General features: G+C 42.9%; 1 protein-coding gene across 1 annotated transcript; it reads right to left on the bottom strand.

Annotated features, from left to right (window-relative positions):
* Positions 1 to 36,390: 36,390 nt before the first annotated feature.
* Positions 36,391 to 60,349, bottom strand: PTPRJ (protein tyrosine phosphatase, receptor type J). The gene is made up of 24 exons (XM_026850174.1): positions 60,329 to 60,349; positions 59,209 to 59,227; positions 58,154 to 58,321; positions 57,134 to 57,400; positions 56,348 to 56,614; positions 54,442 to 54,708; positions 53,036 to 53,302; positions 51,572 to 51,838; positions 50,417 to 50,683; positions 48,434 to 48,721; positions 48,045 to 48,179; positions 45,221 to 45,431; positions 44,954 to 45,072; positions 44,291 to 44,378; positions 43,184 to 43,225; positions 42,333 to 42,341; positions 42,155 to 42,242; positions 40,959 to 41,049; positions 40,030 to 40,103; positions 39,744 to 39,878; positions 39,228 to 39,347; positions 38,307 to 38,467; positions 37,713 to 37,848; positions 36,391 to 36,978 (listed from the first exon to the last, which is right to left on the bottom strand). Exons 1-24 carry the CDS (start codon positions 60,347 to 60,349, stop codon positions 36,820 to 36,822), a joined length of 3,666 nt encoding a protein of 1,221 aa, XP_026705975.1. The 3' UTR covers positions 36,391 to 36,819.
* Positions 60,350 to 72,089: the final 11,740 nt, after the last annotated feature.

Genomic DNA, 72,089 nt, shown 5'->3' with positions numbered 1-72,089 from the left:
CAAACTAACCAACACACCAAAACCCTTCCCATATTCAGGATAGTGGGAATTTAACCCCCCCCAAAAAAGTCTAGTATAAGCACCTCAGGCCTAAATTATTTTAAAAGCGATGCCAGCTTCACACATCTGGCTGATGACACACTGGCTGAAGATCCATGTTGACCACAATCTCTTCAAATCCCCTTGCATGCACTTCCACATCTCCCTGTCTGTCAAAATGCTCTGGGAAGTACCGCCTGCTTTGCTCTCTGTTTGTACTAGACTAAACACCATGGAAGTGTTTGGTGCTAATGACCCCAACACACACTGGCAAGACCTCCCAGAGCAGCAGCTATTTCTCACGGGTGCGTGTCCCCACGGCAGGCGGCCACAGGAGGGCCTGGGACCAAAGTGCAGGAGCAGAAGTGGGGGAGGAAAACAGCCACATGAGATGAAGGGAGAGCGTAAAGTGGCTGAGGAGGATGCACACACACCTTAGTGAGCCTGGGTGGTGTGCGCAAGCAGGTAATAGTGCAAAACATTAATTGTTTACAATTAACAGAAACAAGATAGTGATTAGCCCATAGCATTTGTCATTAAGCCTTGATGAAACTCAGCATGTGCAGCTATCTTGGTTAATGGGAGCCACCACTTACGTATTTATGCACTAAACGACTCCAAAACACCACTGACACAGGAAAATATCCCTTAGTTTTATCACACTCTTCACTCTAGGGAAGAAAATCTTGATCGGTATGACTAAGAGTGTAGATGGAAAGCCTGCCCCTTCCCAGGAGCTATAACCTTTCACACAGTAAAATCTTTGAAATAATAGCTCAGTACTTACATACTCTTGGTTTTGGACAGGCTCTTACTGCCCTGCAGCATAAAGTCTGCTTCAGCACTACTTGATCTCCAGCTGGCTAGAATAAATCTCTCTCAGGAGCGCTTTACACTCATTTATTCTACCTCACTTTCTTGCACGGGACAAGGGCCTATGGCTCAAGTTAATATGTTACAGTGCAAGTTGCAATAAATTGGGCACATGTGCAAACACTCAGGCACCTCATTTATCCACCTGTAAAAAATTAGTTTGGCACTTCTGGTTCAGCACAGGCACATGTGGAGCTGTTGAAGCTGAAAAGTTTCAATAAATGTTAAAGAAAACTGCCTGCAGGCTGCTGGCCTGTCTCCTCATCCCAAGAGGTGAAAAGAATGCTGGGCTTAACCTTTTCTGTATAGTCTAGTATGAAACTCTGCAGGGAAATAGAATAAAAAAGACCCAGGAGACAAGCCATCAGAAACGCTGCAGAAATGCCTAGCACCAAGTCTGGAGAAAGCTTTGCTCTCTGAAGCCTGCAGTGCACTGGAGGACATCCTTACTAGGAAGGGACCTTGGGGGCTAACGCCCCCCCTGAGCTCAGTGCTCACTTCACAGAGTGGAAAAAGCCCATCCCTTGTTACCAGCTGAGGGCTGGGCCCAATATAGGGTCAGCATGGGGGCTGCTCAGTTGCTGGAAATAAGAGAACAATCCTTTCTGTTTAAGATTATGCCCTCTACCTGTAAATTGTGCTCTTTTCTTACCTTTAGCAGACATTCCTCTTGGGCCCCAGGCTTGCCATGGTCACTGTCACAGCTCACTTTAAGCCAGCTTCTTCACAGTGATTTTGGCTGTCTCATGTTTAGAGATATACGTGACTTCCTGGAAAACTTGGGGATGAGATTAAAAAGAACAAACAAATAAGTGGGGAAGGTGCTACTTTTTCACATTAATGCTTCTGACTCTTCTGGGCATGCCCTATGCTGTGAAACACAGCCCTGCACAAGGCACCGCCACCTGGAAGCGTTCAGAGTCAGAGCCCTGTTGGGAAGCCTTAAAGGGAAGGTTTAGGAGACTTGTAAACTTTGTGCCAGCCTTAGGACTGAGATAAATATCTCTCCAGAATACAGAGCTCTCTCGCTTTCCCTAGGCCCTTTTCTCCCTGAAAGAGCTTTTTAGAGAGGGACTATCATTCCAGCCCCGAAGAGATTGACTAGTACAAATAGAAGCTAATGTAACTAAACTTCAGAATTATTTAAAAAAAAAAAAGACACCCCAGTGTTACCAATGATACAATTAGATGGTTGTCACATGGGACTGTTAATAACAGACACTTTTCAAGAATAAATCCTTCCGCTTTCAAGAGATATGTATTTTCAATCACCAGTTCTTTTATAAGGCTTGAAGATAGATGAGTGCAAAGCAAATTAATGGAGAACATAATGTAGTCACTTAACATTCCTGATACTGATTCCATTTCATTAGCTGGTAAGTACTTTATACTCCCGCAGAGAGATTTTCCTCCTTCCTCAGGTATCTGATTATAAGAATAAAAATAACTGTAAAGAATTTTCCCCTTGGAGCCTACCTCTAGATATATTTCCAGACCTATACCTTCATGTAATTTTTTTTTTTTTCTTTCAGGATTATGTAGAAATTTTAGTACTGAGAAGGGGATGTGACTGTTTTTTCTGCAGGCTTGAAGCATTTGATTTGCCTGTTAGAAACACCGTCTGTTGAACCTGAGCTGGAGTCCTCTGTCCTTCAGAAAGAGTGGCAGAGAAAGCCAATAGATGTGTCAGGACAATATTTACTGTGCTCAAATTAGCAATGGGTGTGTGCACATCAGTGTGTGTTTTTGAGGGTTGGCTTCCTGTTTGTAGAAGTCACTCCGGGACAAAACTTGAGCCTTTCTGAGTCATGTTGGTTATTTTACAAGGGCTACAGGAGTACTGAGGCAGGGAGCTGTGTTTTTGCCAGAAGACAGTCAATTTGTCTTGTAGTGCAACATATACCAGCAACACAGTTTTTCTGCCAACCCAGCTGAAAAACAGGATACACTTGACCTCATTCACCATGCCTCTATGACTTCTCTGGCACTCGGGGTACCCCGTGCAGAATAAGCTTGCTATCTTTACACAGCCCAACACTGTATCATGCAGATATAGCCTTAGCTTTCAACAAAGCCATAACGGGCCTCCCATGCAGAGCAGATGAATAAAAAAGAAGACTGAAAAACAACATGTCCCTGAGCAGAGAAAATTACTCAGGTTTAGAGGTAACTTAATAAGGCCTGATAAGAAAGGATATACTGTTCAAGAACATTTGGGGTATACTGAAATAAAACTTTTTTTTTCCCCTCTTTCCTGAATTATTTGCAAAATCAACACAAATTTGCAAAGTGTTTTGCTGATTTTCAATTTGCATTTTTTGCTGAACAAGATTCACCCACTTCTAGCCCTGACTAGAATGGAAATGAGAGAATAACTACAGGAAATTGCTTCTTTCTGCTGCTCTCCGCAGCAAGTGGTTTAAACGCACAGAAATTATCACATTGTTCAGAAATGGAAATCATCCAAGAAATGAAGGAAGTACAATATGCCTTAAAAGACTAAATCTGCTTCCATATTTTCAAAACTGCATGCAAGACCTGAGGTGCATGACTCCCACTAGCACCAGGGAGAGTCACAACACTGCAGTACAGGTCTTTGAAACAAACATGTCTGAGATGTGATTTCACTAAGCTGTAAACCTGCACTGCCTTGCAAGAGCCTTACAGCTTTCTGGGAGTGTAGATGAGAAAGCAAACAAAAAGAATGAGAAGAAAAACATCTGAGTAGAGAAGGCAAGGTGTAAGGGAAAGGTAAACAGAAATTGGTATTTCTGTTCAGTATTATTTGCATTCATTGCCTAGAAAATTTGTCTCCATCAGGGTGATCAAGATGAAGGCTTTTAAAGAAAGGGTAATCTGACTCCTTTTAAATTCACCACTAGTATGAACTGCAATTATATATACACACATTTTGACAGAGACAGACTGGTTAAATTGAAACATTTTTATAAGTACCTAAGCATATATGGTAAAGAATAAACATTTGGAGTGAACTACCGGCAACTATAGCCATCTAGTTAATGGTGTAATTACCCCAGCCAGCGCACAGTGACTCAAATCTTCACAGTGTAATCCTATTTTTAAAAGGGCAAAATTGGTGGGTGCAATCATTTGCTTTCTGGAAATGCTCACTCTCCACTGACTATTGGGAGAGTCCTACTAACCAGGAGTCTAACTAAAGTCAGAAAAGAGAAGTCTCTCAGCTAGTCTGACAAGGTGAAATAACTTCTGTAGAGTTGAAATTTGCCTGGAAGCCTTTTCAGATATTAGATTCATTTTCATTGATATTAGGATCGTTTTATGATTGACTTCAGTGGGAGAACATTCACGTTAATGCCAAAAATATCGAGAATGTTATGTTCATTATATTCAAGTGTAAAATCAATGATCTTTAAGGGAGTGCTCTCAGAAAGAGAGCTGGGCTTCCTCCAGTGATTTAATTTTGTCTGCAATAAACCACACTAAAAGACACCATTATACGCTGGTTCTTAAGGCTTTTATGCAGGGGTTCATCAGATTTCACACCTCGACAAGAAAACCTTGGTTAACTGAGGGGGTTTAAAGCAACTCCTCAAAAGGGGAGCAGTAAGTATCTAGCTTGATTGCCTTATTTTACTAGCAAGACACTAGACAGCACTGCCTGGCACCTTGCTGCACAGACCAACAGCCAGCTGTGTAGAAGCCAGGTCTATGGCCTGACTTCATATTTCACTGGAAAATTGTCCTTCTTATGCCGAAATCTTCTTTGCCATCCTAAAAAAACCAATCACAGAATGCAGATAAAGCTGGCTTTTCCAGTAACACACTGAAAAAAACCACAAGGAAATTCTTATGCCAGTGTTAACCCACAGATACAGCAAAAATCAGTCTTTAGAACAGTAATCTGAGAAGAGATGAGGACTGCCCAGATGTTCCTGAAGAGGGTCACGGTAGAGTGTTTCCCTCTTCCCCATTCTACGTGCTCTAGGACCACAGCCAGCTTTCAATCCTGACCAAGGGAAGGCAGTGAGAACAATCAGAACTAAAACCTCCTGGTCAGGGTCCTCTTTTGTGAGTAGCTGGTATTTCATCTGCAGTCTCAGGATTGCTATGAAGTGGGACCAGCTACCCTTGCATTCCCTCCACAGACTCTTCACAGGGCCATGGAGCACACACTGTTATGCTAGGATTGAGATTGTAGGCTACCAAAATGAAGTTTGTAAACTATGACACTGCCAGATACTATCTCATAAAAATATTTCTAGTGTGAGGCCAGAGAAGAGGGTTGCATGTTTAAAATTCAAAGCTAAGGGTACATAGTTCTTCAAAGTAAAGGGAATATGAGGTGAAAAGAAGCTCAAAATCGAGCTGCAAAAATATTAGTGCCTCTGGGCATGTCCCGAAACTGCTAAAGAGTGAATTGTCTTTTGTATGATAGAAGAGAAGGGCTCTGTTCTCAAATTAAAAACAACTAAACTCCATTTCTCTGAATTTACTTCACTACGTTGCTGGCTTTATCTGTCTGGCATAAATCTTGAAGTCATTGGAAATCATTTCAGTAGAATAATTCAAGTTTATAGCACTTGACAGTTCAGTTCAGTGAATTTGTAAGAGTTTTTGCAAAAAGCTTACAGTAGGCCTGGATTTGCATATTTGGACCTTTACTGTGACCAGTATCAGAGCACAAGAGTGGTGTGTTCCCTCTGTGGATGCACCAGGGAACCACAAGGCAAAAATTAGTGTGTGAGAGCTGGTGTTTAACATTCTCAGGCCAAGAGCCAACCTGGCAAGCATAGCACCTGCAATGCCCAGGCAGAAAAGGTTTAAACTATACCTGAGAGGATGCAAAGGCTTGTGTAATCCTACCCTCTGGAAATCAGTAACCTATTTCTTCTCAGCTGCTGGCAGAACACACACTCCTCTTGTTAATAAAGCAAAGCATCTCCAAGGAATTCACAACCACTGGAAAAAAGTCTAACACAAAGTAGTAAGTTAATTTGCTGAGCACCTGATAAAGGTATTTTACTTTGGGATACAACTGGCCCCTCTTCTATGAGTCAGTCACTAACAAGACAACACATTTAACCATGAAAAAGGTGCTTATAAACTTCCTTGACTACAAATCCAGCAGAGCCAAGGCCATGCACAAGTACGCTCCCGACGTGTGGTTCCATGCCCGCTCCCACAGTTTGATGCCTTTGGCCTTGCTGCTCCTTTTGCAGTGTGCTGGTGCCGCGGGCAGCCCTGCTTCCAGTGTCAGTCCCCCCCGAAGTGGAGCCCTGTCCTGAGCTCCCATCTGCTGAGGCGTTTGGGAAAGCAGCAGCTGGGCACACCAGGGGCCAGAAACCCCAGGCCCAACTCTGAGCAGCCCTGGCTGCTATGTGTAGTAGCCTACACATAGATACATCCTAATAAAATACAGCCTATCATCTTTAAAAATAACTGTTCCTGCTGATTGCCACAGCTGGAAGCAATGAGAACGTGTATGGAAAAGAAGAGACCTAATGGGCCTGAAACATGATGAAACTTCTTTCAGTGAAGCTCCTCCAGTCTGTTCAGTGGATTTTGGCTCTATATTCCAAGTCCCCTAATTTCATAAATTCTGATCTTAATGAAATTCATGCTTGGTCATGCTCAGCTCTGCTAATATTAAGGAAACCATTTTTTTTCACATTGGGTCCTCAGTTCTTCAGCAGTTCTGGACTCTGAGACTTCCCTTCAGCTTTCCATACTCAATTTTACAAGGAGATTATGAAATACTTAGAAAAATGTTAGCTGTTTTATGCCAGAATAAATGGGGGTCACATTAACTAGCTATGAAGAACTAACTTGTTATTAAATGTGCTTCTATGTCAGAAGGAGGATCCAGACATAAGAGAAAATTAATAATGTATTTTTAATATTCATTATAACTCTATAAATTATGTATAGAGTCCTTTTTATAAGGCCAGAAAAGATCACTGTGATCATAGTCTGGCTTCCTGTTTGGAAGAAGGCAGAAGATGTCACTGAACTCACTCATACATATGTATTTTGTATTTTAAAAAACATGTATCATCTTGATTTAGCAATTGTAAGTGGTGAAGAGTCCACAACAAGCACTGGTACATTGTTCCAGTAACTGATTATCCTCTTTCATGTAAAGATTATGTTTATCTGCTTCTCCTCCACTGCCAGTGGTGCCTGCCAGGCAGCAGAGCCTCTGACGTGCTGTCATCACTGATAAGAGGTCCCTGCAGCAGGATGCAGCGCTGGGCAGAGGCAAGTCAAGTGCAAGCAGCAGCACAACCTCTGGACACCGCTCCCCACGTAACTGAATTAGTGTCGCTGCGAGGCAGGCTAACAGCCCAGACTTTGGGCTGAGCTAAAGCAGTTATGCTGCCTCTGGTACCCAGAAAAAGCCCCAGGGAAGCAGTTTGGGTGTCCCTACGTGGCATCCTCTCATGCTGCTGATATCCCCAGGCGGCAGTCAGGTGGTGGGAAAAGAGCTCCCCCGGGCACATGGGCAGGAGGAAAGATGGGCAGGTTGTGAGCCACCCACCGCTGCCCTTCCCAAACGGCAGTCTTTGGTGAGGAGACTCCAAAACCAGCTGCACCTGACTTCCCTCCCTGTGCTTCAGCTTGTCTGGTTCGACTGCTGGAGCAGACTCCCTTCTCCCCCTCCTCTTACACTCACAGCACAGAGACGTGGCCACTGAAACGCAGAGTTTGCTTCCAGCACCCACCTCCGGCCCAGCAACCATCTTCCGTTCGTGCCACCTCTGACCCACATGTCATCTGCGGCCGGTGTTGGCAGCGCTTTTGCTGCTTCCTTCCAGGTCACTGCCCTGGCTCTAAAAGCACATTCCCCCCACCTCCAAACCTTGACACAGTCTGATTTAAAACAGCCACTGTTAGCATTTGCTGCTGGCAGCCTGACCCTCAGCTGACAGCAAAGCAGGCAAATCCTTCCCCCTCCCAAATCCTGCCACATGCACGTTTGCAGTAACAATAAAAGCTCAGGTACCTTCCCATCACCATTCAAGAATGTTATAGCAGCTACTGGAAGGAGCCTTTTCCTTCCCATTTCTGCTGCTCACTGAACTTCTTGCTCCCTGCCCATCCTCACTGCTGCCCAGATAGACTCATAACAAAAGCAAATCAACTGCAGGTAGTTAGTTACTGGAGGAGTAAAGGAGACAGATTTCGTTAGGTCACAGTCCGATTGCTGCCCTGTATCTGCTCAGATCCCCAAAAACTCCTAATGAAGTCTGGTTCACATCTCTTTAGTAATTTATAATTAGCAGTTGTGTTTCCAGCCAAGCATTTTTAGAGCCACATTTCTCCGCAGAGCCTTTCAAGGCAAGAACCCCCTGACATCTCGTTGCTCAGGAGGGTCTGAACAGCCACCGCACAACTCTTTTGTGTTGCATCTGGCTGATCCTTGCGCAAAACCAGTCAGCCTCTCTCCAGAGGGTTGCCATTTCCCTCTTCACTCCAGAGATTTTGGGGATGTGGCCCAGCTGATGTAGGCTGGGCCACAGTCAGGATATGGAACTCTCCCTGAAGATGCAAAAACCTGTTTCCAGTCATTCCAGCTCTGGCAAAGCTGAGATGAATCTTATTCTGCATCCAGCCATGGCCAGGCCAGACACGTCTTTTCCAGAGGAAGCTGATGAACTTGGCAAGCTGCATCCTGGGAAGGGCAGAGGAAGAGCAAATCCCTGGCTGGCAGAGCAAAAAGCATCAAAGCAGAAAACTGCAACATACCCTGCCAGTGATTTTTTGATGGGAAACCAGGGCCAAGTTGGACAGGCTTGCCTCTGCCTTCTGCTGCAGGCTGGACAGCCTGTCATACCTCCAAACTGGTCATATATTCTCAGCAATTGGCCCTTGATCAGGCTTTCCCCCTCATTTTCTTGGTCCAGTGCTCTAACATCTGACCAGCAATGCTTCATTTCCCAGATGGAAATGGCTGCTAAGATACATAGATTTACTCTGGAAGATTTGCTGTTTATGGTTAGGGAAATGAGGAAAAAATACAGGGCTTTAAAATATGTTGTCAGATAAAAAATGTCTTTTGTTTCTTATGGGGAGGCAAGGGACAATCCATGTCTAATGCCAAATCATTTCCATTACGAAGCCCGATTTTATTCTCTTGTAATTTTGTACAAGAAAATTGGTTAAAGTTCCAAATTGCCTGATTCTCTTCTACAGGAAAATGGTAACTAACTTCTCTGCAAGCATCATGTATTTACTTACCGTTGAATGAAGCTTGAATGGCACTTGTCTTTGTAAGTGATCAACAAATGTCACCAATATCTGCCCATGGGTACCCACCGGGTGGTGACTCAGCTGCCTTTGGCATCACCCCACCAAATGGTGCCAGGCAAGATCCTGCCTCAAAGTCTGAGGTTGCTTTTTTCAAAGGTTTAGCTAGTGGTCTGCTTTTGAGGGTGTCCTCCAGGAAGGAAAGCTTGTCTCAGAGGTAACAGGTCAGACTGATCTTAAGAATGCCCTTAAGAGTTTCTTTTCTTTTAAGTGAAGTGGCCCTGCAAATGATGTATTATATTGGCATCACTTTAGCAGACTATTTGCAGTAGAATTTTGGGACTTCAGTTTCCAACATGGGGTTTTACATTTCTGTTTTGTGCTCAAAGAGGAGGAGAAAGAGGTTAAAAAAAAAGGCAGTGAATTGAAGATTCATGAGCAGGATAAAGTAGCATCCTGCTACTGAAGCAATGGACCCAAGCAATTTTTAATGGGGTTTGACTTAATCTCATGCAATCTCAATAATTTACTATACAGTGATATTTTCTCAAAAAAATGCAAGACGATTCATCTAAAAAAACCTTTTTCTTAGTTTTTTCTGCATTTGTTTTACTCTTTCGGGTATCCAAATAAATTCATTTCAATAAAACAGTAATATTACAGGTCTCAGTTATTAAGAAATTCCAGTTTTGGGGAAAAATAATTTCTTTTTTTTTTTTGAGAAGTTTCCATTTGTTAAAAAGACAATTCTGCCATAAGAAAGTTTCAAACCTTATATTTGAATAGAGGGATATTTCAAACAGACTATGTTTGTTTTGCTGGCCATACTGATGATGTCTCTGCAAATTTGCTTTGTTGAAGACAAATGTAAGATACAAAAAAGGGACCATGCTCCTTTCCTGGCTAGCCATCTGCACCCTGTAGCCACATCTGCATCTCCTCTCTAAATACTGCAGACAAGTTGTCCTCCCCGCAGAACTAATCAAGTTTAGAAACATCCTCTGCGTTGAGGCACCACCTCCTTATCTCCCCACAGGCCCCTAACAGGTTTTGTGTGTCCATCTGTCTCTCCTTCAGTATATTCCCTTTCTCCTTGCTATATCCACCAACCAACCAGGGGCTCTGGGTGACCATGAACACTTGGTGAGACCAAGCATACTTGTGCCAATCACAACACCCATCTGCCCCATCCATGCTACAGCCTTCCCCTCAGTGCAGACATTTGTCATAACTTGTTTGCCTTTGAGAGCTGCACCCCTCTGCTGAATTGTGCCGAAAAGATATTACAACACAGACAACAGAATCACAGAATGGTTGAGGTTGGAAGGGACCTCTGGAAGTCATCCAGAGCCCCAGTCTGTACCCTGCCATGATGCTACAAGCAGCTGGAGGGTCCTTGCAGCCATGGACAAAGGGAGCTCCACACCACCCACCTTCTTTTGTCTGAAACTTAACTCAAAATACATTTTTCAATTCATTAACCCATTGGCTGGTTTGTGCTGTCTTTTTTGGGAAATCTTTTGGGGCTTCTCCTTTTGCATAAGGATTGCATAAGCCTCAACTTCTTAGGAAACTGGGCTAAAAAAAATTCAAAGCATATTAAGTGTCATATCTAAGATTAGAGTTTGCAGGCAGGGATATGTAAACCAACTGTGTGCTACGAAGGAAACAGCAGGCCCTTCAGCAGCGTAACTGAACCCAACTGGTTCCTTGTGTGCTTGTGAGAATCTCTAGACTTCAAACCTCTGATGGGCTCTCTAGGATGCAGGAATTAACAAATCTTAGGTTTAGCATCAGAAAAGGCAGTCCACGAGCATAGCTGAAAAGCCGAAGGACTCAATTTACAGGCACCAACTGTCACACCCTATAATAATTAGGTTCATTAACAGGGCTGAGATCAGCGTCTCCTTTCCAAAAAAGTGGCAGGAAAACCCTCAAGTAAAACATCAGAAAAGGCCCTCGTTACACTTAGACTGAAAAATATTTTGCTACCATACTAGCAGAACTGCTGATGTCACAAGAGCAGGTGAACCACTCGCTGCACTAGCAAAAAGAGCTTTCTTACAAGGCAATCAAATGCAATGTACTGTGAAGTTGCATGTGAGGACCTGTGCTTTTAAGGATAGGAACATACCACACGGCAGCCAGCTGACCTACATTTACAGCTGAAGATGTAAAGCTGACCCACAGGGACTTCTGTCTAACCTACAAACACAGAAGGAGTGCTAGTGAGATGGACTGTGTCTTTTAAAACAATGAACTGAGCAGGAGCAGCAGCATGGGGACGGGCTTCTCCTGCTGCCATATGTAAGAAGCAAACCAGTTCAATACAGCACAGGGAGCCACTGCTGGCAGGGAAGCACATCTCAGTAACTCCCACCTCCTCAATACGCCGTGCTGCAGGGAGGAAAGCACACTCTTGGTTCGAGGAGGCAAACCAAGGGAGCAGTGAGATGGCAGCATGGGCTAAGCTGGACAAACCAGGTCCTGGGGCCCCATCGCAGGCTGTAAGGCTGCAGCAAAGCCAGGGTGGCTGTGCTTCCACTGCCCCCAAGCCCATGGCATTAAAGCTCTCACAAGTAGCAACCCCCAGCCGCAAACACAGTTTTCCACGTGAGCATGGATAACCTTCAACAAGGGGATAAACAGTGCATTGTAGGGTTGCTAGTCCATAAAGAGAAGGGAGGAGAAGGCAGAGGCAAAACCTTCCCCAGGCACAGTGGTGATAATTGCATCAGCATAAGGAGAGAATTACACACGCTTGGGACCACATTTTTAACCCCCACCAAAGTAGCTCTGTTGAGATCAGCGCAGTGCTGCTTCACATGGTATGAGGATCTCCCTGTTGGCATAAATCAGCCTTTAAAAAACAGGCTCCTAGTTAATGTGCTGAGTCCTGCCCCAAATACACTGACTTTTCTTGAACAGAGCCTTCCCTGTCCCTCTGTGGAGCTGCACGGTCATATGACAGCTAAAGAGCACAAGCTCTTTTTCCACTGCTACAGTGGAAAAGGAAAGCTATAAAAGAAAAATTCAAAGTTACAACAAAACAAAACTGCATAATCTAAACCTGCCTATTAAAGACAAACTGGAAGTGTTAATTAAGCCACCTTGCCTATAGTTAAATTATGCCACACCAACATTTCCTCCCTGGCAAGAATGAGTGACAGCTCTATGCTTCGGAATTTTATGAGACAAAACCAGGGCAAGGAAAATACCTTGGCTGGGCTCAGTAAATGTACGTAAATAACCACAGTAGGAAATGATCATTAATAAAGCCTGGATAGAAAGACATCTCCCAGATTACTGACTGCTACTTCCCATTTAATTTCATTTTTCAGAAATCCAATCATCAAAACTTCATACAGACAAGACTTTTCCTGGGACCAGCTGGTGCATTTCTGCAGCTTTCGGGGAAAGCCTGAAACGCAGCCATTGCACCAACGCAAATGCCTAATGCAGATGCAATAACTTCCTAGAAGCCAGGGCAGCTTAACTGCAGTAGGAAGTAGGGACTAACTGCTGCAACATAGCAACATGGCTTACCCACGACTCTGAGCTTGTGTTGGTGCAGGTTGCTGCAGTGGGTGTCTATATATAGACTGGGTCAAGTTTGTTACCTTCACTCTCATGCAGAAACCACCATCCATATAGGCTCTTCATGGCATTTCTGTGATACTCTGATGAAAAGTGTGATGCCCGTATTTGGAGTTCACCTATGCCATAAACTTGAAAACAAATCAAGTTTGCACCTGGGAAAACATAATCCAGAAGTGCAGCAGATACTGGGATCCACCTGGCTGGAGAACAGCTCTGTGAAAAGGGACCTGGGGGTCCTGCACAAACGGCTCAACTTGAGTGACCACTGTGCTGCAGCAGCAAAGGAAGCCAACAGGATGCTGGGCTGCATCACCAGCAGAGACAGGCATCATTATCCCACTCTACTCAGCACTTGTCAGGCCACACCTGGAATACTGTGTTGAGTTTTGGTCCCCACCACACAAAAAAGATGTGGCCAGGCTGGAGAGGGTCCAGAGGAGGGCCACAAACGTGATCGAGGGACTGGACAGCCTGCTCTGTGAGGAAAGGCTGAGAGAACTGGGTTTGTTCAGCCTTGAGAAGAGCAGCCTTAGGGGAGACCTATCACCATGTTCTAGTTTTTAAAGTGTGACTACAAAGAAGGTGGAGACTCCCTTTTCACAAGGGGTCACATGGAAAAGACAAGGTACAAGTTAATCCTGGGGAAATTCCAGTTGGCCACTGGAATAATCTCCCCAGAAAAGTGGTGGATTGCTCAGCATTGGACAGTTTTAAGATTCAGCTGGACAGGGGCTGGGCCACCTTGTCTAGACTGTGCTTTTGCCAGAAATGTTGGACCAGGTGATCCCCGAGGCCCCTTCCAACCTGGTATTCTATGATTCTGTGAAATCAGTCATGTTTTCAAGTATCGTACCTTTGTCCTTCCACCCAGATGGAGCCTTGTACCACAAAAGAGCAGTAAAAAGTTGCCTAAATGTTTCCTTTTTTGTATCAAACTTTGATGTCCACCATATTAAATAAGGCCAAGAGGAATCAGGTTTGGTTTGCAGTCCAGGCAGGAACATTTAATATAAAAACCCAATCTGCTGTGATAGAACTACTTGAGGAAATTCCTGTTTCTTTCATGGATTCTGGAAGAAGGAAGAATAATTCAAGTGCTCACTGCGCCTTTTCCTCCCATGTTTAGTTTCAAATGTAATAATTTAATTTACAAAGGTTGAGGCATTTACCCATTACTGTCCATGACAATCTTATCAGTTCAGCAAGTCACCTCCAAATTTTACTCTTCACAGATAACATTTCAGCAAGTTCATGATCAGCAATGCTTTGTGACCAGTTAGGCACTTTTTACTTCTGGTTAATAAAAACCCTTCTATTCACTCAAGGAAGATGGACTAGAAAAACATTTCAAAGGTGATTATAGGATTCAACAGCATAAGCCCCTATCTAAACCACCTTTAAAAGTTAGAAGCCAGTGGATTTAAAATCACTTTTGACAACTTTAAATATTCTACCCTGATCTTGAGCTACAGCAATTTACAGGAACCTGAGGAGATGATGGATCATTCCACACATTCTGAAACAGTGTGTCAGACGTCACTTCTGTTACCTGCCATCTCCTCCAAGAACAGAGGTAGTGACCAGCATATATTCCACGTGGCAAATTACATATTCCCTAAATCCTGTACCAGCCATCTGGATTTATGAAACATTGCAGAACTCTCTAAAGGGAAACCAAAATAACAAGTATATAATCCCTCTGTAGTCCAACCTGAAAATTATAGGCATGTAACATCAGATAGAACATTTTCCTTAAAAATCGTTCCTAGAAAGTCAGTTGAAAGGAGGAATGAGTTATGTTGGAGAAGCATTTTATATATTGGGTGAAAGTTCACAACACTCCTTGTTTTCCCAGTGTTTTAAGTGCCTTGCATTTGAGTTCAATGAAGTGGTGATTACACAGTCTTTTAAAAGTTTTTCCCCCCACTTTAGTTACGTATGCGGAGGACGATTTTTTCAGTTTTGTGCCTTGTACTAATGCTCCATGTGAGACATTTAGCCTAGATTGCCACAAATTGCCACATTTTAATGATTTCTTCATCAAAGGAGCAATGCTCATCTGGACACACTTAGCCAGCCACATTTCATCACACATATGAAATAATATCTAGTACGGAAACGCACCATCTGCCTTGGGTTTTAAGCTATCGTGTTGTACCCATCATTTGGAAAAGGTTAGGAGGACACAAATCTTTGCTTACATGGAGCAATGGGTGAGCCTGTGCAGTTTGGTCATTTGCTACTGTCAGACCAGAAGCTCAAACTACTCTGGGAGGCCGACAGTGTTGCAGCAGGTGATCGTAGGTTGCTATCTTACCAAAGCAGCTTTCCTCAAGCGACACCAATAGGCTTTCCCCCCCTCTCCTTCTCCCTGCTTCCTTCCGGCATCTCCTTGCCCCTGGAAGGATCTATGAGGGAGGAAACCTCTTGTGTTTGGGGAAGCAGAAGCGTACATACACGCATGCTTTGTAAACACACAAGATTACATTAAAGATATGAGTCATGTACAATCAGTATCATTTTCTGGGAGAAACACCCCAGGAAGGTCCCAAACACTGGCTGCCACTCAGATCAAAGTGGCTACCAGAGCTACACTGTAAGGGATGACACGAGCTGCTCTAGAGAGATCCTGTCGCCCATCCATCTGTTGCGACAGCGGGTGTAGAAAGCAGGGAGACTAGTTGTCGCCTTGCTCCTGTTTTCTCCCCGACAGCAATGCTCTGAAGATAATAATGAGCAAACTTCAGCAAGCTTTGCTTTCCAAGATGGGATTTCCATGGAGATAGTCCTGAATGTCTCCAGCTGGTGTCCTGGCTATGGATTTCAGTTTTGTTTCTAAAAGGTATGATAAATACTGTGATTAAAAGTATAAGTTGTCTTTATTCCGAGGTATGCAGGGTGGTGGGGGGAGGGGTAGGGGGAAAAGGCTGGGTTGGGGTTGTTTTTTGTGATGTATATTTCTCACACCCAAAGAAATTCTAATTTTGCTTTGCTTTGATTTCTAAATAAAGCCCTCTTCTCTGGTTAGTTTTTATCTGTCCTTGCATGCCAGGCATCCTGGAATCTGGACTGTGCACCATGGAAAAACCATCCTCACATATCCTATGAAAGAATTGAATTTGCTGATGGGGAAAAACCCTTCCTGGTTTTACCCAGCTTGATTTGGAATGCGAGGAAGTTGCTGACCCTGCTGCTGAGGTGCACACAACATGCACCAAGCCTTCAGAGTGGAAGAAGCTGAAGCTGAGCTACCTAAAGGTACCCTGGCTTTCTAAGCTACCTAAGGTACCTTCTCCTGCTAGTGTCTATTTTCTTACCCAGGACAATCTTCTGCTCAGAAAGCCCAGATTAAATGTTATGTTCTGTATTCCATGAAAACAAGTGCCTTACTGTTGCACAAGCTGCAGAGCATGTGATCAAAGGATGCCATATGGGCCATTTATTAACAATGAAAAATGAATGCACCATTTGCTGGCCTGTAATTAAAACTGAAGAACAGTATTCCAGTTTTCACTCCCATTGTTGATCTATCTATTTGAATCACAGATCATAAATGGTTTCTTGTCCTATTACTCCTAGCATGAATTCACAGCACCATCAGGTTTACAAATGGGTATCAGGAGTAACTATCCCATATTATGGCTCAATAATATGTTGATATATCATGTAGGCACATTGCCTACCAGCTTCCTGCTTACATACATGTTAACAGGATTATGTTTATATACATATACAGAAATACAAATTCACATCCAAACTAACACAAAACCAACCAAGATAAAAATAAAATCACTGCAGTCAGTTTACATGTCATTCTGAATTTCAAGTACTTTAAAACACTATTGTAATTTGCAAGTCCACATTCTAAACTAATGTATTGTAAAAGCTATTTTAAACTGACAAAATACAAATCAATGTATTTCCACTTTCTTCACTCACATCTTAATTTAAAAACAAAACATTTCCAAATAAATGCTTTTTTAAAAGTCTGAGAATCAGAGTTTTCTCTCACATCCATTGCTACAGAATTGCCAAATATAACCATTAAAAAAGATCACAAGCCTTATGATATTTTTAGTTGCCTCCTCTTCTGAGATTTTTCCACTTTTCTCCATTTTCGCCCCTCAAGGCAAAAGAGCTAGAAATGCCCTTATCTTTTATCTACTCCAAGAAAAATGAGAGATCAGGATCCTGGCACATCTACAAGGCTGAGGAAGGCAACGGGAGTGCAGAGCTCTGCACCAGATGACTGACAGCAGAACAGCAAAAATCTGCCATGCTGTTTTGAGGCTGGCTGCAGTCATGGCCTTCGCACTCCTACGAGCTGTGGGGCAGGCCAGGAAAGGGCAATGCACCTGATGTGACCTGTCCTCTTCTCCTGCCCTGCCACCAGGCCCTGAGCCACCCTTGCTCCTTGGGGACTGCTCACAGGGGCCACCAGCACAGCGCAGGGCAAGGGGCACTCCTTGGGTATTCATTCCACAGGTGTCCGTGGTGAAGCCACCTCTACCTTTGGCTTGATAGTGACAAAAGTCAGCAGCATTTTAAATGCTGTGGCACCTAGAATGATTGCAAATGCTCAAAAAATGAATGATCAGCCTGTATTTAGGTTTTGCACGATTACAGAAACACACCAGCAGCGTACCAGAAACAGGGCATCAAAGAGCCCTTTGGAAAATTGAGAGGACCATGCATTCCTCGCCAAGTAAATCGCATCCTGCTTAGTTGTAAAGCTCCATTTCTACCATGGATTGCTTTCAAACGCTTCTCATTTAAATCTAAAACTACAGAATTCAGATCTTCACACACAGTTTGCTCCCTTTTTCCTTCCTTTTCAGTGTTAGAACTACAACAGTCACAGATTGCAACTTCACAGATAACATGTCTGACATTAATAGAAAAAACCCAGGAGGGTGAACAGGTACCAAGCTGGTATGTCAATACTACATTTTCCACACGTATTAAATTTAAATCTTAACCTGAAAGAAGCCCTAATTGAAATTCCACAACAAAATCTCAGGAAATAACAAACACATCTATAAAACTAGATAATTCTGTTCTGCAGATGCTGCCTTCTAATATATAATGGCAGCGCCTGCAATTTCTAGAAGGGATGTTTGAAATCCAGTGAGTATGAGTGTCAGCTTCCCGTGGCTCCCTTAGAAGCCTCAGCCAGCAAGAACAGGAGCAGGAGTAGTGCAGAAACACAGGAGAAAGCAAAAAGGTAGTTTAGACTATTCACAAGGCCAACAAAACGGAATGTTTAGAAGACACAGCATCAAAGTTTGTCAACGCTACTTGGCACAGTTGCACCAAACTCATACTGAAACACATTTGCCGCATCGTTTCTTATTGAGGTGAGGCTCTATTTCACTCTACATGACTTTGTACACTGCCATTCCACCTGGCATGGCAGCCAGGTCAGCAAGGTTATTCCCTCTTGCAGCTGAAATACGGCCAGGAATTGCACCAAGTGAGGCCTCCCCTCCTCCCCACTTGGAGATAAGGGGACACCCTGACAACTACAGCTGCAAATCAATGTTCATGGCTCTCCTCCACCTGCAAAACCTGGCCCTCCTACTCTGACCTCTTCCCATAGACCTCTAAACATACCACTACCACAGCTTGGAGAGGCAGCTGCAGTGCAGGTGATTTTAAGGAGCTATAGCCAGCACCATGACATCTATTTCTGGCTCCTTAAGGAACCCATTGCATCCCAGGCCAGTATAGTACTGCAAAGCTATCCCAGCCAAGGCAAATCATGAAGGTCCTCAGGTTCCCCCTTGGCCCTCAAGAAGAAGAATGAAGAAAATCACTGTTGCTATCAATACAGTTGTGCTAAGCACAGCCCAAGAGAACATTAAGTTCTAGCTCAGGAAGTGTTTGGGGACTGTATACTACTTATCTTTAAATTAATACTGTGTCTTAGCCCTGAGGATGCTCCCTGAGGATGCTATATTGTCCCTGCACTAAGCTCAGTGGGAGGCTGTTCCACAGAAAACACTGCCATCCCACTTCCTCCCCCACCTCTCCTAACAAATACTGATGAAACATTAGGAGAGAGGTATTTTGAACAAGTACAGTGATAAAAGGTTGTTTCCCAAAGCTGTCAAAAATCGCCCTTTCCAACTCCACTCTGGCTATTAGAGGCACTGCAGGTTGTTGGAGTGAAACTTGAAATATTTGGTATCGCTTCTGAAGCAGCAGGTATGCTGTGCTCTCAAGATTAGCTGCATCTTTAAATATTATAGAGCTGCTGCAGTCTGAAAAGATGCATTCCTTCAATCTCTTCTAATGCTCTGGGTCAACCATCAATTCCTTAGATAGCAATAGCTTTGGATGCTCTTCCAGAAATGTTCATCTGGAGAGCTGCCTGCAACTGATGTAGGTGCAATGCAGTATCCTGCCACTTCGAGCACCACACACTTTGGGGGCTACATTAAACATTCCCTTCCTTAGCTCTGCCCTATTTTTGCTCTGTTGCAAAGCACAACTTGCAAAACAATCCATAGCATCAAACTTCATAGAAGATGCCCTTAAAAAAAGAAAGGGCAAGATTAATCAGCAATTTTTAGAAGACTTGAGCAAATACTAGCAAGCAGCTCTAGCATTTTGAGTTTCCACTAGCAGAAGAATAAAGGCGAAGAAAACATTTTAATATCAACATCTTGCAGCTGTATTTTGTTCTCTCATGGCAGAAGGCTTAAATCAATGTCTTGCAGCACAGGAAATAATCAGAGGAGGAGACAAATGCAGTGTTTCAACTTAGATCATTGCAACAGTTAATTGAGCATTTTGTGACAGCAAGCAATTTACCAAGTACATTTTCACATAATTAAGCAGCAAACGAGGCACAGTCCACAGGAGCTGCACATTTAATTGTCAGCAATTATATTATAAAGCACTTTACGCCGCATATATATGTGTGTATACGGACCTATCTTTATATACTTACGGTGCAGCAAGGCATGGGTGTTACGTTGGTCTCAAAACACTTGCTTTACAGCCCCAGGCAGAGCAACCTTCCTCTCACTCTCATCTCGGGCAAGTCAGTGTTTCTGGAAGGTGGCCAGGCAAGATCAGATTCATCAGCCAATAAAATTGTCTAAAGCTGCCGTTCCACAGGAGACCGTTCCTCCGGCTGCAGACTCAGGAGCAGCCAATAAAGAAGAAAATCAGCATCAGATTGCGGGCGAGCATTTTGTCCCATACTAAGGGTCTGCTCTCCAAAAATCCAGCTTCCCCCTGCTTGTGCTGCTGTACACAGTCATCCTGCATGAAAAACAACTTGCACTTGACTTGCCTGGCTAAAATAGATGAACAGCTATTCTGAACACTGACAAGGGTACAGAAATCAGTTAAGCAGGTGCCTCGTGTGCTGGGAAGCAATACAGCGACATCCGGAGCCATGAATTCCCGCTGCTAGCAGGGGTACCACACCAGACCTAGAGCTGGAGGGTGGTGGCAAATACTGCTCAAACACCATAGCGACAGGGATGTTGCTCGTGGCGGGCAGCGTGGAGACCAGTGAAATCTTACCTCTATTTTCTCTTCCAGAGCTGGACCTGCTGCAGTGGCAGTGTGAAGCCGTCCTGCCCCCAGACCCACGCGTTCATCCTGGGCTTCACCGTTGTTCGGAAGAGCCCTTGATTTCACCCTGACAGTCCTACGGCAGCAGCAACATATCCCAGCGCGCAACAAGACTTCGCAGAGGTGCAGTCGGAGCTGGCTGACATCCGGGGACATCTGGGAAACCTTAGGCCTTGCCTTTACTAGGAAGACCAAAAAAAGTCAGTCTTAGTATGTGTTAGCTGACCTGCAGTAAATCCTAAAGATGACAAGGCATTTGTTGCAGTTACGCATGTTAGCAGGTCAGGAAAGGCCTTGGGTGGGCTTTGCTTCTAAATTACCACTACGAGGAAGACCAGGCCTATATATCACCAGTCTGAAAACGTGCACTTTGACAGCAGATAACCCATTTTGCTATGAAATCCTAATAGAGAAAAAGCACAGGCGCCGTCTGCACGTGGTGTTGCTCCCTTGTTGGCATTTACCTCTCCTAACTTCTAGGAGGTAAATTATTTGGAAATATTTCCACAGAAGTTTTGCACCAAGGTGCTTCATCTGCAAAGCTGACTTGCCACCAGGCCTGAGGGCAGTCCAGGCCAAGGCCCATGTTTTCAGCAACATTTATTTCAGTCTCCTGACACAAGTAAAAAGCAAATACCATCCCATCTTCACCAGTAGCATTACTTACCCTCATATACATGTAGTAGAGGACAAAGTTGTCTGTAGTGCAGACAACCCCTTGGAAAGTTAAGACTTTGCAAAAAGCTACACCACACCTTGAAAAGGGAGCAAATGGAAAAAGATGGAATGGAATAATGAAAAAGCAAATGGTAAATAAGAGTTGTATTAGAATAGGGTCAGCAAGACTGTCATTAATGACAACTTTCCTCTTTCATTTGTGACATTCCCTTTCATTTCATGTGCCATTGCCTTTAATCTCCTAGTTTGATATGGATGCATTTTCACTTATTTATGCAAGACAGTGCTACCTCTGCTCTCTTTACATGCTGATACTACAGCCCTCTGGAGCACCACAAGCCAAAGATGTTACCCCAGAGCTCTGAAGGCTGTGTTACACTGGAGGAGCTGGAAAAGATGCTAAAAAGCCACAGAATGCTAAAATCTTACAGCACAGGGGCTCAGCCTTACTGAATTCAACAGCCTGGACTTTGTACTCTGATCTTAGAAAGCTACATGTGCAAGCATTTATGATCTGGATTTTCCTTTGATGTAAATTGGCATAGACCCATGCCAATTCACAGAGGCTTTTCTTCCAGCTGGGGATCTTCTGCTATCTTTGGAAAACGTGGGGTTTCATCTGAAGCCACTGTACACTGTCACATTGCCTGTTCAATGGCAGTGCCGGGCAGGGAGCACACACCACCCTGAAGGCAATTACATGTTGGGTGCCCCTCAAAGCCGGTCTTGGTGCTGTGGAAGGAGCCTTGTCAAGTACTAGCTTAGCAAAACAGTGTTGTGGCTGCAAAGAGGAGCAGGACATAGACATCCTGGAAGCAGCCATCTTAATAAAACTAAGGGAAACATGACAAGGAGGTCCCCCCCTACCTTAGTGAGTAGGAGAGCACAAAGCCAGCAGCAGCCCAGGGCCCACACCAGTGGCATATGAAAGAGGGGGACACCAAGCAGGCTACCACAGCAGCCTGCCTCCAGGAATGTCTTAATTTTCATACAGCTGATAAAAAGAAAAGTCGGTCAGCCAGGCAGCTATGCTGGTATCCCATCCCACTGGCAAGCATTGGGTTGATTCATTCTGCAAGTTGTACACAGAAACCAGTAAATACTTACATTTTCTCCTCCTGTGTATTTGGAGCGTGGTCAGACTGCACAGAGCTGCTAATGCAGGATTTGGTTTATCATTCACCATAAACTTTAGTTTCAGTATTTAAATGCAGTAATGGAGAGCATTTTCTAAGCTGCTTTCTACACATATTTGAGGTGGCTTTGGCTCTAATTAATTTGGAACAGGGCAGGGAGTTCAGAAATTTTCCTTTTCTTTCTCACATCCCTGTGTCCCACTTTACTTTTAAAGTGGTAAGGCCCATCTAGAATAAGGCACTAGAAGGAAGAAGGGAGAAAAAAAAAAACAAACCTAGTTGAATTAGAGACAGCTGACAGGGCATTTCATCATCACAATCCTGTGCTCAAAGCTTTTCTGAAACCATGACATGAGTGGCCATGCAAATCAGTGAGTCATTACAACAGCTGAAGGGGAAAAAAATCATTAAAAAAAAAAAGAAGAAAAAAACCAGATTGCTGCTCACCTGCTGAACCTGCTCACTGAGGGGTTTCCATAGCATGCTTGTGCTTTGCCTAGCATATTTTAATTCTCTTTAGTGCATTTGTCCTTAGGATGGCTCTGTGAAGTGGGGCGTTACTTCTGGGAAAGTACCATTACTTTCTGGGTGCTGGGAGAGCCCAGCAGTGTGCAGGAAGCCTATGACACTTCAAGGAGCTGAAGCATATCTTCGTGGCTACAGCTAAGGCTGTTAAAACTGCACTGGGCTTCTCAGTAACACTAGATCAAAAGCTGCTTCCCTCTTGCCCATCCCTTCCAGCACCTGAATATGCAGCTGCAACTGTGTGTCCTCAGTGAGGGGACTGTGCAGTCTTAGCCTTTTAACAGCAGTCTTCTGGGTTTGCATATTTTATAGGCTCAGTATTTGCATTTATTTTTAATATTTACATTTTCATATATACAGATGACTTCAATGTTTAAAGAGAACATACCGGTTTTGGGGGGACAGCTGTTTTATATTCAAGTCTTCACACCTACTTTGGGCACAGGTGACAGAGTGACAGTGACACTTTCCATAGTTCTACCCTTTCTAGCAAGGAATGATGGAAGACCATCTATAAGAAAAATCAGACTATTCCCCCCCTCCCCCCCAAGTCTAAGCAGTCCCTGCTTGAGGGTACTGTGATGTGAACTCCAGAAACATGAAGAAATCCAAGTGCAATCCCAGGCAAAGAACTGCAGTATGTACCAGAAAGCATGCATCAGTCCTAGAGTAGAAAAATGCAGCCTGCAGATAGTAACAGAAAATCATTTCTGTGTGTATTGTTTACACCTGTGAAGAGACCTCTCTTGCAGCATGTGGGTTAGCAGGCATGTCATCCTGCAGCCCTTGCTTCAAGGGGAAGGCTGCTTTGGAGCGGGCAGAGCCTGGAAGGAGACAAGATCAAGGGGCTGGTGTTTCGGTAAGCCCTCGCGTGAGAAGGGTGCAGGGGTGGTAGGGAAGGCTCAGTGCCCAGCTCCTGGTGGCTTCACACAATCCTACTCCACCTGCAGCACATGATGAGCGAAAGGGATGAAGCCAGCTCTGTCAAAGGTGGCTGTCAAAGTAGCTGTACCAGCTATCGGGAATAATCACCTTCTGGTGTGCTATGATCTAGCATGACAAATACCAAGCTTATTCATTAACACAGGAAAGGAGACCTTGAGTGATTTACAGTGTGGAAAAAAAATGTCATGTTGCTCAGAACTCACTTTGATTCAGATGAAGCAACTTTGCAAGTCTAATAATGCAGGTTTTGGCCTTTAGTGTTATTTACAGGAATACTGAATTCAAACAGACCTGCCAGGTTTGTTTAAGAAAAGGAGGGTACTGGGTTTCTATTTACATCACCCCCTCGTTAAATCAGTTTGACACTGCAGTTGTAGTTGATGCCCTCTGGTTGGCAGCCTCATTACCATCTGTAATCACTGTAACCTCTTAAAATATAAATAATTTATGTTGTAACAGCAAATACAGGTTGGAAGGAAGATACATTTGGGGAAAGTGGGATCAGAAAAGGCTAGAGTGAGTCAACATGGGCCTCTCTATTTCCATGATTACCCCACCCACCTTAACTGCAATCAAACTACAACCCAGTGACCCGGCCCACTCCCAGCACAGGAAATATTGCATCAGCTTATCAAATAGGAAAGTCTAGTACAAGGAGGGAGATCTCCCAGGTGGAGAGCGTGCTGGACTGGGACCCAGCAGGGACCAGATTTATTTTCCAGCTCAGTTGCCAATTTTTGTCCCACTCTAGGCAGAACCTCTAACTGCGAGGAGGAGGAAATCTGTATAAATAAATGAAAAATTTTAGCAAACAGCTGTTCTGGCATAAATACCTTGTCACATCCCATTTTATGCTTGTTGAAACAAACTTTACCCATGCTTCCTCTGCTGTGCTTGGACTAATTTATCATGCATTATGTATGTTGCTCTGTCTCACTGTTTAATTATTCATGAATCCCTCCACCCTCACCCCCTTTCCCCTTCCACTTACACAAGCATCAATCAGCATGATTCATCAACTCAAGCCCTTCATCACCACCAGCTCTCAGGTGTGAGCCTGCAGCCTGGCCCAGCTCTGGGCATTGCTAACTTCTGTCCGAGAAACCAAAATCCTGCCTGGTTACCGACTGGGTTGGTTCAGACCTCGGGAAGGCGTAGGAGCACTGTGTTAGACCGGGATGCTGATGCACGGAGATGTCGGTCTCCCTGTGGGCTCCCTAACAACCCTCCAGCCCCTCGAGCAGGTGCTGTGGGCTGGGGAAAGCCCGGTGCACCCCCAAAAAAGTGTGGTGCAGCCACCAACATGTGCTCCAGAAAACCCAATGCGAGGTGTGAAACAACCTGCCCTCGGCCCCCAAAGTGGCAGGAGGGCCTGAGGAGCCGCCTCCACACCCCTCCTGCCTGACACCAGCCCCGGAGGGCCCTGGGGGCACTCTTGCCTGGGATGGATGGACTCCCTGTATCTCTCGGCAACATTTTCACTTCATTTCTCTTTGGAGGGACATATCTGAAGAAGGGAGACCTACCTGCGGGGTGACACAAGGGCCGGGCATGGCCTCAGAGCTGGGTGACAGCTGCAGGGCCATGCCTGCCCTCTCCACTCCTGAGCAGTGGAGGCACGGGGGTAGATTGGGTGTGGTGGTCAGGTCGGATGAGGAGCCTGGACCTAATGGTGGCTTGGTGGCAAGGAGAAAGTCCACGCCAGGTGTTGTTGTGCAGGTGCTGGCACAGCAGGGCTGTGGGCAGCCGCTTCCAGGCGGTTCCCCCCCTCAGGGCACGTTTTTTCCGTGAACCTCTGGGCAGACCTTCTCCAGAAGGGGCCCAGGGGCAGGCAGGAGGGAGGAACAGCCCTGCCGAGCAGGGATCGCCGCTCCCGCCGCCCGGGACGGTGTGAGGAGGAGGGAGGGCGCAGAGGGACCTTGCAGCTGGCAACAGCCCCCCGCACCTCCCCGGGCAGAGGAGCCGGGAAGGAAGGAGAGAAGTTGAGCCTGGGGTAAAGGGGGTGGAGGCGTGTGTGCTTTGGTTTTGTTTCTCACTATCCAAACCTATTTTTATTGGCACAAGCCGAGTCCATTTTCCCATGATGGTAATGGTAGGCAGTCTGCCTGTCTTTATTTTGGTCCACGAGCAATTTTATCTTACTTTTTCCCCCATCCCGTTGGGGAGGCGGGGTGAGACAGCAGACAGGTGAGGATCTCCAGCCAGCTGATGTGCCTTGCACCTGTTCTTTTCTCTCCTGTTAGCTTTACGATTGTCTCTCCACTATTTATTCGTTAGATTTACTGTATGTGTTTTCATGGGCAACACAAAATGGACAGTTTCCCTGTGAGCTTCTCTCTTCAGCACACTTGAGCTTCTCCTTCTCTCTGCATCTCAAGGTACATACCCTCAGGTTGGCAGGTGCATCTTTGCTTTCACAGTAGTACCACCTCTGTGTTTAGTCCACTGTTTTCAGGGCACTCATGTTTAAACCCATGGAATAAGGTACGACACAGAGCACAGTAGCTTTCTCTGTGAGGTGGTATCTTAAAAGCCGTTCTCAACTGTCAGTGCCACAGAAATCTTGCTTTAATTCAAGTATGGTCCCAACAAGATCATGCATGGGAGCCATGAAGAAAGGCTCCTTAGAAGACCTTTGATGCCAGTCTTGTCCTGAATCAGGTTCCCAGCATGCAAGTCTGTAGGCACAGCCAAACAGAGGAAAAGTAAGAAACTATTACTGGTTTCTATAATTTAAGTACTAAATACCATTGCTTGCATTTTATTCCAGCCCCCATTTCCAAACAGCCACAGATAGCATTGTGTTAAAAAAAAAATCCCTTTATCCTCCTTTTAGTGACAGTGATGTGCTGCAGTGTAGAAGAGGTATAAATCTGTTGTCACCACCATTCTGCTGGCCCAGCGCCCTCACCTCCACTCTACTGCATCTTTAGTTAGCACTGAATGCCTCAGTCAGCATCACCAGCGAATGCATCAAGTGTAATTTGCTTTTTTTAACTTTTAAGGCTTTCCTTCCACCTTGCATAACATTACTCAGCCGATCTCTTAATTTCCTACGTGCAAAAATCAGCTCTTTGTTCTGAAACCACACAGCCTTCATCTGCTGCCAAAGGGGAACCCATCTGGGTTCCGCGACTTCCACCCTTTGGCAAGAGTCCTCCCCACACCCGTTAGCAGGCATCAGGCTGGTTCAGGCTCCGGCCTGGGTTTGGTTTAGAGCAGGGAGGACCGGAGACAGCAGGCACCCCCAGACCCCTCCTTGCAACTAAACCAGTCAGCTTCCAGGGCAGAGGGATGTGCCCAGGTGCAGCAAGACCTACTCACCACCGCGTTTTCTATTCCCCTTCTGCCTTTGCTGTGAAGTTACTTGGGAGTAGCTGGCATTTCATTTAACTGTAGGAGTTATTTTGGGGTTTCCCATCTGTTGCAGCGTTATTGTATCTCCTGGTTTCCTGGGCTGGGCGCGGCGGGCCCTGGGCTGCTCCTGGGGACCGGCCCATGAAGGGAGACAGAGCCCTGGCAGCTCCTCTGCAGGGCAGCCAAGGCACCCCAGGGAAACGCTGCTCTGTCCACCGCGACTTCCCGGGCTGGCCCCTCAGCTGCTTTCGCATAGCAAAAACCAGAACAAAAAGCCAGCCACGTCCTCAGACGACCGGTTTTCCCCAAGTGTCGCTTCCCCCACCCACAGCCTTTAGCACCGGGAAGCCCCCCTAGCCGGGCACCCTCACCCCTGCAGCCTGTGGCTATGCTCAGCTCCGACCCTCCCACCTTATGTTTCGGTTTCACCGCTGAGGTTATTTATTGCTGTAATTAGTCAATCGATTCTCCCATATGCGAATACTGAGCCATCCCGAGACTGTCACTTCAAAGGGCTTTTGTCAGATTTGTCACCAATAATTAAACCGTCTCCACCCAAGCAGACTGCGCTTTTGATCAAGAATATGCAGTTTGCTCCTGACTGTGGGCCAAGGAAAGCCATGATGTGATCACAGCACTGGCAGATGTCCTAGTGAGCAGGGGAAACTCACTTCGTTATGCTTAGCAGCTCCTGCCTTTCAATCATGGGAAATCATAATTTGACTGTTAGCATGTAAGAATTTTCCTTACGTGCCAGCAAAGTTAAAAGGCCACCGTCAGCTTGGAGCATGATGCCTTCCCTATGGAAGCTGATGAGAGACTCCACACTAATCTCACCCTGCTGTTTGCCTGCTGGTTTCTGGTACAGTCCCAGGTTATTAAGACATAATATTAGTTGCAATGGAATTATTTAACTATGTGGAAATGCTTTATTTTTCCCCTTGTCTGTGGTGTGAAGCAAGAAGAGAGGCACCACAGCCTCACTTCTGCAAACATTTGCAGTTGACACCTGCAGTGAAACATGCAGATTTTCCCCACCACAGCCCCTTGGCTCTGGCACAGCAAGAACACGTTCTGCTGCCCCCAGCCCACGGGAAAGCAATTCAGCCCCACAAGGCAGGTGCTGAAGAAGATGTCAATTCATTCTGCTGGGCACTTGTGTGGTATTTTGTAGGTGACTTTGTGTCTCTGTTAATGATGCCAACATTCACTGTCCAGACAAAGAATCACCCACAAATCTTCTGCTTTTATTCCCACTGCACCTGTTTTGTGCCCCCCCCCCCCCTCCCCCCCCCCCCTTTTTTTTTTTTTATTCCTTTCAGGAACTACTTCTGAACTTTTCTCAAAACTGCCTTCAGATGCCTCCTAAAAATTTTCTATCTTTAAAGTCCATAAAACCCTAGACGACTGCAAACGCTGCTTGTTAAGGGGGACCATGCTCATCACAGTGCTGTCTTGTGCCTCACTCAGCTGATGGTTATATTTATCTCCTGCCTCTGGTCATATCATTGATTGCAAACTGTCATTAGGAGACGGCCCTTCCCTCCTCAGCAGCTCTGTCCCCAGCCCAGGAAGCTGCCAGCTTGACTCCTCCAGGGCCACTATGCTTTTTCAAAAGCAACTAAATAGCAAAGTCCTTGAAAGTTGAAATCTTCACTGAGTGAAAATCCAATCCCAGGAAAAGTCGCAGTGTTGCATTTTCTCTGAGTGCAGAGAGAGCAGCCTCAGCAGACCATGGTGCTGGTCATTGTGTTTTCACAGAGATTCTGGCTCTACTTAGTAAAAGCACTTACAACATATTGATTACTTTCTGTAATAAACTGCAACTATGACAATGTTTCATCTGGAACCAATTGACCATATTCTATAGAATAATACTTCCACGTACTTCTAATATCATTAAAAGCCAGTGACTTTGCGAGTGCCTTAAGGCTCGGGTTCAGTAATAACATCAGTAATAACATCAGACTGTCTTGTAAAATTTCAGCCTACCCAGCCATGCACACTTACATCACACTGGAATAACTTGGCTAGAGGAAAACAAATTTTTTTTTAAGAAAATCTAACTTCTGTCTGTGAAATGGAAAGTTGAGCACCTAAATATACACGATGGATGGCTCAGTGCAACGCTCTTCAGGAAAAAGCATATCCTGTACACAGCTGCTTAGAATTAGGCCCTAATTCAAATCTATAAATCAGATAAAAAAATACTGTAGCAAAAATACATGTCTTCTGTATGTTGACCTATTTCAATACCCAAATCGATCTATAGGAGAACTATCAGTGTTAGGGTAATTTGTCTTCAATTCCAGACTGCTCAGGTTACCATCTGCAGAAAGTTTAAAGGGATATTACTGATCAGCATCCATATATATTCACATTCTCTGTTATCTGTCCCACCATTTCTATCTGGGTGCTTAATTTTGCTCAAAAAAAAAAAAAAAAAAAAAAAAAAAGTGAGCATGGTTTGCCAAGGCCCCTGTGCAAGCTCCATTCCCTTTCTCATCTGACTTGCAGGGGTAGGGGAAAAGAGATAAGGTCATGCTCTACCTGTGACTGAAACTGGTGTTTTCTCTGGATTTCTCAGTATTTCAGTCCCCTTGACTACAAAATACATTTTAGAGAAACAAAAATGGAATATACTCTCAAATCCTGATTGAAACAGTCAACATTCATCTTCACTTTAAATTGCTTTTAAAATAAATGGCCAAATGGTGAAAAAATAAAATGGAAAGAAATTCCCCCCAAATACTATTTTCAGGTACTGTGGGACTGTTCAAATCTTTACTTGGTGGCATTTTTTAAAGGCAATGCTTTCTAAAACCCTAAAAAGATCATTTTCAAAATACCAAGTGGCAACATCAAGTGTCTTAACAGAAATAACATGACTGGTATTAACGTGCTGGTAGTGAGCTTGACAATGAAAATACTGATGGTCTCGCTGCAGCTACCACTATGAAATCTGTTTTTCTGGCATCTCAGTCATATTTTAAAATATCATCATGCAGAGGAAAAACAGTACCTTTAGACATGGCTTATTATTGAGTTACAAAGGTTGTAAAGGTTTGCTTGATCCTTATTATGCAGATTTTTTTCTCAGTATTTTGGCAACTGCTCTCCAGAGCTCGGCTTTCCTCCAGCGTGTGCCAAGGCTGCCTGTCCCCCTCAGCGCTGGGCTGGGAGCGTGGCTCAGGCCAGGGCAGCAGCCGAGAGCCGCTCAGCCCGGCCCAACCCTGGTATACGAGCACGGGAAGTTTGGATGTGAAGTGTTATTTCTAATTTTGATTTATTCCTCGCTCAAAGGCAGTGGGGGTCTGTAAGCAGCTGGGTAGTTGTAGATACATCTTCCAGGAGATGCATTTGCAGCTTAGAGCATTTGCTAAAGCTCCCTCACACGCCCATCCCCATTATAGCTGTGCTTGTAAAAAATGTATAGATCTATCACTGGAGCTTTACATGCTGTACTTCAGGCTGGAGACGGAAGAAGCCAAAATAACGCAGCAGATGTTGCCGGATGCTTTAAAAGGTGCATTTAAAACTTCCCTAAGGACCTATGTAAAAAACAGCATGGAAGAATCAAGGTTTAGTGTTACACACACACACATAAACAAATCCATTAACTGAGCGAGCCTTTTAACTGTTATTCATGTTGAGCAGTATGAGCAAGCACGCCATTATTTACTGTCTTTATTGATGTATCTGCACTGTGTTCAGCAATCCTATAAATCCGTTGCTGCTGGAAACAGCTGTGGAGCAGAGTGATAAGCTGGGAAATGAGCACACAGCTGACAGCACCGAACAACCAGCTCCAGAGCCCTGACACCGTGGACTACATGCACCATCAGAAAACGTCTGAGGTATCAGCAAGACTCGAGTTTAAGAGCACTTCCCAAGGAAACAAAGGACTATTTGGCATTGTCAGGCTATTGCTGAACTTAGGAGTTTCTGAAAAAAAGTCATCTGATCTGGTGTACAAGACTACGGAGCAGGAGGTACCCAGGCCCTGCAGAGCCGGCAGCCAGCCTTATGCAGGCACGGGGGCCTAGGCTTAACCACGGACGTGGGCCAGGGCCGGAGGGGACGTTAGGCTGGGCTGGAGGGGACAGGCTTTGCGCCTGCAGCGTGGGGAGAAGGAAGGGGAAACAGCACATGAAGTGGCGGGCAGTTATCAGGGCCTGTGAAGGAAATGAAAAAGGCAGCAGCCTGGCAGGAAAAGCTTTCCCTGGGAAGAACAGCGGTATCATGTGCCATCTGGAGGCTTACAGCAGAAATGAACAGGCTCTATTTCCTTTCTGGAGAGACATGTAGATAGATACACACCTACCTTAGTCAATGCTGACATCAGCCTTTACTACAGAGCCTGTTTTCCTTCTGATAGTACATTCCCAACACTGGAAGCACCACAATACAAAATTGCTAGGCGAAGCCAAACCCAACCCAAACGAGTCCAGCAATCGAGGACACGTGTCTTCTTGCCCATCCTGCCCTGCACTGAAACAAGGGCAGAGCCATGGCATGGTGTGTGGAGAGTGCACTCTGTCCCTAGCACACAGAGCACACAGCCCTTGTGTCCCTTAGCAATCCTTGTGTAAGCTGTCCACAAACCCCCAGCATCACATCCAGAACATCGTTCCAAGGAATCTGGCTTTTCCCTGGTCACTCACTTGGAAAGTCAGAGGTAAAATATGAGTTAAAGTAACTCGCTTTGGATCAGACTAGTCGCCTTTTCTCAGTGAGAGGTTAGCCTGCTAGCTTTGTTCTGGTTGTCAGGGGATGCCTATTAATTTTAAATTAAACAAACTTGGGAAAAGCAACTTGAATGAGTAAATGGAGTTCTGCTAAGTAATAGGGACAAAACCCCACCATCCTGGATCCTGAATCCTCAGATTGAAGAAATATTCTGAGGGGGGCTCCCAGCTTTTCCCTCTTGTGAGATGTACAACCAGCTCCTTCCCTTCTGCCAGCAGAGCAGGGGAAGCAGCTGCTCCTGGTACTTCCAAGTCAGGATTTCTGCTTTCCCTCCTCCTCCCTTGCAGGCAGGAGGCTGGCATGGGCAAAGAGTTTGCCCAAACCAAGAGGAAGAATATAACAAAGCACAGCACTGGAGAGACTCACTGTTTGGTACCAACTCCATGAACATTTCTGCAAAGTGCTGAAAATGGAATCATTTGAAAGCCAGAGGTTTCAACCACACGAGGTCTTATGTTAAGAGCTGAAAGGGACTCTCTGAAGCAGCACCACACTAACTGGAAAAAGGAAGCACAGTGACTTCTCTGGTAGGCACGAGAAGTGGGATAACACTGTACCTACCTACCTCAGAAGCAAGTAAACTGTTGATCTTTGCTTGCCTCTCATTCTCCCCCTGTACAAAAGTGATTGCATCTGCATTTTGTAATTAAATTTTACTGAGATCACCAAGGAACTGTTAAGACCTAGCATCTTTCCCACTGCGAAGAGGCTTTTTCTTTTTGCTTGAGAAAAGCAGAGTGTGCAAAGTTTTCAGGTGTTTTTCCCTTCCAAGCTCCCATTTCTGACCTTCTTCCACGAGAACATCCACATCTGTTCATCTTCAAACTCTATTTGCTGCCTGATAACACCCAGCCAGGAAGGGCATGCAAGGGCAGCAGTACTTATGACAACATCCCATTTAATGAGCAAAGAACAGGACAGAAATGTTGTGTCCTCTCCTCTCTGACCTCCATCTCTTTAATCTCAAAACTAATACGTGACAGGACCAGGGACAGAACATGATTTCCAGATATAGGGGTTCAGCTCTAACCACCTGAACACACCAGCACTACAAATGACAGCCAGAACAGTTGGCTTTACTGAAGCTCTAATATTTCAAACCTATGTGATTTAAGGAAAAAAACAAGCACAGAAATTTTCTCCCTAAAGGTCTCTCTTCCAGAGGCTGATTCCCCCTGGCAGTGGTGGTCACCTGCTGCAGGTCCTACACTGGGAGGTTCATTGTCACAGCTTCTCTTGTGCAGCACAAGTCTCACCAAGAGCCCTCAAACAACCACCGTGTGGCTGGCACATGCTCCCACTGGAAGATGACAAGACAATGACGCTTTGCTCTTCCCATCTCACCATGCAGTTGTTCTAGAAAACACAGCAGAGTTATCACAGAGGATCACAAGTTTTTACAGTACATGTCAGTGCCCTCTGATGAACTGGAGAGTTGCTGAGAGCCAGTACCACCCTCTAGGCATGTGATCCTCCTTGGGAATGATTCAGATGACAGCCAGGAATGGAAACTAAGAATTATAGAAGGGGACTTAACTAACATAATTTCATATGCATCTACAGTCAGGCAATCTGTAATCAAGAAGCCAGCTACAACATTACAAAGATATTTCTGCACAACCTTCTATCATTGCCCTTGACAACAGAACATCTCCTTCAAGGGATGAGAAAGTCCTCACTTTTGTTTTTCCGAAAGTAAATGAGTCCTAGAAATGCTGGTCCTCCCCCAAGGCAATTTTAGTGAGTGAAAATATTTTGATTGACCTTGGATGAAGCTGTTGTTCCTTGATCTGGTACCAAGCTCTTCATTTGAAGAAGCCACCAGCTGCCAGGACACATTAGCATCGGGCCCTGGTCCTACCAGGCAAGCCTCAATGACAGATTAACACCCTCACAGGGAGCCCCAGTGACCATAACACACATCCAACTTCAGTGTCACCCTGGAGGATGGAAGTCCATTTTCCTCATCCATTATAAAGCCCCTTTAAATGAAATGGCTATTTTAGCAAATTAATTTTATTCAAAAGGAACGGAAAAGAGAACCTCAAGAAAAAAAATACAAGACAGAAAATGCTCTAGGATGATGCTTTTTAATTGTTATTTTTATATCTTTAAAAACAAATCAAACCATTAAAAACAGACATGTGCTGAAATTTTCTGTACAACAAATATGAAAACAATAAAATTTGTACATCATTTCAAGATATTCAACAGTCACTTACTTGAAACACATCAACTTTTCCCTTCTTAAGCAGGCCCCAAATGGGAAGAAAAAAAAAAAAAAAAAAACACACTGTGGAGCTTTCAGCCTGAAAAGTGGATAGCTTTAGATAAGCTACAGTGAGAGAAAACACTGACCAGAGACAGATCTCGGCAATTATAACACAGAGAACATCAGAAGGCAGGGGAAAAAAAATCTTTGCAGGAATTCAAGTCATCTTGACCAAAAGAGATCCACAAGGTAGTAAAGCATTCATTACCTGTAATCCTCCTCTTCCTGCATAGACCCTAGGAGGCATGTCCTACCTACTCACAGCAGCACTACGGCTAACTGTATGTTTACAGCGTTTTAAGCCTCACCAACTTTTTCCACCTATACCTGGGTTTAACCAGTCATTTACTTCAAATTTCGGTCTTTTCTCAGAATGAGTCAGTTTGGGGAAAACGTTTATACAGTTGTATTAAAAATGAATACTCATTAGATGATGACAAGTGAAAATTTGGCACCTGCTTCCAACATCAAAACAATGGGACAGATACGGTTATTTTCTGTTAAGAGTATCTGGGCAGTGGTTAGTAGAAACACATGCCATTCTAGCTAGTTTTCTGATGTTCTGCTGCAATACAATGCAAATGCATGATCTAGAGTAGAAGATTCATCTCCCTCCCTTCTGTGCTATACAGAATAAGGGCCTTCTGAAGTAAGACGGCATTCTCCACCTTAAGGCAGCAACTTCTTGGAGACCTGGAATAACAAATACTGGCTCTGTGCTCTGCACAGATGTGCAGTAATTAATAGATTAACAGAGGAAAAAAAAAAATAGCATGCCTGTGAGGGGCAGACTTTCCTCCCTCCCAGTTCCTTTGGAATGCTTCTGTTTGGTCCAAGTGGTTTATCTTTGTTTGTCATCTGACAGCAGCTTAGGAAGAATGCCAGGTGAGAGATCCACTATGTGGACTGCCAGTTTGGATGGAGCTGGGCAGGATCATTAACCTTGTGGGTTTTTAAAATTTGTTTTTTAAAGTATTTCAGAGAAAGAGAGAAAAAAAATATTGAAGAACCCACAAGTGGCTGCTACAAAAAAATCCCCCACAAAACCAAAAGCTGAAGTGCACTGTGGTTTGTCCTCCTGTTTTGCTCACACACAGCACACCAGTTTCACACCAGGTTGTAAAAAATTCCTCTGGATATCTGTAAAGTTACAGTTGTGCACCAGGAATTCCTACATTTTCCTTCAGCTGACAGTGGATTCTGTGAGTTTGCCAGGTTCCATTGTCATGCCACACATACTCCTAATATCTGTAGCTTTTTTCTGACAACTCTGCTAAAACAAACAAAAAAACCTAAAAAAAACCCCAAACAAAAAAAAGCAGCAGAATTCCAGAGACTCTGGTTATTAAACCTTCATAAGATTTTCACCACTTTATAGCTATTCTATAGCATTATTCATAAACTTCATACTCCTCTGCAATGCAACCAGTGCAATGTTCGAAAGATCAAAAAAAAACATACACCCCCCCCAGCTACTTAAGAAGTCCTTCACTGGTAATGCCTTCATAAGTCTAACAGTTATGTACCAGAAAAATAAATCCAATCTAATCCTTGACTTGTAAAATCAGCAACTAGGGGTTTTCTGCTTGTTCTGTTTTTAAAAGGACCAGTTAAAACACAGCAGCAGTCTATTGCAAATAATTATATAACAATTACATTAGATCAATGAGATGCAGGCAGGTAAGACGTGTCTCAGTTTTGAACAGCTGAAACAACTGAGAAATTGGTCTTTACAGCAGAATTTTGTGCAATTTGTTTTGGTAGAAACAGTAAAGCCAGTTAATCTGTTTGGGAGTGCTTGGACACTTGGAACCTTAGTTTCAACATTTTCACAGATTTATATATTTGAGGAAGAACAACAACAATGATAAAAAGACACCAACCTGAGTAAAACTCTATTAGAATAGAGTGATCATTATTCAGTAAATTATATATTGCACCTTTAAATAAATCACTATAAATTGTATAAAAACAGGAATATCAGCCAGGAACAGGGAGGAGCTATTCTGTCCTTCATACACACCCACACCCACCCCTGCACACACATTCACATATTCACTTGCTCGGGTTTTTTTTACTATAGTTAAAGCTCGGAGTGACAGATCACACTCCTTTTTCCTCTAGCAGAGGCACCGAAACATTAAGGCAGGGGATATTTGTGGTGAAATGCAAAAACAAAGCTCACCTCCAAACTTCTGGAGAGTCCTGCCAACAGTGCAACTACAGTTAAGTTTGACATAAGCCTTATTTAAAAATCTGTGTTCTCATTAAGAGTTTCAGTACAAAAATAGAATCTCTGCTGTTTTTTTTTTTTTTTCTAGAGTAGCAACTAGAAAAGGCACAATTTCCAAGTATAAATGTCCACATGAAGGAGCTGTTTGTACTCCTTTTAGTAACCAGATACAGTAGATAAAATATGTTCCTGAAACTTATAATTAAATATATTAAAACAGCCCACAAGCCTGGTGTCTGTAAATGAAATCATATAAAATTGTAATAAAAAGCTTGTGTTATTATTTTAATATTTAAATTCTAGCCCACCGTTCATACTGCAAATGCTATTTCACCTATCAGTACTGTTAAATTCCCAAGAAAAGCAAGATTCCTCTGTTAACTTTAAATAGTTTTGCTTGTTGTTTTGTTTTTTTAATATCAGTCTGCAGCTCCTGCCAGCACTGCCTTTTTCCTCCTGCAGATCACATCTTCGAATGCGGATAGACCTGGAGAAGCCAGACATGAGACACTGCACGCAACCCCGGATGAGTAGAACATCTCCCTTTCCTCTGCGCAGGTGACACCTCCTGGAAACACCATGTTCCATCCAGGCTATGCGTGGTAGCCATTGGCCTTCCCAAAGCTTGGCCCAGGTGTGAAATTTTCATAGATTGCCATTGCTGTCATGTTTTGGTAAATAAGATCAGTTTTCTTGTCTTTCTGGGATCTAATAATATCCATAACACACTGGTTTAGGAAGACGTACTGGTCCTGATAGGAGAAAAACAGAGGGTGATACATTTCTAGAAAATATCTGATGTTGGAAGTAATTCTGCTCCTGAATATAAGTTTGGGGGCTTGAATGCACTGCAATGATTTTTATCACAGAGTATTTTCTATAAGTTGTATATAGATCATAGAAAATAGGGCTGGAAAGGACCTCATGATGTGATCTGATCAACCCCCCATAAAAAACTAGGATCAAATTTAGTGTCAGGCCTAACACCCTCTTAAAAGACTTTCATGATGGAAATTTTACAGCCTTTTTCAAACCAGCTTGAGTTAATCCAACACATCTCTTTGGATCAAAGTGAGAATTTCAGCAGGGACTCATGTGCTCCTGCAGAACACAAAAGAAAAGCTGCACACCAAGACCATTTGACTCAAGATAATTCTGGCTCACAGCTATAAGGGCAAAACTCACAGGGGTAAAACAAGCTGCAAAAAAGCCCTTTTTCAGAGTTTGATTCTTTCCAGCTGCAAATGCCAGTCCTACCTTCGAAGCACTCTGTAAAGAGACTGCTTGGATGTACTACAGCCCCTGGCTGCAACTGCTGTTGTGGGAGGAGATGAGGCAGGAAGGGGGGAAGTTAAATAAAGAGCAATTTCAGATTTCTCCTTGGTATCTTATACTTTCTGTAATTCTAAGCTACCTCTTGAGTCCACCCTTCCTGGATTATAGCACACAGTTGAAAAACACGCAGCTGGATGAAAGACAGCCTTACCTCAGTCTGCACCATCAAGGGTCGGTGCATGCGAAGATCGTACACCACTCCGTACACATCCACCGTATTCTCCATCTCCACCTGCTGGATCAGGCGGTCAATGGCGATGAACGTCCCCGTCCTGCCGACACCGGCACTGCAAGGGCAGGGGGAAGAGAGTTACTGCCTTCTCTCAACCACTGCCTCACTGGGGACTGATGAAAAGCCAGTGAGATGCCTTCTGTTATTTCAGTGGCACCTGCGTTCACCATCTCCAAGCAGGAGGGAGGACAGGCTTCTGGGCTTCCCAGCCTGGCACTTGCACAAGATTACAGATAAAAGCACTTGAAGACACAACTTTTTCAGCTAAGTTTTCTAGGCTAGGAGAGAAAGATGGTCTAATTCTCATGAAATTCTGTGTTGTGTACTTTGCTATCATCTACACAGTGTTGCTACATTTCTGAAGCATGAGGAAAAAGTTTTGATTCGGCAGGGTGAACAGCCTAATCTTCTTAAGCAGAAACACTTTTCTTTTTTCAAAATCACATTGAAAAGAATTGTTCTTAAAAAAGCCACAAGATAAAAACGTGTCTAATACAAACATGTTCTTCCTACCTGCAATGCACCAGAGTAGGAGAGTCAATTGGATTTTGACTGCTGTACTCATGAACAAGGTGTCTAAAGTTGATGAGAAGGTCTGTTGTCTCTGGCACTCCGTGATCTGGCCAGGAGGTGAAATGGAACTGGCGCACCGAGTGGCTCTCTGGTGTGTTGGTCTAGAGGAATACACACCAAAAAAAAAAAAAAAAAAAAAAAAAAAAAAAAAAAAAAAATTCCTGCCATAGATACTGGACAAACCTCAGCTTCATTAAAGATGCCCGTTAGAAACCGTGCAGTAATTTCACCAATGATATTTCAGTTTCCCTCTTCCTTCCACTCTGGTAGAGAATATTTGGAAATAATTTCCTTTTACTTTCTACTTACCTCTGCTGCATTACATTTTCTGACAGAGATGGGGCTAATTGTTCGGTTTAGCAGATATTACAATTATCTGTATAAGCACAAGTTCTGGTGCAAGTCTCAGGGAAACACGAGCTGCAGAATCACTGATGGGGCAATTGGTAACTCCCATTAGCAGGCTGGGTTTTGCTGGCAGATCCCTTTCTGCCACAGGAAGGGCCTTACTGGCAACGTATTCCCTCCCACCTCTAGGTGCGTTACTAAAACATCTGTAAGAAGCCAGGGCACCTGAACAAATGCATACACGTAAATATCATAGGAGTCTGGCTGCCAGTAAATAGTGTGAAAAATTTTAAATCAGACTTTTCACAGAAAGCAGATAAATATATTCAAAGCCTCAAGTTAAAATAAACCACACTTATCCTTTTCCCTCAGATAACTCTGAATTTAATTAAGTTTTAGTGAAATTATTGTATTCTGTCATTCCAGTGTTGCTTCACATGTGAAGTCACAGTGATATGATACACCACTTCTGTAGATATTTACACACTAACAACCAAGGGGGTATGCACGCACCTTTTCTACAGTGAAGTCCCTTACTGTCCATTCTGGAAGGACAGCCTCTGAGACCATCGTCACAATAATGTCACCATAGCTCTTGGATTGTTTGTCTGGCCAGTATTGCTCACATTTTGTCTGAGAAGAGAGTTACAAGGTTTGACACATTACACACAGCAACGAAACAATGGACTGTTAGTTTTAAGTTACACACCACCTGAAGCAGGGCTAGAAAGCACGTCACCCTTCCCAATGGCCTATCCCAGGGCAGGAGAAGCTCCACCAAAACCATTCTTTAGGGAGAAGAACCCACCCTTAAAGACAGCGAACCCTCCTGAGACAATCTATTCTGGTAGTCATCAGATAACAAAATGGGAAAAGCTAAAAAAAATTTGGCTTATGTAATTTAGAAAACAGTCTTCCAGTAAGTGGATGGTTTTTAAATGAAAGAAGTCAGTCTCCAGCCTACTAGGGTAACAACGAAATTAGATCCAACCATCTTCCAGAGACAGTTCAATTTTAATAAAAACATACCCGGGCTTGTTCAACACATTTTGTCAGCATAACAATAGAGTAGATATTCTTTTCCCAAATCATGCGCCAGAAGTCTTCTATAGTATTGGGTAAAGGACCCTGTGCAGCAATAAATGCCTTCTTTGAGTTATAGCCCTAGGAACAAAAACCCAAAATAAATATGTATATACACACACTTGCGCATCAATGAGACATAAAAAGCCAATTTTAAACATCAGCATGAGCTGTTAAGCCTACATCATAAAAGTACACATTGTATTTCATTACAACTAATGAAGTGACTTACAGGCATATAGTTTGCATTAATATAATCATCAGTTGCAGAGCTTTGATCTGAAAGTTTAACACGAGAAATATCATCTGCAGAAAGAAAAAAGGAAAATTATGAATTTTAAAACAAGACCCTTTCAGCAAAACACTATCTAATGCACAGTTTTAAATAAAAGGTGTTTTAGAAAAATGTGCATTTTAAGAATAAGAATATAACTTTAGGAATCATAAATAGCAGTTTAGAATTTTTATGATGAAAGCCTTCAGAAAAATGAGTGGCCAGGATAAAGATTCAGAATACTCAACACAGATTTTTTTTTTTTTTTTTTTTTTTTTTTTTAAAACCCACATGGTTTGGTTTTGCATATTTATATATTTTTAATCCAACACAAAATTTATTATAGTTTTAATTACTGGAGAAAAATAGGTGATTTGTCTCCTGCTGCCATTGCAGCTGATGTTTTTTCCTTCAAATCATCCTTAAGTACCTGTCACTGTTCACCTTCCAATGCCTTCTTACACTCTGCTATGCTGGGGTTCCCACAGGGAGGGCTTAGGCTTTTTCTTCTGCAAAGCTGGCAACAGGGTTGTAACGGTTCTCACAGCTCTGCACATCTACCTGTCCCAAGTTAACTGTTAACTTGTTTCTTTTTCAAACTGACTGCAAGTTTCTCACAAATGGAAACTTAAAATTATTTAAGGGCAAGTTCTTTAATGAACTTCCATGAGGGAAAGTTTGGGAACTTTAGAAAACATTACTGAGGGAAAACTCTTTGGGTTTGCTTATACAGTGATTTTGGAAAAGCAGCAGCCCAAGTTCATTGCTTTGAAAACTGATGACAATAATCCCTCGATGAAGCCTCTGGGTACTATTAAATCCAAATCCAAGGGTTTTCACTGGAAAACTCAACCAGTAGAAGATGCAAAACAAAACCAGTAACTCACATGGTAAGACATTGTTGTATCTATTTTTTCCACGATTCTCAGCAAGCTCAGCAGCAAATTTGGGCTGATGAACACCAGCAGATTTGAGTTCCTACAACAGAAGAAGGGTTCGTGAGCACCTGGTTCTGGTTTAGGAATTGTACAGAAACACATGACTGCAACAGACAAACGCTCCAACCACTCTTGACCTTTGCTGTAAAAGTAGGCATGTTCTACGGGGATAAATCTTTTTACAGGGTGGGAGGGTGACAGTAGCAAATCTAATAGAGAAGGGATTAATACAGAACGTTGGAATGGTAGCATGTTTAAAACGCAGAGGTGGGCTTCAAAAGCCCAGGAACAGTTTGGCTGAAATACACAACACTGACATCAACAGCACACTCATTCTGACCCCAAGGCAGCGATCTACTTCATGTAAACTTTGTGGACATTACGGGGAAAAAAGGGAGCAAGTACATCATGAGAGGACTGAAGGAAGCAAAATTTGAGAGGAAGGCAAGGCAGAGCACCAGCCTGCAAAGTACAATCAAAAGGACTGGAAAGAAGAAGAAAGTCAATTAATAGCTTCAAGGAGATGAAAAAAAAAAAAATTAGATTTTTAACAGCAGACATGACAACACATATTTGCTTAGTGACACTTGATTTCTGTCTTCTGTACCATAACAACTGAACTTTAGCACATTTCATAGAAAAACAAAACATTTATGGTCACTAAGCAAATCGTTAATTGCTGTTTGACTGCTCCTTCAAGCTATTCACAGATGTGGTTTGCAAATCACACCTAAGCACTAAAGAAATCAGTGATTTTAGCAAGAGACCTGTCTTGCTGCATAGAAAAACAAAAACAAGATTAAAAAATACAAAGTGCAGAGGAGTTAAATAGCTTTCCCTAGGCTAACTGTAGTGTGACTGCGGCAAGGACTCAGGCGATCCTGTCTGGTGAGTGCTCTGACCAGCAGGCCATGCTATAAGCTCACAGGTAGAGATAATAGTTCAGGATGTAAAGTGTTTATCATGCACTTCAACTAAATCTGGAGCTGAAGCAGGGAAAGAAAGGCTATACATGCAGCTTAATAATCTCTATAATAAAGGTCCCCTCTGTTCCCCTTCAGTAAGCCTCATGTATGCTCCACAGGAAAGCTAACTTGCCTTTCCAAAAGTATTTGTCATGAGCTCTCTCCATTGAGGGCACGTACCTCATACTCTTCAGCAAAACCACAGTTGGAGTCAGCTTGCTGCTTCTTAAAGTAGGACTCAAAGTTCTCCACTTTAATCATTTTTGACCTAAAATAAGAAAAGCCATGTATTGTTAACTGGTATTAGGTAAATAAACCATAAATTGAGTTAATGTGTTAGAAAGTGTGCTTTACTTACTTCTTGATTCTTCAAGGGAGGATAGGGGAAAGAAAAAAAGGTTGATTAGACACATGCAGCTGTATTTTTCACTATGTAAATCTAAGAATGAAAGCATGACTGTTAGTAGCAGCCACAAAACTGCATTTACAGGGGACAGGATACCAAGCACAGCATATTAACTGATCTGTTAAACCAAGGAGAGAATAGTGCATCCTTCAGGAGAAGAGTATCACAGAAGGTGTCAGTCAGTTGCTTCTGTGCTCCCATCAGATTGGTCCCATTCCCTGGTGTATTTTGTGTCAACTACCAAAGTCTACACTGGTCTTCATGGGATGCTTCAGCCATGCCGTTCCATTAGCACAAAAATTGGTGCAGGAACCGATAATGTGATTCAATTGAACTGCCTGTGACTTCCAATATATTGTGGTTACCCTCCCACAGCCAGCTTTTACAGTCTCAACATTATCAGAATTAATGGCTCAGCACAAAGTAGTCATAAAGCAAAGGAAAATTCAGGCCACAGTGCAGAATTTTACCTATGTGCACTTTACCAACAATTTGGATCGTTTCCTCCACGTGCACAGAAGCCTACGTTTCACTCAAACATCCTGCTTTTCAGAACTATGTGGAACATTTATGTGTCTAATAGCAATTCACGAAGCAAGCATTCAAATCCCTGAGGCAACTCTAGAAGTCTCGATCAATATGATTATTTCTAGTTTGCAGGCTGGAGTCTTTAAATTCCATGAGGAATTAATACTGCAAAATTCTATACAAAACTGCACAGAAAAGAAGTATCTGGGTTCAGAGTAAGATTTTCAAATACCACTTGAGCTCAGAAAACAACATGTGAAAGGATATGGACTTACTTAATTGGAGAAAAGGACACTTCAGTATTTCTTTTATCTTTCCTAGAAGGCAAAAGAAAATACAATAGGTTCACAGTAGAATTTAATGGAATGCACATGAGATTTCTGATGACAGCTACTTCCTGTGCCTGTTCAGAACAATTTATTTTGAAAGTCTCATTCTGTGCAAAAAACACCCTCCTGAGGCAAACCCTGTACCTGGAGTAAGAATATTTCATCCTTCATTCAATGGTGGTGTGCAATGAGACTGTTTCTTTTTGTGGGAACCAGAGTATAATGCCTGAACATAAAGCATGTAAGTTGGGTGGAAGAAGTACATCGGAGGGATCTGCATCGTTAGCTAACATCTCAGGAGAATTGCTACTACTCCCAGAATCCCTACAGTAAGTGTTCAACAATGATGTGTCAGTGGTACTGGAAATGGTAGCTGAATGGAAGTAAGTGTTCTGAGCTTTAAAGGAAGCTCTTCTCATTATTGTCCACAGCTATTGGATACACTTGTAAAAGTAACAGCAGTTAATCAAAGAAACTAAGAAAACTGGACTAAGGGCCCTACAGCTAACTCTTTAGAAAGGATGTACCATGTGATCAGAGTATGAAAAAGTCTTTGCAGACTCTTAAATTCCAGACTATTTGGAAAAGACTGGAAACTGAGAGACCAGCTCAAACCCCAGGCAACTCATCAGCTTCTGGAAACTCCAGAATGGAAGTTTCATGTGACACGTCATCAAGCAATTAAAAAGTGTGATTAATGGATAATTTAAAAGTAAAACCATCTAAGATACAATTACACATGTTTTTAGCACAATAATTTGTGATGTTTGCTTACTTCTGATTGAATTACTTCATCAGCAAGCATGAATTCAGAAGAGCTAAACAAAACAAATCTTAACTCATTAGTTTGTAACTATGGGTTGAACAAAGTCATTTAACTAGCTTGATACATCGACTTAATCAGTAACATACAAACAAGATTTTTAATGGAACGTATTTTAAAGCATCATGATAGAAGTGCATAAAACAGAAGAGACCTTTTTAGGAGAAAGATACAGAAGTGCAATACTAGTGTTCCTCATCACAGCACAAGTAACAATGAACACACATTACCTTCTCCTTCTCCAGAATATGAAACCCCCTATAGCGACTACAGCCAATATAGCTAAAAGGCATCCAATAACAGCTCCAGCAATAACACCTGATAAAAGACAACAAGTATTACTCATTACTGATTTAGCAATTTGGTAATCATCTAACTCAATCAACATGCCACAAGAGAACCTTACAAGTGACAGAGCACACTCCACACACTACTAAATGTCTTGTCTTTACCACGCCCTTTGGTAGTACCAGTATTGAAAGCTCATTAAGAATAATAAACCAAGGATGATAAATTAATAAAAAATGGGATCAAAGGACCAGTATTTGCATTTCAATACACTCATTTCTAATTTACTAGAACTGTTAGAACATCAGCTGCTTTTTGCTCCTTGTTTCTGTACCAAAGTCTTCCTGTGCCATCCAATCCCTTTTAGCATGCCATGGGCAGCAGAGCATTTACTTCCACAGCAGAAGTCATATATGGAAAGAAGAGGTCACCCACAGAACTAGCAAGGTTTGAATTTACAGAGCAGTGTCACTGCAAAGCTAGAAAGAAACAGTCCATCACTGAGAAACCAACTGGTGTTTTGCTGTTATGAAACTTGCCATAATTAAGGCATCTCCACACACTATGTGCCCAGTTGCCAGTCCTACATTTGACATTAACTATACCTGGATCCTGGGGTAGCAAAACCGCCTCAGAACAGGGTGAAAATGATACATAACTATCTTCCCCCACAATGATGTTGGCCACAGTAAAGGTTATATTAGTGAAACCTGCAACACTTGCCCTGTTGGTAAGGGAGAAGGGAAAGAAAAAAAATCAGGTACATCACATGGCCTTAACATTCTTAAGCAAGATCTGTAATCTTTTTGTTAGATGGTCTTTTTGATTTCAACTGCAGCAAAATAAATCAAACAGTGGTTTGAAATAAATACCTGTATGAACGAAGTGGAACCAGCGGTCCATTTTCGTAGCCATACATTGTGTTTCCCTTGCCTACGTTAACGATGTTGGTACCATTCTGAGAATGAAAAGAAGGTGGTTTTGCCTGCTCTGTTTTTATGACATACGTAACATAGGTAACTGTCTTCGTCTTCTTGAAATCTTTGTATGTGTTGTTCAATTTAGACTTCAAAGATGCACAACCTTCAGGAAAAAACAAGGATATATGTGGGATATATCATCCACTGATTTTGTATCAATCAGCACAGTGGCTGAGAGGGTCACATTAACCACAGTTGTCGTTACTGCATAAATACTGCCTGAAATGACAGGCTGGGTGCAACAGACAATTTCAGAAATCTCTTCTACTGCAACACAAACTCCTCCCTACTTCCCAGTGTAACTTGTTTTAACATCCTTTTGGTTTTATTTCTACCATGTATAGTGGAGCTTCTCTGTAGAGGTACATTAGTGGTGAATTCTGGTACCCCTGTGGACAAACTTAACTAGACAAGTCAGTTATTTCCATACACACCCTATCAGCTATCATATCTATAGAGTACAATGCAAACAGTGTAGAAAAACTCAACTGGTACTTGGTAACATTGTGCTACTCAAACAGCATCAAGCCTCTTTCAGGGTGACACTAAGCTCATCCTGACTTACAACTCCTTTGCTGTGTCTTAGAAGTCTCACACCTAAACCCTAAGACATGAAAGAGTTAATTTCTGCCTTTTCTTGACAGAGAGAAGCATTGGACAAAACCGTGATCAGAACAGTTTATCTTCCAGAAGACTAAGAAGAATGGGCTACTGCAGTCAAACAGTGACCAACAGGACACTGTCTGCAGAACAGCACCACTTTACAGTTCCTGTTGTTAGAAGATGAACCCTAGAAACTTGAGGCAGGTTATACAGTCAAGGCACATATGATGACCTAAGAGGTAATAAACAAGCTCAAATTACCAGTTGTCCGACAAATCAAGAGCAAGCAAACTGATTCAAATATTCAAAGTGCTGTGGGAGTAAGAAAAATGGTGCTCATTTGGCTGAAGTTTGCATACGTTACTCTCTACTGACTGTCTTTACAAAGCTAAGAGCTCCTTCCAAAAACAGATAAAGTACTGAATTCACCTTTAAAAAGGAGAAGCCTTGCAGGAGCTCTGAAAGCTGGAAAGGTAGTAGGTAGTAGGTTTTTTACAGTTGTGTAAACAAGGTTTGCGAGTAGTCTGCCAGTAGTGAGCTGGTGGCTCACTGTCACCAACAGCAAAGCTCTCAGCAACTGTGACTGTGCAAGAACAGGGTGCATGACAGCTCTTGCAAAGCACTGGTTTGGTTACATTAAAAGCAGCTGAGCTTGCAATTAACTCAGTTGCCTAGAAAAGGGTGTTCAATACTGTCCAAGATACATTATACATCCTGTCTGGTCCCTAGTTTCCATTCCAAAAGGATGTACATCCCAGGTTGTACCTGCAGGTCTTTGTGTGGATGCCTTGCATATCACCCTAGGCCATCTCAAACAGCCTTAGACACCATTGCTTACACAGCTGAACAAAGTCCCCTCTGTCTATCCTAAAGGTAATGATGTCTGTTTTAAGACAGAGAAACACATCTCAAGCATATTAATGCTATCTCAACACTATAAAGGTGAAGTGATGCTTGGCTGTAAGGATGGTTTCCTGCTATCAAAGCGCTCAGACTCCATCTTATAAATACAGGCAGTCTTCCTTCCTTATTTCTCTCAATAACATCTTGAAAGTCCTCTCTCCTGAATACCTTGCAATCAAAACCACACAGAAGACTACAATGAATCTCATCAAGACTAAGCAGGACTGGTTGAAGGTACAAGCAGAGCTGTTGCTGCCTCCGAGTCATTCAAGTCAGCAACCCTGGGGCAGCTGAGCAGGCATGTGAAAAATAGGAATTTTCTGCACTGATGTACTACAGATATATATATATGGGCATTTCTTGTACATAGATTATATGGAAAACCACAGAATAAAGATCTACAGTCAAACTGCTGCAAGATGAGTTTCCAGTGTTAAGACAAAGGATAAGCATAAATGGCAAATCCCACTTGGGGGAAACTATTTCTATCAGCTGCTTTACTCCTCCAGTGCACTGGCAGAAATGAAAAGACATTCAACGAAAACCTACAATGCAAAGGAAGGATCCTTAATTTTATGATTTACCATTAGACATTCACCAATTAAAGACATTTCTCTGTTTTGATGCTTTAAAGATGAGAATTTGATAGACCACATGCTAGCTTTCCGTGGTGTTCAGACTCCCGTAGCATGTAATGCTGACAATGCTGCTCAAGCCTTCCACCAGCACTCCATATCTCTCAGTTAAAGTGTTTTAAGTGAAATCCCAAGGAAAGTTCACTTTTTTTTTTTTTTAAGATATTACAGTAGGTATCTTTCAGCTCAATATGGGAGGGGGAAAAACATCCCACATTCCAAAGCTGCTTGTGTTAGTAGCTCTGAAAATTATTCTGTGAGGGAAAAAAAAAGGACACTACACAACCTTGTGGCAGGAATCACTGGCAGATCAAGACGACAACAGCACAGTGGCAATACATATGAAACATATACAATAATAAGTCAGGCTGGAAAAGGCTGAGTGAAAACTGGCTTTCTGAGAAGGAGTGATCTGACTTTAAGCAAGCAAAGTATTTTTGCTTCATGATTTCTGAAAGATGATTGAAAGTACTGAGTCAGCTTTTTCTCTATTTAACACCTGTTTAGAGTTTAAAATGTAATGATATCTGATAAATTGTTTCACACAGCTACAAGATCATACTGTAACATCTTACCTCCTTCTTCTGTTGTGATCATTACTGCATAGGCTTTTAATGGTCCATTCACTGACTCAAAATCAGAGAATTCAACAGACAACGAGCTGTGACTGACTGCCTTGACTAAAGGAGCTTTGCTTGGAGCAGGCGGGTCTATATAAAGAAATAGGTTTTAGTACCTTAATGACCGATAAAGAAAAGTTTTCTGAAAAAGAAAATGCTGAAATACTAATGCTGTTCATATAATGCATATCTATTGAGCATTACATTAGACTTTATATGAATGTAGTGTTTTATTCACAATCTGTAGGCTGATAATGTACTGCACATCAAGTTTGGTATGCTGCATCATGAAATCACTATTTTGGTCCTACGAATATCTTTAATTCTCAAATCTTAATGCTTACCAGTAATGCTCGTATTACATATCTTCTGCACTGGATGGCTTTCAGAACTATTTGAAAGAGTTGCAATAGTAACATTATAGGTGTTGAAATAATCTAAAGATGCTATTCTGAAGACTTCCTCTGAGCCTTCTCTCATGCAGGATGGAGTCTGTTGTTCTTTTTCCCATGTAGCATTAAATATTTTAATTTTGAAGCCAGAATTGTAACCAGAAGGACACTCCCACTTCAGCATTAGGGAAGACTGCTTGGCCACTGGTTCACACTGAAATGAATTCACTAAGGCAGGAACTGAAATAAAAAAAGAAGAGTAAGAAATCAAGTATTATAGTAAATCGAAAAAGCTGTCTATTTGTAAGTTCTGTGTATAAATGCTTGTAAAACTTCAGTATTCCCTTCCACTGTTAAAAAGATGAAGGTACTGCCTACAAGGACCTTCTACCCTATGAGGAAGAGAAGCATTTAGCACACTAAGTACACAGACCTCCTCCTGCAGACAGGTTTACTGAGAAAATTTAGGTTTAGTGTCTGTCAAGATCAGCAAAGTTTTCAAAATACTGTTCAACAATTGAACATACCACTCTAAGAACATTTTTAGAGTACTATGTAGATTGACACTAACTCACTGTATAACCGTGTAAAACTCTTAGTGGCCAACAAGAAAACTAATATAAGCTCTGTGCATTAAGAGCACAGCAGTAGCCATCCTTAAGAGCAGCAACTACAACATGTCAGCTAATGAGAGTTCTATAGCACACAATACAGAAATTGCAAACTTATGACCAGTTATAAAAAGATATTTTAAAAGTTGATGTAGCAGTAACACTGAGAAGAAAGTTCCCTTTAAACTAAACATCTTACAAAACTTAGCATTCAAGACCAAAACACTTTTAACTTCTACAGTTGTAAAACACAGCAAATTTATTTCCTCTCTCGATAAAGAAGTATTTAGTACTTCCAAATACAGAGGTAAAATGCTCATGGATTAAATTACTTTGCTAATAAAAAGGGATATTGTTTCAAGAATCTAAGGAGAAGCAGATTTGTGTACCAGAAAAAAAACAGATTTAGTTAAAAGATTGTTAGTGACTGGAACTTATTTCTATTGCATTTTAAAAATATTACTTTTCCTTCAGTAACACTGTCAGATACTCCTACAAACACAATGAAAATACAGAAAGCTCCAGGGTTTCTGTCTGTATTAACACCTCTGGTGACACTGGATGTCTGGTTTCTAGAGGAGGGACCGTGACTTTGGATTTCTAATCTGTAGGTGTAGTCATAAGTATCATCTGTGCTCCATGGGAAAATCACAGACCAGCATACTGCACCCAGATATGGAAAACAGACCTGGGCTCTGTGAAAGTCAAGATGACACTCCATCAACACTCACAAATATTTTTTGACAAACACAAGCAGAGGCACAGCCACACTTCCATGTATTGAACAGACTGAGCATTACAAGTAGCCAAGCAGCACTTTCACAGTACCAGAGATCTCTTCATGGATACATCCTGGGGCACCTCTGGAAACCCCACTGAGGAGATCTGGGTTAGATTGACCTCACCTCAGTCAAAAGTGGACAAAGTGAAGGAAAGGACACAGCAGTGCATATTCACAAAGGGAAAAAATGGTCACAATGCCTAGCATGAGGAACACCACAGCACTGCAACCTTCTCCTCTCTGCTGACGAGCTGATGAGAGCAAGATGGCTGAGGGATCAGCAAGCAGCCATGAGCAGCTCCAGAGGGGGAGTTCCTCAGGCACAACGCACTCCCCGTAGAAGCCCTTCAAAATAAGGACCTGAAAACCTCATCCACAAGGAGAAGTTAACAAAAGCCCTCAGAGAACCCCCTTCCACAACTTAATATCAGTGACTGCAGGTAGGCTGTGTGCAGCACTTCTGCCTGAAACAATATACTGTTTCAAACATTGGGCAGACAGGGAGAGCCATCAGGAAGAGGTGTGAGAGCAACCGTGACTTACCCGTATACAGGCTTATGGATGATCCTTCTCCTTCTGTCCAACCATCAGCTGCTACTGCAAATACTGTGAATCTGTACATGGCCCCAGGGATTAACTCAGCAATTTCGTCTCTGGTGACATTGGACGTCATGTTCCTAACAGAGGTACCACTCTCAACCTCTATCCTGTACGTGTAGGAGCTGGAAGCAGTGTCGTTCACCATCCATGTTAAGTTGACAGAAGTCATGCCAACATTTTCTGCCTTGAGATCAAGAACTGGGCTGGGCTCTGTGAAAGACAAGACAACCATCTGTCAACCTGCAAGAACATCTGCTCACATACGTGGACAGAAGAAACACAGGCACACCACTGCCTCACTCTCTTCACATCACTCCCTGTTCAGAGTGCAGGAGCACCCCAACATCATCACCAGATGGTCCTGGAGCCTTTTGTGTCAATGGGCAGCTAACAGAGAAGTGAAGTCATTCTGAGTGGGGTTCACCTCCCTTAGACACTCCAAAACAGAAGCACAGGTCACTACTGCTGTGCCAGTGCTCCCAGGATTTTGTTTAGGAATTCAGAGATGTGGTCAGGCAAGATACAAGGTTGCAGTGGAAGGTGGGGAAAGCAGATGGTGGTGTATCCATGCAGAACAAAAGGTAAGGAAGATCAAGTATCACTGGAAAAGGAACAGAGGTGATGACCCTGCTCCTTCACCACCCTTCATGCCCTGAGCTCACTCTCCTGCTGCAGACTAATGACAGCCACAGGCCCCCAGATCACACAAGCTCTCTGGGCAAAACACACTCAGTCTGTGTGGGAGCCCTTTAAAATAAGGGTCTGAGGCCCCCATCCCCAAGAAATGAAGGTAGCAAAACCACACACACAATTTCCAGGCCAGGGAGGCAGGTTCTCAGGAAGAGTTCCTTCACTGCATCACAGGCCTTGGTGACCACTTTCACCAACTGCTGTTTTTGAGGGGGCTTGTTTTACTTTATTTTTTAAAAAAAGGCTATGTTTCTTCCACACAAACATCTCTACCTGCAGGCAGGCAAAGCACAGCACTTCTGCCTGCAACAGTACTGCATTTCAACCCTTGGTCAAACAGGGAGAGCCCTGTGCTGCACAGCAAAATACAGACCATCAGGAAGAGGTGTGAGAGCAACCACGACTTACCCGTATACAGGCTTATGGACGATCCTTCTCCTTCTGTCCAACCATCAGCTGCTACTGCAAATACTGTGAATCTGTACATGGTCCCAGGGATTAACTCAGTAATTTCGACTCTAGTGACATTGGAAGTCACGTTCCTAACAGAGGTACCACTCTCAACCTCTATCCTGTACGTGTAGGAGCTGGAAGCAGTGTCGCTCACCATCCATGTTAAGTTGACAGAAGTCATGCCAACATTTTCTGCCTTGAGATAAAGAACTGGGCTGGGCTCTGTGGAAGACAAGACAACCATCTGCCAACCTGCAAGAACATCTGCTCACATACATGGACAGAAGAAACACAGGCACACCACTGCCTGCCTCACTCCCTGTTCAGAGTGCAGGAGCACCCCAACAACATCACCAGATGCTCCTGGAGCCTTTTGTGTCAATGAGCAGCTAACAGAAAAATGAGAAAGAGGCATCTCAAGTAAAATTCATCTTCCTTTCACATTCAAAATCCAGAGCACAGGTCACCACTGTGCCATCACTCCCACGGTTTCCCCTGACAATGCAGAGAGGTGGGCAGGAAGGAGAGAAAAGCAGTGGGGAAAGACAATGGTGGTGCATCTCTGCACAGCAAAAAGTAAGGAAGATCAAACAACACCGAAGAGGAACAGAGGTGGTGACCCAGGCACCTTGCTCCTCCTTCAACCCTCCTGCCCTGCACTCACTCCCGCTGCAGAGGGAACAGCTCTCAAAACCCTCTCTCCTGCACCCTATTCCCCGTGCATCTTCAAAACCAGGCAACTAGCCATTGCAGTTAGGCAGCACAGGAGAGACTTCTGGGCATTTACTGGAAAGGTATGAGCACACATGCAGGTACATTTCAGGACAACACAAATGACAAGAACAGGCATGTGTTTTCTTTCAAATACACCCTGTGTAATGACCAGGCTAGGCTACAGCATTGCAGGCCAGCTCCAAAATGGTCCCTCCAACAGCACATGGCAAGACTTCTGATACTCAACACAGCAAGGTGCTACATGGCCAAAGCAGTTCTCCTGAACTAGCCGCTGCCTCAATCTCACTCTCCTGTGGCAGCCCAATGGCAGATACGGGCACCCAAATCACAAATGTTCCCCTGCCACAATATGCTCTGTGTGGGAGCACCTTAAAATAAGAATCTGAGAACAAATGCAATCCCCTTTCCCAAATTTAGAAGAGAAAGGTCCTTGGGGCAATTCCTCCTCTCTGCGTTGCCAGCCTTGAGGACAAACTTCACCAACAGCTTTCTATCAGGGCAATGCTGCTTCTGCACTTCAACATGTCATGCTTGGCAGATTGGTCATCTCCATTTCTAGGATAAAACCATCACATCTGCCCACAACAGTATTAAATTACAATCCTCAGGCAGGTAGGCAGAGCTCCGTGCTGCACCGGAAAATACAGTTCACCAGAAACAAGGCTGCAAGAATTTGTGACTTACCCGTATACAGGCTTATGGATGATCCTTCTCCTTCCGTCCAACCATCAGCTGCTACTGCAAACACCGTGAATCTGTACATGGTCCCAGGGATTAACTCGGAAATTTCAACTCTGGTGACATTGGACGTCACGTTCCTAACAGAGGTACCACTCTCAACCTCTATCCTGTACGTGTAGGAGCTGGAAGCAGTGTCGTTCACCACCCACGTTAAGTTGACAGAAGTCATGCCAACATATTCTGCCTTGAGATCAAGAACTGGGCTGGGTTCTGTGAAAGCCAAGACAACAATCTGTCAAGACAGAGAAATAAAGAAAGGAGAGCCACAGCCATGTTTCCCTATTCCACACAGTATGAGCATTATTTGTAGCCACGCAACACTTCTGCATTATCAATGTCCAGTTTCAGACATTCATGCTGTGGCACCTCTGGAAAGGCCACAGGAGTTCTGGGGAATGTTCTCTTTATTTCCCTTCACATGCTAAAAACATTTATTTCCTCAGTGGGTTTCCAGACAGATAAACAGATGGAAATCAGAGAAGGAAGGAGAGTGCAGGGTGATCTTGGTCCATTAACTCAATTGCACCTGAAAGTCTTAATGTGACCCCTTCAGTCCAACCTCACCTCAACATCAGGAGAACGAAATGGGCTCCTTGAGCAGGCCCAACAGCTGACCCACTCTGGGGGGCTGTGTCCGCAAGCCTGATCCACCATTAACACTGGGCAGACAAGACTCAGGCAGCTTAGACAAATTCATCTGCTCAGTAGCAGCTCCAGGACATACTGCTTCCAATTGCTTCGTAGGGATGTTGCCTCTTCCCTTTGCACCCCTGAGCTAGACACAAAATAAAGATCTCCTCCCATCTGTCTCTCTGATCTGGAAAAATGTGCCATGGCACAAAGCTGACAAAAATGGCACCACAATCCATAATGTGGCCCTAGGCACTGTCAGAGGCCAGAGGAGCCCCAGGCCAGGGGCTCTGCAAAGAGCTCAACACAATCTTCAAAAACAGAAAGCCTCTGTGAACCTGGCAACCACATGCCTGAACGCAATGTCCTTTGGTATGAGCTGTGATAACCTGCTCCCAAAAGCATTACAGGGGACCTGTTCAGCCATCAAGTCTAGAGAAAGTCATGTTGTTGTAGCAGCTGGATCTCTACAGTCTTGAGCACCCAAGCTGATGAAATAACAGCTTAACAGGCAACACATTAACACACACAGAAAAACAGGTATCTCAGCCCTTTTCCCTTTTAACAAAGGCCACCTGGCATTCATGCCCACAGACACCTGGAGCAAAGAAGCATCACAATGAGAAATAGTCCAAAGTTAGAAACCAAAGGTAAAAAAAAGCAGGGCAATTTGGTACAATAGCATGTTTACTTGCAACTGAGAGGCAGCACTTCCTTACTTGTATAGAGGCTTATGGACGATCCTTCTCCTTCCATCTGACCATCAGCTGATACTGCAAACACCGTGAATCTGTACATGGTCCCAGGGATTAACTCAGAAATTTCAACTCTGGTGACATTGGAAGTCATGTTCCTAACAGAGGTACCACTCTCAACCTCTATCCTGTACGTGTAGGAGCTGGAAGCAGTGTCGCTCACCATCCATGTTAAGTTGACAGAAGTCATGCCAACATTTTCTGCCTTGAGATCAAGAACTGGGCTGGGCTCTGTGAAAGACAAGACAACCATCTGCCAACCTGCAAGAACATCTGCTCACATACGTGGACAGAAGAAACACAGGCACACCACTGCCTCACTCTCTTCACATCACTCCCTGTTCAGAGTGCAGGAGCACCCTAACAACATCACCAGATGGTCCTGGAGCCTTTTGTGTCAATGGGCAGCTAACAGAGAAGTGAAGAAAAGTTATCTTGACTTTGACACTCCAAAGCAGAAGCACAGGCCATTACCCTGACAGAACTCCCAGGGCTTTCGTTGGGAATCTAGAGAGGTGGGCAGGAAAGAGATAGACTAGACTAGAATATTTCAGTTGGAAGGGACCTACAACAGTCATCTAAGTCAAACTGCCTGACCACTTCAGGGCTGACTACAAGTTAAAACTTATTATTGAGGGCATTATTCAAATACTCTTAAACACTGACAGCCTTGGGGCATCAACCACCTCTGCAGGAAGCCTGTTCCAGCGTTTGACCACTCTCTCAAAGAAATGCCTCCTCATGTCAAGAATAAACCTCCTCTCACACAGTTTTGGACCCTACCCAAGTGTCCTGTCACTGGATCGCAGGGAGAAGGGCCCAACACCGCCCTCTCTACCTCGCCTCCTCAGGAGGCTATAGAGAGCAAGGAGGTTGCCCCTCAACTTCTTTTTCTCCAATCTACACAAACCCAAAGCCTTCAGCCGCTCCTCACAGGACATCCCTTCCAGCCCAGTCACCAGCTTTGCTGGCCTCCTCTGGACACATTCAAGGACCTTCACGTCCTTCTTAAACTGTGGGGCCCAGAACTGTCCATGGTGCTCGAGGTGAGGCCGCACCAACGCCAAACACAGCGGGACAGTCACCTCTGGTGACCGCCTGGTCACGCTGTGCTGGATGCGCCCCAGGATGCGGTTCACCCTCCTGGCTGCCAGGGCACACTGCTGGCTCACAGTGAGCCTGCTACCCACCAGCACCCCCAGACCCCTTCCTGCAGGGCTGCTCTCCAGCCACTCCTCTCCCAGTTTACACTTGTGCCTGGCGTTACTCTATCCCAGGTGCAGAATCTGGCACTTGGACTTGTTAGATTTCATGCCACTGACCTCTGCCCAGTGCTCCAATCTATCTAGACCCCTCTCAAGGCCTCCTGTCCCTCAAGAGAGTCAACAGCACCTCCCAGTTGGGTGTCATCAGCAAAAGTGCTAATGGTGCATTCAGCTCCAGATCATCAGTGAACATATTGAACAGGATGGGCCCTAGGATTGAGCCCTGAGGAACACCACTGGTGACTGGTCGCCAGCCAGATGTAGCCCCATTCACTGCAACCCTTGGAGCTCTGTCCTTCAGCCAGTTCTTCACTCAGCACACTGTGAACAAGAACTTCTCCCATATGAGATGAGGATTGGAAGGGAAGGAAGGCGGGTTTTGTTTGTCTGGTTATACTTCTGTGGATATTTTTTTTTTTTTTCTCCAAAGCAGGGACACATTTCTTCCACACACTTAAGACCCCATGCTTAGCAGACAGCCCCAATTAGGCTCCAGGATTAAAATACCACATCTATACGTAGCAGTATTGTATTTCAGCCCTCATGTAGGTAGGCAGAACTCTGAGCTACACAGCAGAACAGGGATGCAAGAAACTGTGACTTACCCGTATACAGGCTTATGGATGATCCTTCTCCTTCTGTCCAACCATCAGCTGCTACTGCAAATACTGTGAATCTGTACATGGCCCCAGGGATTAACTCAGTAATTGTGACTCTGGTGACACTGGATGTCACGTTCCTAACAGAGGTACCACTCTCAACCTCTATCCTGTACGTGTAGGAGCTGGAAGCAGTGTCGTTCACCATCCATGTTAAGTTGACAGAAGTCATGGCAACATTTTCTGCCTTGAGATCAAGAACTGGGCTGGGCTCTGTGGAAGACAAGACAACCATCTGTCAACCTGCAAGAACATCTGCTCACATACGTGGACAGAAGAAACACAGGCACACCACTGCCTCACTCTCTTCACATCACTCCCTGTTCAGAGTGCAGGAGCACCCCAGCATCATCACCAGATGGTCCTGGAGTCTTTTGTGTCAATGGGCAGCTAACAGAGAACTGAAGAGAAGTCATTCTGAGTAGGATTCATCTCCTTTAGACACTCCAAAACAGAAGCACAGGGCCTCCCTTTGGAATCTAGAGAGGTGGAAAGAGATGAGGATGGAGGGGAAGATAGATAATTAAAATTAAAACAAAACCATCAGGGGTATGTTTCTGCTGCACACTAACATCACATCCTTTGAATATAGCCCAGATCAGGCTCCAAGACTAAAACATCACGTCTATACACAAAACTACTGAATTACAATCCTCCCAGAGGTAGGTAGAGCCCTGAGCTGCACAGAAAAATAGTCCACCAGAAACAGGGCTGCAAGTAACTGTGACTTACTTGTATACAGACTTATAGATGATCCTTCTCCTTCTGTCTCATCATCACTTGCTACTGCAAATAATGTGAAATTATACAGTGTCCCAGGAATTAACTCTTTGATTTCAGTTTTGGTGACATTGGATGTCAGGTTCTTAACGGAGGTACCACTTGCCACCTCTATCCTGTACGTGTAGGAGTTCAAAGCTGTGGTGTTCACTGCCCATGTTAAACTGACAGAAGTCATACCAACATATTCTGCCTTGAGATCAAGGACTGGGATGGGCTCTGTGAAAGGCAAGAAAAAACCCAAACTTTTAACCCGCAAGAATATTTGCTGACAAACTCATAAAGCACCCTTGTCCCCACCCTACCCAAATGAGAGGTCTCTGTAAAACAGTAATCAGTCTGTGAAAATCATCAGGTCATCCTTGTATGTTGCAAGGCACACTTGCTAGCGCTGCAATCTAACTCAAGTTTTACTTTATCTCTAGGAGTAAAACTGTCTAGGTGCAGCAGTGGTTACCATCCTGCCTCAGCTGTCAGCTTCATGAAGTGTGCTGAGAAAGACTGGAACACACAACCTCCTGGTTTGTTTTTTTCCCTAAGCTGGCTATCCTAAAAGCCTTTCCCGCTGCAAGATTCACGCACCTCTCCTCTACATACATGATACAGAACCCTCTGTACTAGGTAGAGTACTTTAGCTGTACTGTCGCATATATTTAAAATCTATGTCACAGTATGTTTGAATTGTTGCAGCTGTAATCTATAAAACTATAAAAACAGGGGAGGGATCCCAAGTCTAACAGTTATAAAAGTATTCCAAGGCCACATGCCAATCATAGTGTTAAAGTGCACTCCCAGTCAGCTGTGCAGATACATTTCTTTGGCTCATTTGCTACTCCAGTAAAGCAGTTGGATTCACGCCCCTGCATTGCTCTTTGCACTCTGGACTAGACCTCAGACTTAAAATGCTAGCACAGTATAATAGCACAAAACACCATGAAGATTCATATCCCAGTCACATTCCAAATCACTTACGTGTTACATTATTCCGACCACCTTTTGTCTGGTCGGGCAGTGACACATCCCTGATCCATCTTCCACCTCCATAGGTTTTGGTCCCGCTTGTAGAGTTTACTGGTAATTTATCATTACTACTGGTTCCTGTTTCCACAGTTACATTTTTTGAGCTGCAATCTTCAGTGCCTGAAAGAGAATACAAAGCACTAAGTACCTTCACAAAATTTCTGGTTTCCCATTTGCAAAAGTATAGTCATTTATAGATATCATGCACAGAACCGCAGACAATTCTGTTTTCCCAGTTTGTTCTCCTAGAGATGTCACTGCACATTTCCTAGTTTTACCACTGACTCTACTCATTGTTCGAATGAAAGCTACCGTGATCTGCTTTTTTTCAGTGCAGTTTTGTTTGAAAAGAATTGAACAAACTTGCAGCCACATTCTGTGTGTGTATTTTCCTCATGAATACATTAGAAGCTAGCTGCTCTACTCAACCTGGCATTGCAATTTTGCCTCTTCCCCCAGTGTATCAGCAAAAAAGTACTCATATTCCCACAAGTAAGGAATGGCTATGGTATACCTAAAGAAAACAGATTTAAGTTGATGTAGAACAGCCAAAACTGTGGAGAGAGTTGATTTAGGCCCTAAAATTTAAAGGCTGACTCATGCAAGTCTGATGTTACAAATTAAGGTAGAACTCATTTGCAAGTACTTTTGGAAATTTCCGCCACATGAAAACTTGTAATCTTGGCAAGTATAGCAGTTACTATGCTCACTTCAGAAAATCCTTAAAGTTCAGTTCAGGTGTCTTCTTTCTGTTTTGGGGTTTGTTTGGTTTGTATTGTCTTTAAGCATATTTTCCAATCTTCCTAAGCTTATATATCTGTACTTGATTTTACCAGAACACTTTGCAAACTGAGTACGTATTTGTATCTTTAAATATCCCTAAATGAACTGCAGGAATTACAGTCACTAAAATAAGCAAGTTTAGATTTTTGAATGCTATTAAGATAATGAGGGCTATATTTAAAAAAAAAAAAAATAATAAAATTGAGCAACAGAATGATACTTACAGGCAACTGCACATCTGACCTGGAAAAACAAAAATAAATAATAGAAATTAAAACTTTAAAACTACCAGAAGCTCAAAGAAAATATGGGTTGGTTTAATTAACACATGAAGTGGTGAATCAGTTTAAAAAAAAAAAAAACCAAACCTAGACTTTTCAACCTGCAGAAGAGATACCTAAAAATCTACTAACATAAAAATGACACCACAAGTATACCAAACTATTAGAGAAAAAACAACAAACATGCTGCTAAAATGATAGTTTCCACCTTTTTTAAAAAAAAAAAATAAATTTGTCACAAAACCAGTTTGCACAACATATGCCGATTCTTTTACACATATGAACTTAAAACCGAAACCTACAAGATCTTAGTCAAAAGATACTTCAGTTAGCACTTTCAACACCATCCCACAAAAAATGGCTGATGCGAATTAGGTCTTTTTTATTCATAAGATTTTTCCTTTCATCCTATTGCTGTATAATCTCTCACAAAGGAATATTTTGCATTTTCTGAAACAAACTCAGTACGGCCACAATTCAAAGCACTTGGTATATATTCTGGAATCTACTTTATGTATGTGTACATATCCATAAGATACCAGCAGTTGCCATTTAACTGCAGCCTGAAACTAATCTGCTAGCAATACTGGTAAGCACACCTGAATTTTGCTTTGAAAATGTTTTTTAGTGTTTAAACTTCACGGTTTTTACTTCCAGATAAGCCATTTCCCTTCCTGTTATTGTGCGATTTGGCCTGTAAATTGTTTTCTTCATTTCCCTCCAGGTGGCAGTACAAAATGCTCCTAAAAGAGTGAAATAAAAGCCCCAGCCTGAGGTCTGCAGGAGCTTGAGAGGCAAACCCTGATTTCTTGAGACTCTGGTATCCAGCTGACACCAACCGACTGCAGCAGCCTCTTTTGTCACGTAACAAACAGATTACTTCAGCAATTGCACCAAGGATTAAATACAACTATTCACCCAGCAAAGCTAAACGTGACAAAGCAAACGCAAGCACCTGGAGATCCATGTCCCAGGGCCAGGCAGGTCCCCAGCCGGGGGCTGGAGATCCACAGCACCTTCTGCCAGGGGGGTTTGCAGGCTTGGGAGGTTTCTGCCCACACACCTCTGGGTCTGGTTCTGGCATCACGGTGGGTGCAGGTGGAGGCAGAATCCAACCTCGGTGGCTCTATCACCACCTGCAGCAGGGCTAGTCTTTTGGTTGGACATTATACTGTGTTGCTCCTAGAAAATCCAGCTTAGCTTTATGTCGGATGGTACGTTACGCACACAAAGTGCCCAATCCTGCTGACCGCAGAGGTTGACATGTTTATCTAAAGCACTTCAAATTGTCTCATCTTCTTTTTCCACTGTCTTCTTAGCTTCTCAGCTGTATCTGCAATTCCATGAGCTAACTCAGAAGCAGCAGCTATTTCACAACAACCCAATGTAATGCTTGAATCCCAATTCATTCACTGCCCAGCTCTCATGGTGCTGCTGCCACAAGCATCTCCCTCAGCAGTAACTCCCTGCATCACAGTCACAGGCCCCAAGGAGACACCATTAAATCTTGTTCTCCATATGAGAGACTACAAAAAGCACTCTCCACAGAGATAAGGCAGGCCAGCTGACTAGAAGCAACCCCTCCAGCTTTACAAGAAGTAGTGCAGCAGAAGCAAGCTTCAAGTGGAGGGACCCCCTTCCAGCCTGTGATGGTCTTGGTGCCACAGAAAGAGTCTGGGGACACTTCCTAGGCAAAAGAGCACTTGTAAGCATCAAAAAACTAACACCACTTGGTCTTCTATAGCACAGCCCTACTGAGAACTCAACACACGAAGGACACTACTTGGGGCACAGTCATCTACATACAAGCATGAGGCTCCTCCTCAACCTTTCTGAGTATTTGTGAACCCAGCCAAACTGCAAGGTTATTATGAAGTAAGGCAACATTCATCTGCACTTAGGTCAAGAGTTCTGTATTCTTTCACAAAGAAGAATAAACTACAAAGGAAAAAAACACTCTTAAGGCAGGAAAACACTACTGTGCAGTGTTCAGGGTAGAAATGCTAAGCTATGTGGAAACAGCTGCTGAATGATGAGCAAAAGGTGAGATTCTGTGCAAAGCAGGGCAATGTAAAAGCAAAGCCAAGAAGACACTATGTTTAATAAGAAAGGGAAATAGCAAAAAGAACAAAAACAAGAAACGCCCCAGGACTGTGTAAATCACAGTGATTTCTGCAGCCCTACAGACACAAGAGTCTGACATCATTCACAACCTGTCCTTCAGCTACTTTCTCTTGTGTAAAACTGCCTGAAGATTATGAAGTTTCTTGTTTCCTTCCCCTCCTCCTTTTGATTTCAGGGGCACAGCATCCTTCCTAAGCAAAAGGAACAACAAACAGCATATGGCTGAGAAACAGGTATGCCACTACCAAGTCCCCTGCACCCCTGTTTCTCATCTCCCCATTTCTTCCCTGCTTGCTCAAACAAGAAGCATGTTGATTCCACTTCTGCCCCCATCTACAGCCATCTGATCCAACAGCAAATTATTACCAAGCCACTACAAACTTGGTTGTCCTGTCACGCATAGGTTTTGTCATTGATGATCTAACAACAAAAGGAAAGTTATGCTACAACTCCTGCCACGTGATGAATGAACAGCTTCCCATCAATTTACTTGCTTTTGTTTATTACACACTTTGGCAATACCCCCTCACAATACCCCTCTGACTTTCCAGAACCCTATGTGCAAACCAAATTTTAAAAAAAGCACCATCCTGTCAGCAGCAGGCAGACCTCCTTCTGAAACCCAAAACCGCACAAAACAAATGATCCCATTCCCAAGCGTCAGGCTGCCTGACTCAGTCATTCCATGCTGTATTTTTCAACATAAGCCATGAACTGAAACGTTTGGCCTTATGTTATTACTTAATGAGATGTTATTTATACAAAACATTTGTTTATTATTTCAGAGGATATTTGCACTGAACACCTGATTCTCCTTCTGTTTGCATCTAATATATCAGGAGCCCTGCTATATTTGTTTTTCTTTTCAATAACACAAATCCATATTATTCACATATACAGATGGGTATTTTTTTAACCAAAAAACCTCAACTTGGGTTAGGGGTGGAATATCTCTCCCCAAGAAAATAAAAGACAATAAAATGCTGAACATTTCAACTGAACAACAGGAGATATGTGTATACACAAACTCATCATTGTCATCAGCTATAACAAATTAATCTTTTCATAAGTCACACAGCCACGTTTAGAGCCCAATCAAAGGCTCTATGCTCCAGAGGAGCTGAATAATTAATCTGCACCCGCACGAGGTCTGTCCTGCGCTCCTTATGTGTGCAGTTTATTACTGACCAGGAGTTGGTGGTGTGTACTAGATGCAGGATTCAGCTCCATCCCCCTCAGGTATACAGTGGATCACCTAATTGAGGAAGAAGTAAGATGTGCTGCAGGAAAACACCTTCAAAAATACTAGGGGTCTCAGAAGCCCAAGTTGCACTGATATTTTATAAGACTTATACTAAGACTAAGAGATTTTCAGGAGCAGGATTTAAAATGTGCCTGCTGCACACATACATCAGGGGAGCCACAGGAGCTGGTCAGCCACTGGGAATACAGCAGTATCTCCCCTTCTGCTGACTGCAAGACTTTAGATCAGCTTGGCCCTGATGCCAAACTGTGCCTTCTAATGAAGTTAGGGTTCCTGCACTGAGTTTCGGGAAAGCCCTTGTTCACAGCAGCCCACCTGCCTGGGGTGCTCAGTTTCCAAAACAAACAATGTGGTTTGGTTCATGTAAATACAAGGATAAAAAGCTGGCCAAACAGTCAAAGTGAGCAAACCAAAAAAACCTAACCAGAAAAACCCCTTAGCCGCAAATCCATTCTGAGAACACTACTTGAGGATGCTGCTTACTGTTTCTTATTGCTCACCAGTGTGTGCCTTGTGACTCAGATGCAAAAACTCAGGAAATTAATCACACCCCTCTCAAAGCTAATGATCTTTCAAACGTGTACCTTCAGATCTTGCCTCCTCCACCCACCCATCCTCTCAGGTTTGGAGGAGCTCTGCAAAAATAATACCACCAGGCTATCACAGTGGTCTCCAAATTCTTTCTCAATACCCTTTCACAAAAGCAACAGCTTAATTAAGATCACTGTCCCAGTAACCCTGGTCTTGCTTTTTTTTTTTTTTTCCCCCCTGCTATGCCCACCTACCATAGTTGTCCCACCTTCATAACTATGGGCTTTAGGGCAAGCCACCACACTGCAACCACCACAATGATTTAAGACTCCAGGCTTTGCTTGGCTGACAGTTATCAGTCATCACTACACAGCTGACAAACATTAACCAGCAAAGATGCAGTAACTCAGGCACTTGCAGACCCCTCTGTCACCTCTGATATTTCATACTCAGCATAGGTGTATTGAGAAAGCATTCCCACAGAAAGGTTTCATTCAAGGTCACACAAAGAAAGTGAAAATTAAACCCTGGAATATCACTGGGAAGCCCCACAATAATGGAAGTGGGAATGTCCAGGTATTGCATCCACAGACTGATAAGAGCTTTCCAATACTTGATTTTCTAGGATTTGTAAGGCACTGACTGCTGTTCCAGCTGGGGACACCTTCCCACTTCACTGGCAGCATAAAGTCTGAATCAGCAGGGAGTGACACCTTCCTGAAAGAGACAACAGTCGTGAAGTCAGGATGGGGTTTGGAAAGATGTAATGTTTCTGTCTCTTGAAACCCATCTCAGGTCTGTTTCACCTCATTCTTTTCCATGTTATGTCCAAACTAATTAAGTCTGTATGCTAACAGTGCCAGGCAAGAAAAATGAGATCACCTGAACTGGGGCATAAAACTGCATGCATAAGTACGTATGAACCTAGTAACATGCTTTACTTCGGAAATTTCTGGAGTTTGGGGTGAAAAAACATCATGCTGGAAAATGAGCTTAAATATACTAGGGTAATATTTTGCCATATTTGCCATATTATCTAATTACAAAGCATTTTTCTGCATTTAAATAGACAAACTTCTAAGCACAAATCGCTATTTTACTATTGTAAAATGCATAGAAATTCATACACAATTAAAGATATGCCAAGCCAAAAAAGCAAATGTTTTCTCCTGTGCTTACTGTATGAAAATAAAAAAGACAATGTAGATGAAGCCTGTGTACTACAGATTTGATCCAAGCTACACTAACAGTTCGGTTACCAATTCCAGTAGCAATCATGAATGCTCAGCCCTCCTGTATCAGGTCCCTACTACATGAAGGAAGAAACAGTAAAGAGGAGGCTAAGTCAGAAGCTAACACTTAATTATGTTATATAGTTTCATTTAAGATCTATTACTTTCTGGATTTAGGGTTTTGGTTTTTGTTTTGTTTTGGTTTGGTTTTTTCCTTTTCCAGTGTATATTTACGCTGCTAAATTCATTTAAACTGTAATCCACAACTGGGTTTTTCTAATTCAAATTAACTCTAGATGATCTCAATAATATGACACATTCACTTCCAACGAAAAAAAAAAAGAAAATATTCTGTGGCAAGTGTCAGCTCCACATGTTTTCCCTCTGGTATCTCAAGCGGGCACTCACAGCCCATCCACAAAACACTTTTTCACAGAATGTTTGGTTTAAGTGGGTTTATACTGGGGGAAAAAAGCTCTAATTTTAGAAGTAGTGCACTAAGTTTTTGCAAGATCTGCAGAGTCTTCTCTTCTTTTAACCCTAAATGAACACCTCCACTAATGGGAGTGCGTTGCACCAGACAGAGATCCAGAACCCAGAAGAAAACAAACGAGCTGATGTTTGTTATTAATCGGGTAGGGCTGGACACACTTAAGACACCACATTGTATGAGGAAGCTATGCAAATCCCTAAAGCAGTTGACAACCATACACAACTCTGCACAGGCTATTTTGAGCTATTATGCAGTTATGTGAAAGAGGAAAGACTATTTCCACTTTGCATGTATTTATATTTTACCCCTGACATTTCTAAATTCTGTCTTCCCTGAAGCAAGCTTTTCTCCAAAGATGGACCAAATATAATTTTTTTCCACTGGCTTTTATGAAAACAGATGAGGAGATGCTGGTTTGTGCAGCACCTCCAGTGAACTAAAAATGTTGTGGAAGACAAAGCCTTGTAGGAAAGCCAAGATGACACACCAAATGAAAATCCATAGTGAAACATACTGGAGAAAGTTCTTTCTTCCTCTACTGATTTTTCCCCCCACGTTTTACCTGTATCTGCTTCTCAGATGGCTAGCCTAGGAGCAGGAGTTTCTGGGCAACATATCCAAAATAAAGAGAAAAACACAGAACACATCTAGGTCTGTCTCTTTCCTCAGTCCTACCTTCAAGAAAAAATTTCTCAGCAAAGTCTTCCTGTGGTTTCGTACAAGGAAGTGATATACTTACCTGTGCATATACAAAATGAACAAGCAACAGAAATACCTAAGACCACGCAGTACAGGTTTTAGTAAGAAATGGGCTGACAACAGGCCCAGACACCAAACACAACTGCATCGCAACTGACAGCTCTCTTACCACTGACCATAGGAAGCACCATTCACACTTCTTTTCAATGGGTTCCAGATCAATCATCAGTTTAAAACTTTTCCATGCAACCCAGTAGTTCTCCATTTCCCCCAAATCTCACAGGTCAGTAGCATCCCTCTAAGAAGCCTGCAATCTTTCAACTGAGAAAACAACAACAAAACTTCATCCTAGAGAAAGGCTGAGAAGTTTCAGTGAGTTTAAATTACTTGCATAACCCAGTAAGTCCTACATGTAATGTCTCTTTGGAGATGATCCTGCTGAAGGAGTTTATAAAGAGAAGAGTGTGCTTATTTGACAATGGCAATGAGTAATATTTAAAACGACTACTTACTAAAACCCAAATTGTCCTACTTGAGCTGCACATCATACCAACATTGGTGGAACCGCAGCTGGGTGTATAATGAGCAATGCCTGAATCAAAAAACCTCCTCTTTTAATAAGAATTTTCAGTTAACACTGCCAGTCATTTTCTTTCAAAACTAAGCATCAACCTTTATTTTACATGAACAAGGCACATTCCTGCATGTAGCCTAACAGCACTATTTTTTCACTCTGAGTCATTACTCAGGCACACCCTGGAAGAAGGAGGATACAATGAAGAAAAAAAAAAAAATACTCTTGTGGCAATGACACAATGCTAACTGTCCCCAAATCAGCAGGGTTGGCCACCCAGGCAACATGGAAAACGTACACCAGAGCCAGCAGCCGCCTGGCCTTTGCAGCAGAGTCATGAAAATGAGGGGCATTTCCTGACAAGGCCCTATTTCAGATCTGCTTAGCTGAGAGCAACTGTGACTCTCAAGTTTCTCTCTTACCACAAGTAGATTTTGCTTTCCTGAGCTGGACACTCTTGACTCTACACAGTCTTTGCTCAGAAAAGTGTTAAAAGATACTTTACAAAGAGAACAACATTGAGCTGGATTTGGTTTGAGAGTTGTCCAAGTAAAACTAGCTGTAAAGGGATTTAAAAATTTATACAAAAGTTCAAATACAACATCAAGAAAGATGATTTATATTGAAAGTAAAGACCAAATTCTTGATCTATGACACCCTGTCTGGGGGCAGGAGAACTATGGCCTGTGAAAGCCTTCAGCTTGCTCACACGAAGCTCAAAACTGTCCTGATAGATTTTTTTTTTTTTTTTTTTTTTTGAAAGGCTTGCTGTTTCTTGCCTTACTTCTATACTTTCCTTAGGACAGTTTATCTTTTTGCCCTTACCAGGGTCCTGAAAACTTCCTAATTTAAAAAGCAATGAGGTATGCAGCTGGAAGAAACAGTCTGTGACCACTGCCCGACAGAGACCTCTCAGGCTAACCTTCATCTCCTCCTTCACGCTCTGTTACTGTTTATTACCATTTATTTATGCTCCTTCAGCACGTTCAGTTCTAACTCCATGTAAAATGCTCCACTTGAATCTAAATAAACTATCTGTATGGCACTGCTCTTTCCCCGTAGCTGGGTAAATCTACCCAAAGGGAGGGAGGAAAGCAATCCTTCCCCACCACCCCCAGACAGCAGCTCTGGTTTGGTAATGCAGTCTTGAGACCACTAGAGGCCCCAATAAAACCATCAAACTTCAGCCCGAGTGACTAACAGCAGTGAAATATGCCTAAATTCCCATAAAAGTTGACATATTCTGGAAAGTACAAGGCTAAGGATGATCATCACACTAGAGCATAAAGTGTGAATGTAGATGTAAGTGTCGGCTCAAATGCAGACTGTGGGAGCTAATGACACCACGCCGAGCTGGCTAAGGCAGGCTCAGCACATCTTCAAGCATCACAAACCTGTCACGAAGGAAGTAATTTTATACAGTAGATTACTGGCTGGACTTGAGAATTTCTTCATGGCACTTATTTACTACTTCTCACATCTTCAGCTGCACTGCTCTGTATTGAATCTACATTTTTTGATTGGCCTTAAAAGCAAAGTAAGCAGTTGATCAAAACAAATGCAAATTGACTCATAGCAAAAAACTATGCTAAACCTTTTCCAACTCTAAAATAACTCAGAGATCTGGCTGATCTACAAGGATCGGATTATCACAAAATTTGCTTAAACAATGTTTTCCCATATACTGTTTTCACATGCAGCAACAAGGCACTTTGGAGACACCCTTGAGGTTTGCCTGCAACTGTCAGCCCATTTAATCCTTTAATGAATTTAAACTGTAGCAAAAGACAAATGGACTGTAAGCGTTCAAAACATGTAGTAGTACTCCTGGAAGGGAACAAAAGATGTCATTGTACAGCTCCAGTAAGTTCATCTAGGGCTCTGGTAGAGTCTCTCTTTTCCTCCTCTTGGAACAGAACTGAATAGAAACAGGAATGAGAATTGGCTCTGCCATCACCAGACTCGCCTCTATGAATACACTGAGGCTGCATGAGAAGTTATTCACTGACAACAACATGAGCTCTCTCTCACTTACCAGTCAATAGACATGTCTATCAAAGGTCAACTTCATGGCCATCTGGGAGGACAAGTTATGGTGGAAAAAGGCTGGATGATGCAGGGTCAGAACTGGAGATGAAATTGACAGGGCAGTCAGACCAGCTGCAAACTTTTTATTCTAGGAAAATAATATCCATGGCTTCTTTCTCCTTCCAAGATACATGAAGGAGTTCCTGCTGATCTGCATGTTTGGCTTAACTGATACAGATCAAACAGCTAGTCACTCATTTCAAACTCTTGTATTTAATAGGAAGATATGTTTACATTATTTATGATGAGTCGCAAAACATATTCATTTTAAATAAACTGTATATTGTATCACTGTGCAGCATTTGCTTAGCCTTGTACATCACTTAAAAAAAAACCCACAACAGAGGAAGCTTTTAAAACTAGGAGTCAATTTTCACAATATTTTGGTCATCACTTGCTTAGAGCAGTAATAGCACTGATATGGCTTCCCATAATCTTTTCAAAAAGTGCAATTAATTGAAAAACAAACATTTCTTAAATTTATCCAATTTAATTCAAATTGGTTGTATTAAACCACTAAATTAATATTCACTAACAACAAGTTTAACAGTGGAGTACAATTATTTTGATCAGAAATTCACTATCTACTTGACGATGGTTCTTGCAAATTTTAAACCCACAAGATTTTTAAAAGAAAATTTCTATAAAAGTTATTTCTGAAGGCACACATATACATTTTATACAGGCTGCCTTCTGTTTAACAGATTGCCTTGGCAAAATATTTTAAAAGCACTTTGAAGATTTATTAGAAATAGTGGTGCACTATTAAGAGTAATTCTGTCACACAGGGCTCCACAACATTGGACAGTGTTACTCCTAATGGAAAACCAGAAAGGGCCAACAACAACTGCAGTGCCATCCTCCAGGCACTTTGGCAGGATCTCACTGTGGCAGAGTCTGTAGTAGCAACTATTGCCTCAACTGTGGCTGAAAAAAAGTGAGATATTACTCCCTTTTTTTAATACCAGTCAGGCAGCAACACTGCAGAAGAGATTGGGGGTAGGGAAAGGCTTCATCAGTATCTCTGTTTTTCCTATGTTATTAACCCATTTAGTCAAATTATTTTTTAAAAAGTGTATCTGGGACAGTTAGAAACTCAAGTCTAAGGATGTTCCCCAGATATCCCCAATGTATTTTAGACAAGCCTTTTAATACTTCTCTACAAAATGACAGGAAGTAAGAAGAGCAACAGGTACTAGAATCAACTGTAACTCCTCATTATCCTCTTGCTTCATTTTTATTGCATCTTCAGCAACACCTAAATAGTTCTTTCAATTAATTATTCTTTGACTCAAACTGAAAGTCACAAGAGTAGATCTGATTTTATTTCATGCAGATAATATGTTCAATGTCTTTGAAACATCAGATGTATTCTCTTTTGCTCCTATGTCCTCAACAAACCACAAACACGGAAACTGAAAAATATCACTACTTCTCTAGAAGCTTTCTGACCTGGAGTTAAACTGTAGAAACAGTTTCCCTGCACCACCACAAAATGCCTTGCAAGTCTAGAAAAACAAGATTTATATACATACAGGTTTATATGGATTTCACCATGTTAAGAGATGAAACAATGCCTACAATAAATGGCAGCAAAGCATTTCAACCAAGAGTATAACAAATGGTAGTAAAACATTTCCATATCAGACACATTTGTTACTGGCCTGACATTTAGTGTTTAATTTTTATACTTTAGCTATTGCAAAATATAAACATCTCTATCATTTTCAGGAAGAAAAGAAGGACATACCCAAAACCAGCTAGAGCCCAATCATTACTATTATTTATTTGTTTTTTTTTTTAAAAAAAAGTAAAATACAGGTAAGGCTATGAAAAATAATGCTCAAGTATTGCATTAAAACACACCTAGGCCACAAATGGGATTTTGATTGGTCTGTTAAAAATATACTTCTAAATTTTCTCATCTGCATGTTTAAGGCTGACAAGCACCAAAGCTTTGAATAGAAAACCCACATAAGTACGTCTGTATGTTTGGAGCAGGAGAAGGGTAGAGGAGAAACTCTTCAGTTCACCGTGATGCATTTCACCAAGAACACATGGAGTAAAGCTTCATCTTCCCACTCAAATACTAAAGTCACATTAAACTAGCATCAGGACAAAGATGAAACTAAGTCCTCCATGCCTGCATCATATGTGCATTATGTGCGTAAGAATACTAAGTCATTTACTGTATTTGCTCATGTAATAGCCAGATTTCCCCCAGATTATGAGGATAACATACATATTTGTAACTATCTGTAAACTGCTGCCTGCCAGCAGTACTCCCTGTAAAGTAGCAATATAAAACAGCAGTTACGCAAACCTTAAGTGCTCTGCACCACCCTGCTGGGCGGGACCTTCTTAGGTCTTTAAAGTTTAGCACATTGAAAAAAACACATGAGAAATCAGGGTGCTGAGTCAAAAGTCAAAGCCTTTTATCAGATGCCATAAATAATTTACTTGCTACCTGCCACGTGGCTGTTCACCTGTATGAAATGTGCAGGTAGGGGAGAGAGATAAGAGTGAAGAGGAAGTTAATTGCATTCCAGCTGCTAAAACCTTGTTATCTTGTACCTTTTAATTGATGTGGTTGTGCAGACTTCCACACTGCCTTCCCTGAACTGATCCCTTAGTGGCCTCATGCTCTTTCCTCACTTTCCAATAAGGGTTAAACAAAGAGTGATTCACAATCTGGATTCCTTTGCACCTCTCCTGTGTTTTACAGAGATAGTCAAAATGTCAAGAGTTATATAATGCTAACAGAAATGTGACTACCTGAAAAACAGGTTTGAATAAAGAATGAAAAACTTACAAATGTGTTTACAGAAGTAGTGTGCATCCTTCACTGGCTATGGCAGCCTCTCACCATCTCTAGGAGATAGGGCTTTATCACTGCTTATAGCAGCTACATTACAGCAGTTCAACTGCGGAAAACTAACAAGAAAAAGCACTTTGGACCAATTTGCCTTATCAGCAAGAGGTACCAGCAGGATTTGATCCACACCCAGCAGTTTTATCCCTTGTCTGCATGGCAGAACCTCCACGCTGTGTTTCAGATGCTAACTGGGAAGTTTTATCAAGATGGAAGACTCAGCTAAGAAGACACATACAAATGAGACCAAAGGCATACCAAGCCAAGTCAAACTGAAGACCACTGTTCACTGTACCCAGACTGCCCAGTGCAAAGCTGAAAGACTTTTCAAATGACTGAGGAACACATTAGATTGAATATACTGGTGCAGACAAGGCTCTAGTTTAGAAATATGCCTGATCTGTCACCTGACTCAAGCTATGAAAGTGGAAATGTACCCGCAGAATTTCTTCTGTCAAGGGAATACCATGTATTGGGACACATGAGTCTCCAGATGCCAAAAGGCATGAAGGCAAATGTCTAGACAACCCCTAAGGGCTGAACATCTCTATAAAGACTTTTTCTCCTTTTCTTTTCTACTCATGTATCCTGTCTGCATGACTCATAACCTTTTAAAATCCACTGATATAACACTCTCTCCTGCACCATACAGTGGGTTTTGTGTCTATGCTTTTTCTAAGAGCAACTGCATGTTGTGAAGGCTGTGTTCAGAGTCCACTTCAAATCTAGACTATAAGATTTCGAGCCCATCCGCTGCTCTGCCTCTTACCAAAGACACTTACCAAAGCACATTCCTTACAAGTAAGCCAAACAAACAAAAAAGTGTTTGAATAACTGGGGGTTTCCTTCTTGTTTTAAAATGGAAGAGGGACCAGCAAGTGTGTGCTCCTGCACTGTTACCCAGGGGGTTCAGATGCAGGCTGCCAAAAAGATGAGTTCTGATCATA

This window comes from Athene cunicularia (assembly GCF_003259725.1).
Source record: "Athene cunicularia isolate RWA chromosome 5 unlocalized genomic scaffold, athCun1 chr5_part2, whole genome shotgun sequence".
Lineage (NCBI taxonomy): Eukaryota > Metazoa > Chordata > Aves > Strigiformes > Strigidae > Athene > Athene cunicularia.
The sequence above is the reverse complement of the archived record's forward strand: the minus strand, read 5'-3'. Positions and strand labels throughout refer to the sequence as shown.

What these genes read in the sequence shown, in the direction of transcription:
- PTPRJ (XM_026850174.1), bottom strand. Translation starts at nt 60,349, where the DNA reads ATGCCAGAACCAGACCCAGAG. An exon ending in ATATTCTGGAGAAGGAGAAG is followed by an intron (nt 43,226 to 44,290) that starts GTAATGTGTGTT and finishes TTTGCCTTCTAG; the next exon opens with GAAAGATAAAAGAAATACTG. An exon ending in GGGACTTCACTGTAGAAAAG is followed by an intron (nt 38,468 to 39,227) that starts GTGCGTGCATAC and finishes GTATTCCTCTAG; the next exon opens with ACCAACACACCAGAGAGCCA.